This window comes from Hevea brasiliensis, chromosome 4 (assembly GCF_030052815.1).
Source record: "Hevea brasiliensis isolate MT/VB/25A 57/8 chromosome 4, ASM3005281v1, whole genome shotgun sequence".
In the NCBI taxonomy this organism is placed as follows: domain Eukaryota; kingdom Viridiplantae; phylum Streptophyta; class Magnoliopsida; order Malpighiales; family Euphorbiaceae; genus Hevea; species Hevea brasiliensis.
Window position 1 is genome coordinate 39,331,159 of NC_079496.1, and position 72,089 is coordinate 39,403,247.

The 72,089-nt window shown below is 33.9% G+C and overlaps 2 protein-coding genes across 5 annotated transcripts; one reads left to right on the plus strand and one right to left on the minus strand.

Moving 5' to 3' along the window:
- The first annotated feature begins 11,566 nt into the window (after positions 1-11,566).
- On the plus strand, positions 11,567-26,590 carry LOC110663551 (UDP-N-acetylglucosamine diphosphorylase 2). 2 transcript variants are annotated; one of them, XM_058145696.1, is made up of 15 exons: positions 11,575-11,952; positions 12,182-12,236; positions 12,349-12,500; positions 13,855-13,894; positions 15,587-15,679; positions 15,754-15,866; positions 15,971-16,045; positions 16,669-16,708; positions 16,813-16,895; positions 16,998-17,075; positions 22,950-23,093; positions 23,842-23,909; positions 25,230-25,344; positions 25,427-25,583; positions 26,167-26,590. In XM_058145696.1, exons 1-15 carry the CDS (start codon positions 11,782-11,784, stop codon positions 26,262-26,264), a joined length of 1,482 nt encoding a protein of 493 aa, XP_058001679.1. In that variant the 5' UTR covers positions 11,575-11,781; the 3' UTR covers positions 26,265-26,590. The 2 variants fall into 2 exon arrangements, with proteins under 2 accessions (XP_058001680.1, XP_058001679.1); XM_058145697.1 differs by lacking the exons at positions 25,427-25,583; positions 26,167-26,590 and adding an exon at positions 24,029-24,075 and having other exon boundaries at positions 11,567-11,952; positions 25,230-25,350.
- On the minus strand, positions 20,382-47,111 carry LOC110671685 (urease accessory protein D). 3 transcript variants are annotated; one of them, XM_058145698.1, is made up of 8 exons: positions 46,739-47,111; positions 46,562-46,627; positions 46,401-46,475; positions 46,254-46,298; positions 45,881-46,114; positions 44,724-44,806; positions 44,439-44,607; positions 20,382-20,522 (listed from the first exon to the last, which is right to left on the minus strand). In XM_058145698.1, exons 1-8 carry the CDS (start codon positions 46,835-46,837, stop codon positions 20,412-20,414), a joined length of 882 nt encoding a protein of 293 aa, XP_058001681.1. In that variant the 5' UTR covers positions 46,838-47,111; the 3' UTR covers positions 20,382-20,411. The 3 variants fall into 3 exon arrangements, with proteins under 3 accessions (XP_058001681.1, XP_021689919.2, XP_058001682.1); XM_021834227.2 differs by lacking the exon at positions 20,382-20,522 and adding an exon at positions 27,139-27,455 and having other exon boundaries at positions 46,739-47,108; XM_058145699.1 differs by lacking the exon at positions 20,382-20,522 and adding an exon at positions 43,119-43,723 and having other exon boundaries at positions 46,739-47,110.
- Positions 47,112-72,089: the final 24,978 nt, after the last annotated feature.

Below are 72,089 nucleotides of genomic sequence, written 5' to 3' on the forward strand. Positions count from 1 at the left end.
CGCATGGCATGTTCAGAAAAGTTTGTGTCATGACCTAAGTTGTATTATTGATTGGCAACACTGTGTTATTCAATTGTTTGATCAAATTTGTGTTATATGAGCTTTGAAAAATTGTGAATTGTTTGGATTGTAAATTGTCAATAAAAGTTTTACATACCACATTTTAAATTATTATTGTGCACCACTGAGTAAATTTTACTCAACAATAGCTTTTTCATTGCTGTCGCAGATAGACAGACGGACAGAGCAGCAGAATAGGCTGCTTGTACCACATTTTGAGATTTCACCGGGTATATTGAGTATACCATATTTTATAGTTTTTGTTGTAATGTATTTTCACTATATGTATATATTATACTTGGTCTTGAGCAGTTGTAAACTAAATTGTAAATTATTTTGGCTTGTAAAAATATTGTGGTATATTTATCTTATCTCAGCTTTTGGAAATACTAGAAAATTGTTTGTTGAACTGAATTGATAATGTTGAGAAATTTATTGTGTTGAACAAATTTATTGGAGTTTGGGATTGAGAAATATATTGGAAATACTTTTTACAGGTTTTTTTGGAAGAACTGTTTTATTCAAAATACAGATGGCACTCTGTCGAAATTTTTATAGAAATTATTGATACTCAAATTTGTTATTTTGTTTTACTTCAGTTAAAAATTTTTAACACCTGTCAATAGTGCTCACCACTGTAAAAAAAGAAGTAAGAAAAGTTTTAAAATTCCTTATAGTGTATTCAATGGGTTATCAATAGACGAAGTTTGATAATTCATTAGGTATACTACGGGATCATATCATGCCTTACGGAGGGGTAGGGTGTGACATGTTTTAGTGGTATCAGAGCTAGTTTTTAAATTTTGTTTTGATCTATAATTTGAATATTCTTTCTTCATAGTACAACTACTCAATGTCATTATTTGATACATACAGTACATTACATTATAAATACGCACTAACAGGAGGAAATGTCCTTGTGTTGGTTGTATAGGAAATAGAAAATCCTGTGAAAAGATATGGAAGAGAAAAATGAGAAAATAGAATAGTCTGTGATAGCAGAAGTACAAGTTGAGGCCCCAGCTCCACAAAGTGTTGAAGGCCCGACTGTACTAGTTTTACTGGTACAAATTACTGCAAAAATGGCCCAGCAAATGGCCACTTTCTTTTAACAAATGGCTGATACTCACACCAAGCTCAAGTATTGCACTCCAACCCCACAAGGGCAGTGTGAAATAGAGAAGAGGGAAAAACCTATGGGTCAGAGCTCGAGCAATAATTTGGGGAAGAGAAAAGAATTTGAGGAGCCCCGAGCTTAGGGATATAACAGAGGTGGATCATTAGGGCAGAGACCACCAAGGTCCAGTTGTTGAACAACTACAAGTTCCTACCCTCCCCACCAATGTGAAACTTGTGGTAGAAATCATGGTGGGGTATGCTACAAGGCCATAGGAGCCTGTTATAACTGTGGAGGCACAGGAGACTTTGCCAAGGACTGCACCAGTGCCCGTAGAGTTAGGCCACCTCCTACTACTGCTGAAGGATCAGTTCAAGATCCTGTCACCAGAGGTTCACAAATACCTAGCAGAGGTAGAGACAAGGGTAGAGGTAGTCCATCAAGCAACCAAGGCACAGTGAATCAATCAGAGCAAGGCAGTGCTCCGGTCAGAGTCTATGCAATGAGACAGAGAGAAGAGGCTGAGACTTTTGACATTATTACTGATACTTTCTCGATTAGTAACTAAGATATATATATGTATTGTTTGACTTAGGGTCTGCATACTTTTATGTTAGTACCAGTATTGTTTGCCTTCCTACTGTCCCTCGTATAAAAAAAAAATTCAGTTATCTAAAAGTAAGTTACAGTAATGGCATTACTTTAGATGAGGACAAAGATGTTACAGTTAGTAATTGTCAATGGATATTGTAATTAGAATAAGTTTCGGATATTAGTAAATTCGAGAAGGATAAAATATAGGAAAGTTTGATCTATTGGAATGTATCGTAGTAACTATGCAATGTTCTTGATGTTTGTACTGTAAGCTGCAAATTATAGTACTAACTTGAGATTATTTTGTAGAGCTACGTACTACTCGATAGTACACCAAGATGAGAAGAGTTGTCAACAACATCTGTTTTGGTATAGTTATGCCAGGACAGAATTTTATAGTTGGAAATGAGTTTGGAAATCCTACTTAAGGATTTAAAACTCAAAAGTTAGAATATCGAAAGGTTATAGTTTAGTACAAAAGGAAGTAGATTTTAGAATATTAATAGACAAAAAGAGTTATGGAAGTAAAAAATTTGAATAGTTGGTTCAGATATAACAAAGAAATGTTAAAAATATGAGTAAGATTATTGACTAGAATGGTCAAAGGACTTATAATTAGATAAGTAATTCTAATACGACCTCAATGGTCTTTCAAAAAGGGAACATGAATCGAAATATTAGACAAAACGATAGCAAGAAAAGATAGGTGTTGTATAAACAAAGTAAATATTGTATTAGATTGTTAAAAGTCTTACACAAATTCAAAGGAAAGAATATTATACGATCATATAGATAGGAAAAAATAAACGTATGACTATTGAAAGACGACTATTGGGTAAAATTTCGAGACGAATTTTATTTTAAGGGGGGGAGAATTGTAACCCCCCTATGTTCGGTAGTGCGTTCTACTGTTCCGGTGACAGTGTCTGTCCGGACAGCTAGGATGCCAGGAATTATATTTAAATATTAGTGTGGAGATATAAGGTATTGAAATACAATAGAGGAAAATACAAGAGAAATAAAAGAGAGAAAATGGAACTAAGCTAAATGGACAAAACCGTACCGATGGGTAATCGAACCGGAAAGTTGCGGCGTGGGTCGTTGACTAACCTTGGACCGCGGGAAACCCTAGAAAATATTTTTGGGACTTAAATAAACATCTATTGAAAAATAAATTGTATTAGAAATGTCAAAGAAAAATTAAATAATTAGTACAAAGAAAAACAAAAAAATCGAAAAACTGATAAAAATCGGTGTTACCGAAAAAGCCGAAAAGCAACCCGAATAGGGGCATTGCGGTCAATTGACACCCCAAGTTGCCTTTTCACCTAAATGTCCATGAAAAATAAGTGGTATTATATTTTGAAAATTTAATGAAAAATGAAATTAAAGATAAAATGTAATTTAAGGGAAGTTGAGGGTAAAAGTGTAATTAAAGGAAATCTTACATTAATCCAATTTTTAATTACATTAGTGGAGCACTATGGAGTATATAAATACTCAAGTGGATAGAAAACTCCACTAACTCCATCTTCTTCTTCTACATTCTTCTCCAAGCCAAACCAAATTCTCTCAAAAATTCTTCCATGGCCGCACCATACCACAAGCTCCATCAATCTATATTCAAGCCTTGATCTTTATAAATTTATTCACTAAAGTTGATCTACACATCATGGGCATCATGTAAGAATCAAGAAAAGGAGTTTTGGTGAAGTTTGATCAAGCACAAAAAAAAGGTTAGTGCTTAATCTTTCCATTTTCCTTTAATAATCCTTGTGTTGAGCTTTGGGTAAGTTGAATTGCTAAGAAAAATTGAGGAAATGATGAGTATTGGTGAACCTTGATTTTGGCAGCTATGGAAATGCAGGGTTAGTGACTTATTCTTATATGTATTGGATAGGAATTAAGGTTGATTAACTCAAATAAAAGTTGTAGTAGGTTAATATCCAAGTATGTGCGTGTTAGTGCTTGAATTAAGGGTTTAAAATGGGATATTGATGCTTTGGCAAACTGCCATGTTTGGCAGCATATAATATCATGAATTTGTGTATGAATATGAAGTTTATTAATGAAATATGATAGTGTTAAATTGTGGGTAGCATGTGTAAGTGATATTGAAGTATGAGCATATTGAAGTGTATGTGTAATATTGATATTGAGATATGTTGAATTTTGATGGAAGTGAATGTTGAGCTTGAATGGTGAATTGTGTGCATTGAGCACTTGAGTGTTCTGCCCAATATGCTTGCTGGAAATATATATATATATATATATATATATATATATATATATATATATATATATATATATATATATATATTGAAGTGCCATTGATTGAATATTGAAGTAATAAGGAGGAGAAGGAATATCAAATTGGAAGTATAAGTGTTTTGTGCAGGTTGTGTATTGATGGCAGTACCTAAATTAGGTCGTAAGTGCCAAACTGTGAACCCAATTGGTATGAGGCCAATGGAGGGTGAAACTAGACACCAAATAGGCCAACTTTCATATAGAAATGTCACCAAAATTCTACCTAGAAACTGACCTTAAAAATGACCAAATCTGGATTAGTGACTTAAAAGCCTGAAAATTGACCGTTTGGGCAGTAGTTACGTTTTTTACCATAACTTACTCAAAACAGATCCAAATGACTTGAAATTTTTACCATGAATAGTTTAGACATAGATCTACAATTCTTGTGAAGATACCAAAGCCCAGAAATGGCCAGAACAAAGCCAAATAGCTTGCACAAGTTCACGTACCAAAACTAGCCGAATCAAAAGTGACCTAAAAATGACCTAAGCCTACCATTTTAGTGCATTCTGTCTAGCATTGGTAAATTGGCCATATCTTGGTCTACACAACTCATAATGACCTGAAATTTTGCCTCGCGTTCAATAAGACATAGACCTAAAAGTTTGTAGTTTGGACCGGAACTCGAAAACCAAGGAAACTAGGTCATCTGGCTAGGTCAAAATAGTATACCGAAATCTGATAAATTGCAATAAAATGCAATACACTTGGAAATGAAATTGATAACATATACCAACACTAAAGGCTTATAAAATGTGAGATATTGGTAACATTAGAATTGACTCACTTAGAGTGCATCAAGGGTCAACATTATAGGTTGACTAATGAAATGAATTGAAGGGAATAGTACCAAGAAAATTTAAATATTGGATTTTATTGTTAGAAACAAATTTATTGAGTATTAAAACACTTTAAATTGTGTGTTTCAGTTGAAAAGGATATTGAGAAGCATAAGGAACATTGAGTCAAGGCCTAGGGGCGACTCAAATCAGGTCTGTGCACAATACTTTTTATATTTATTGATTTTACTACAAAATTTATTTGGAGAAATAAGTTATGAATAATTTTTTATTGTTTTGGCTTTGGGAATCTTATTTGGAAATTATTGTGTTGCTTACTTTGCAAATGGAAATTTTGAGTTAAAATATGATTTATGGTTTGTATGAAATATTTAAATATTGTGATTTGAAATTATTTTGATTAACACTTGGCATGACAATATTACTATGTTCCTCCTCCATTTATGAGGTGAGTATGATTATATTCCTCCCTCTTTGACTTGTCAGTCTGAGGTGAGTGTGGATGAGTTCTCATTATTTAGCTAGCTACCTCCCTCATTGATTTCGATTGTTGGGGTGAGTGTGCCTTGTCGTGATGTACACACGGCATGTTTGGAAAAGTTTGTGTCATGACCTAAGTTGTATTATTGATTGGCAACACTGTGTTATTCAATTGTTTGATCAAATTTATGTTATATGAGCTTTGAAAAATTATGAATTGTTTGGATTGTAAATTGTTAATAAAAGTTTTACATACCGCATTTTAAATTGTTATTGTGTACCACTGAGTAAATTTTATTCAGCAATAGCTTTTTCATTATTGTCGCAGGTAGACAGACGGACAGAGCAGCAGAGTAGTCTGCTTGTACCACATTTTAAGATTTCACCGGGTATATTGAGTATACCATATTTTATAGTTTTTGTTGTAATGTATTTGCACTGTATGTATATATTGTACTTGGTTTTGAGTAGTTGTAAACTAAAATTGTAAATTATTTGGCTTGTAAAAATATTGTGGTATATTTATCTTATCTCAGCTTTTGGAAACACTGAAAAATTGATTGTTGAACTGAATTGATAATGTTGAGAAATTTATTGTGTTGAACAAATGTATTGGAGTTTGGGATTGAGAAATATATTGGAAATGCTTTTTATAGGTTTTTTTGGAAGAACTATTTTATTCAAAATAAAGATGGCACTCTGCCGAAATTTTTACAGAAATTATTGATACTCAAATTTGTTATTTTGTTTCACTTTAGTTAAAATTTTTTAATACCTGTCAATAGTGCTCACCACTGTAAAAAATGAAGTAAAAAAAATTTTAAAATCCCTTATAGTGTATTTAATGGGTTATCAGTAGACGAAGTTTGATAATTCATTAGGTATACTACGGGATCATGTCATGCCTTACAGAGGGATACGGTGTGACATGCACATTATCCAATTAACATGCATATATCATATACTTGCATACATTTTCATACATCTCATGCATTCATGGATAATAAATAAATATGGTATGATCATGGACTTTTCTAAGGGATTCAATTCTGAGCCACTAAGATTGAATCAGGGCATTCCTAGGTGCATTTCATTCATTCATATTACAATAGTTACTGAAGGAGTACATAATCAACACTTGATATTGAATTCCTCCCACCGGTCCCACCAATGCTCTTGACCTCCTTGTTCTTCTTGCAATCCAATTACATAGTAATCCTTGGCATATCAAGGCGAATTTACAAGAACTAAATAAATGAAATTGCAACCCAAAAATTATTACAACCTTAATAATACATGCCCAAAATAAATTAAAATAAATTAATTAATTTACAACCCAAAGAAACATAAAAGAAATAAATCCAATCACATTGGTCTTTTATAGTCCATGATCATCCATCGTGCATATCACTATTTAACAATTAAATAAAATATACATACTTAAATTAAATTGAATATCTCATATTCAACTTAAAAATCCATATTTGAATATAATTCAAACAAATTTAAAAATTCAGATTTAATCACATTCAAACAAATTTAAAAATTCAGATTTGAATCACATTCAAACAAATTTAAAAAATTCAGATTTGAATAACATTCAAACAAATTTAAAAAATTTAGATTTGAATCATATTCAAACAACTTTAAAATTTCATATTTGAATCACATTCAAACAACTTTTAAATTTCAGATTTGAATCACATTCAAACAACTTTAAAAATTCATATTTGAATCACATTCAAACAACTTTTAAAATTCAGATATGAATCAAAATTTAATTGTGTGATTAAAACTCTAATTAAAAAATTTAATTAGACATAGGATGAGCTTTTATATCATATAATAATTGTAAATTAAAAACCCAAACCTTGCGCACACCATTGGTGACCACAAAGTATGCGTACCAATGGTGTTCATCAACAAGCTGCCACTTTTCCTTTGCAACCAGTAATGGATCTATCATCTCATGATCAAACCACACAATTAAATCATATAATCAACAATCTAAATAGCAAATATAGTGGTTCTGATACAGCGAAAGCATGAAAAATACAAGTTTAGATCATTGAAATTCAAAATTTCTCATTTAGGGTCATATGCATCATGCAAGATTCATTTTTATCTATTTGATTTCAATGATAAACAACATATTAAAACTCTTTTAATATATTTTTGGATCTACATTTGTCATTTAAGATTTTAGAATTAACAGATTAATTCTTTAGAATCCTAGATTAGATCAAGAACAAGTGCACTAACCTTTTTCATGCACTGCAGTGTGTTTGGCACCTTTGGGATGCGCTTAGGATACCAGATGTTGTCCCTCTAGCTTGTCCACACTAAGATCACCAATGGTAGCCCTTGAGCAGCTTCTAAAGCTTTTTCTATGAATTAGAAAATCAAGTTTTGCCTTTTGAGAGATTACAGATGTAAACAGGACACTAGAAACGATTTCTAGTATTTTTAATTCAAGAGATTGTTGGCTAATCTCTTTGAATTGATGAGAGATGAAGAAGAAGAGAAGGGAGATGTTCTTAGAGTGGCAGCACCAAAGAAGAACAGCAGCCCACATGTTTTACTCTTTCATAACAACTCTTATATAGCTAAGTCATCACTTAAAACCCTTGCCACATGTCACCTTCTAATTGGCTCCAGGTTTAATTGACCCAATCATATTGTGCCAAGTGTCAAACCTATATTTAATCTTGACTTTAATCATCTTACATGATTAAAAGACGTATGGCAAGCTTATGTGTAGTGTCATGTGTCACCATCTCATTGAGCCACATGTCACCCTGTGAAATGACCAAAATACCCCAGTATCTTAATTTTGAGTTCTCAACCCAAAATAATTATTTCTCTTCTTCTAATCAATTTATATCAAATATAAATTAATTAATTAATCTTTATTAATTAATTTCTCATTAATTAAATTCATATTTAAACACTTTAAATATAAATTTAGCTTATACTATACATCCAATAACCTAGATTTGGTTTCAAGCCATGCTAGGGACTTTACAATCTAATTGCAAACCAAAACTATTTAATTAATCAATTAAACTCTTTAATTAATTAATTAAATTTTATTTAATTTAGTGATTACTTGTGTATGTTTGTGACTTACTAGGCTCATCACTAATTGACAATGAGACATGATATCAACTCTTAATATCATCAGAACTCTTTCTTACCATAAATGATTTCTCTAAATCATTTTATGCACCTTATAGACCATGGTTAACACCTAGCATAGCATTCCATGACCACCTAATCAATAATAAGGTTTACCTTAAATGAACCTATAATCATATGTTACCATGCACTAGAATCTCTCTATTATAAAATCCCAATTCGAGTTAGAGTCATGGTTTATGTCAAACCCCATTTGCTATTAATATTATGTTCTCTTTTAATTCCAGTTCTTGATTAAAAAGATTTTCTCATCAGAAACTTCTTTCTGAATAAATCTATCTGTCCTGGCCAGGAACTTGAAACATCAAGAACAATTAAATGAACATAGGATTTTATCCCTATTTACTTAGAGGAATAAATTCCATCTTGATCAACACCTACCTCCATATATAACTAGTAGGAGCCAACACATGCCCATATACCCATACACAATACAAGTATGAAAGCAGTATCCAACTCAAACCATCTATATACAAGATAACTGTGCTATCTCAGGTCTAAAAATTATATGCACTGACATGATTTATGACAATACATTAACAAGAGTAAACTCCATGTGCTTCATAAACGTCACTGGTTTGGCCTACTTATCATGTATAAGTGCCTATCATGTTTGTTATATGGCATGAGACTTACCATTTCATCTTATTTATATCTCATATAAATAACTTGGAAACAAACATGAATACAATCTTACTGGATAAGTCATGTCTTTATTGTGAAGTATCCTCGATTGTGAACCTATTTATGATACTTTATGCTAGAAATATTGTCACTCATATTCTTAACAATTTAAGAATAGAAGTTTTAACAAAATGTCAATGGACCTTTTCTATTACACATAAATATATTATATAAACAGAAAAGTGAAAATGTCTTTTATTAATAAAACATGTACAAGATACATACTAAATGATATGCTCTAGGGCATGCTACTAACAATGTGTTGTACATTAATAAATCGGTTAGTTCATATGTGATTAAATTATATATCATGTAAATTAATGAAGATTGAAAATTTTCACATATGAGTTGAGAATGAATGGGAATGTATGGAAATGAATATGAAATTGAATTATATAGAGGATATTCGAATTGATGAGATAATTATGAGTAGTATGGATAAGATTTTATTATGAAAATATTGTTGAATTTTCAAGTAGGTAAATAGTGAAATACGCCAACTGGTAATAAAAACAGGGAAAACTCCGCTGGTTTCTCCTTAGAAAAATAATTGATATTAAAATATAACGAGAACAAATTATTAAAAGAATAAAGTAAGATAAGATAGGGTGCTCCGGCATCGAGTATGACATGTCTTGCTCGGCTACACTGTAGACAGGTAACGAGTGTCACAACTTTATTAATTATGTTAATGGATTGATGAATGTCTATTAGAGGCACCGAATACCCAATCAATGATTCTTTATCTATGGCTTTTAGTGCCAAATTTTATTATGGTACATGTTGACAGTTATATAGAGGCACCGAGTGCCCATTGTTTAACCAGTCAGAGACACCGAGTGTTCAATACTGGGAGTCTCATATCTAGTCCATACAGTTATGTCATAGGTTATTGTAAGCACATAAAAAATCTTAAAATATGATTTAATTAAGAAAATATACACAAATATAATGAGAATTATGTTAAACTTTGAACTTTAAAGATTTCATATATTCATTGTATCATTTTATTGATTCAGCATGTTTGTATTTGGAAATGGTCATAGATTTGATGTTTTGAGTTTCTTTATTTTTGAACATTATTTTTTTTAAATCTCTTACAGTATGTATGCAATTGCTTTTAATTTTTTTTTTTTAAATTAAGAGTGCATCACTAAGCTATAAAGCTTAGTGAGTAGGTTTTTCCTCGTGCAGGTACAGAAGGTAAGGAGTAAAAAGTCAGACAAAAAAGGAGAGAGTGGATCTGCAGGAAAGTTCGAAGTCACCTCATACTTGGATTTTGTAGTAGATGCACTACCAACACTAGATACATTTTATCACTCATTTTTGTATGCCCATTTTCCATGTACTAAAAACACGTGATGTAAATTTATTTTGGATAACTGTAAATTTAAGTATAAACATATTTTATTATATTTACAGGTTTATGTCTGAATATATGTTATGTTAATATTCGCATATGATGACGGAATAAAGTTGAATACAAATATGATGAGAATTGATTGTCAATATTGTCAAACTTGGAAATTGTAAATATTATTATTAACATGTGGATATTAAATGTTTAGGGAAAACTCTTGCAGTTTTTCCATTTTAAATTTATGATTAAAATTAAAAAGTAAACATTAATAAAGAAAATTTTTCTAATACAAGTTTAGATACTCTGTGCATAAAATATGATATTCCTTTGCTCGATTTTACTGTAGATCGGGTAGAGGGTGTTACAATTATGCTTTGTTAGTAAATGTTTTGTAATATAAAAGAATTTCAATTGCATTTTATGTTTAATAAAATATTTATATGAGCACTTTAGGCTATCCAATGAGCATCTTCTCCGTCCAACATCTGATCGATGCATGATTGGTGTTAAATCAAAACTTATGGAACGTAGATAAAGATTATCGTGTACAATCATCCAATCCCGTCACTATCTGGCCATAATCGGCCTAAAAAGTTTCGAAAACAACCATTTCTCTCTTTTTAGTTCTCTCTCCTTTGGCCACTAAATCAAGCTCCTTTAGTTGGGAATGAAAGCTAAGAAGATGAGGAGTTGATTTTTAAAAATGATAAAAAAATAAAGTACACAATGTGCTAAAATTTAAAAAATATCAAAAAATATTAATAATAAGAATAATAATAATAATAATAATATAACAAAAATTAAGGAATTTCCACGGTGGATTCCGTCGGTGAGGGTCTGTACCTTGAACGAGGTCACCGACTTGACGTCCAGAAGGCGCGTACCGCATAGGATAGTTCGAATATATTATTCTTGATTTGGAAAATAGACAACGAATGCCAAGATTCAGTAATTCTACCTTCCTAACAGGGTTAATTCCGTCATTGTGTACTTCCAAGTAGGTGGTTACTCTCGCCACGGGTTGATTCTTGTCTTCCTCGCTACTGTTCTCCCCTCGCTCTCTATAAGCAAAGCTTAACCAACAAACTGTAAACAGAAACCCAAAGAGAGATCTACATAGAGAAGCCAAAATTTTCTGCTCAGATTCAGAGAGAGAAGAAGAAGAAGAAAAAAATATGAGAGAACCGATTGAGACTAACGCTTTATTGCCATTAACGCCTTCGCCTCCTCCTCCTCCTCCACAGGCTTTGCTGGAGAGGCTCAAAGATTATGGTCAGGAAGACGCTTTTGCTCTCTGGGATGAGCTCTCTCCTGACGAGCGAGACCTTCTTGTTAAGGACATCGAGGTCAATTCTTCACCTTCTTGTTTTCGATCTCCATTTCTTTCTCTTGTTCCTTCAACTTCCGAACTGAGCTCAGAGTTTTAATGAATTTTGAATTTTCTGTTAATGATCTGATTGGTGAATTGATTATTAATGAAAATATGATTACTCAATGTTTGGTTGAAACTTTGAATTCGAAATCGTTTTTGGTGTTGGAGGTGATGAGTGATATTTTACTTTTCTTTGGTTGCAGGGTTTAGATCTTCCAAGGCTAGATCGGATAATTAGATGTTCACTTCGTTCTCAAGGTTGCTTTCTCTTTGGATTTGCGTGTCTCTTGGGCATGCAGACGTGTGGTTCTGTTTAATTAAAGTGATATTTTTGTATGGTTTTAATGGTTGAGTTGGTTTCGTTTTGCAGGGCTACCTGTAGCTGCCATAGAGCCAGTTCCTGAGAGTTGTGTGTCTACGGTGGAGGAGAGAACTTTGGAAGAAAGAGAGAGGTGGTGGAAGATGGGATTGAAGGCGATCTCTGATGGGAAGTTGGCTGTTTTGCTTTTATCCGGTGGCCAGGTACTTTTTTGTTCTAGTTTATTCATTTTCTTCTTCTTTTTGGTAATTAGTAATATGGAACTTTATACAATTCCTTTTTTTTTTTTTTGAAAAAAAAAGGGTGCTAGTTTTATGTGTTGATTGCCTTTATTTTTTTGTCCATTTTTATGCAAAGTATTAGTAGTTCAATGATTCTACTTAAAAAAGCGTTAATTACTCAATAATGCTATTTAGGTGGGTATTTGCTAGAGGAATCTTTCTCTTTTCGCTATAACTTTGGTGTGGAGATGCTTTATTGGGAAGATGCCCACCAAAGACAATTTGATGATCATTTTTTGTTTCCTTGATAATTTAGATCAGAGGCTATAAATTTTTCAATGAATAGTCACTGTTTACTTTATTAAACATTTTCTGTAAACTTTCACATCGGCTCTCCTTCTCCCTCCCTCTCTTTCTCTCTCTGGTTAGTATAATATTACTTTCTAGGATGTCCACTTCTGACATTTTGCTTATAGTTATGTTTATCTAATAATTTCAAAAGGAGTCTAATCTTGTTTCTACAAATAATTATTACTTACCATAAAGATGCTTTATAGGGTTGTGGATCAAAAGGAGTCTAATCTTGTTTCTACAAATAATTATTACTTACCATAAAGATGCTTTATAGGGTTGTGGACACTTTTTTCATCAAAACAAATTTTATGTATATTCACACACACACACACACACACACGCACATATTTACATGCTTATTAATTAATTTATGTATAGGAACTATGTTTCAACAGGATTTGAACCTGAGACTTCCTAATGAAATTTCCAAACTCTTAACTGCCCAGGAGTGCACTCGACAACAAATAGTTTTCCATTATAGAGAAAACAATATCCTCATTTTCTGTATCATGGAAAATTAGGAGACCTTATTGAGGCCTGAATTCACCATGGGCATAAAATAATAATGTGGGATAAAAAAAATAATGGTTTTGGTCAGTTTAGAAAAGTAATAATTCTTGCTCGTGCACACCATAATAGTTGGAATTTGTACATATCTGGATGAAAATTAAGTAAACCAAATTAGTTTTCACCGTTATTTTATAAGAAGGGAAAAGAAAAACTAGTTTTGACCCACTTTTTGTGAATCTTGATAAGGCATACATGTGTGCATGTTGTTGGTCGAGGTTTAAATGGACTTGGATTTGCATAGTCTAATTAATTTATATATGTGAGAAGTTGTTATACTTCTCTTGCTTCTGCACATTATGTGATGTTTCTTTTACAATTTTACCTTTATACATGTTAAATACATTTTCTTCCTCTCTTCAAGCATATGTTTGATTGATTGATGGATTTATTTTTCCATAATTGAAATATGCAGGGCACAAGGCTGGGAAGTTCAGATCCAAAAGGATGTTTCAGTGAGTGATTGCATCATGTTCCTTTGATTTGGAAACCCATCTGCTGTGATTCTGATTGTCTTTACAAATTTCTCATTTAGTGAGGTCTTGAGTATTTGGAATTGTTGCCTAATGATCAGAGAAACTTTTACATTTTAACACACTCGCAAAATGCATTGAAGAAATAAGGTGCACTATCTGTATGGTCACATATATTCTATATATGTTGGAAGTTGAAAGAGATTTAGTGACTGAGGTCACCATGAGGCAGATCACTTCTAGGCTAAAAAATATGAGTGCAAAATGGCTTGAATTTGGATAATTCAGTGGCAATTGTTTGAATCCTGATTTTGTAAATGTAGCATGAGTTTATCTAGGTACCTTTTGGTTCAACTTTTTTGCTTTCGAAAAAAATATATTTTTTTTTTAAAATTTTGTTGCAAAGCAAAAGAAATAATAAAAAAGATTTTTTTTAATGTGAATAACTGGATACTTAAATCAAAATGAATCCTTACTGACTCATTTGCCCAATTAATGTTTAAATTGGTGGCAGCTGTGGCTGTGGTGGTGGCAGGCAGTTGGTGTCTTTTTTTCCCCCCTTCTATACGGAGCCCACCATTATATTGGAATTTTTTTTCTTTCTCATGAAAAGCAATTTTATGCTTGGGTAACTTACTATTAGGTCCCTATATTTTGTTAAAATTAACTACATAGTCATTTTGTTAGAATTAAAAAAAAAAAACTTTAGTTGACTTGTTTTAGCCTTGGTCAAAGGGAATAAAAAGCATGAATAGTTAAAATTACAGGGACTAAACAGTATAAATAGTTGAAATTAAATTGACTAAACAGTGTAAATATTTAAGACTAAAAACAAGTTGACTAGTGTTTTATTTGACAGAAGGACTAAAGAGATTGATTTTACAAAAATATAGGGACATTTTAATTGAGTTTTAAGAAAATAAGGACTAAGTAGTTAGTTTTGACAACTACAGTTAGCTGATAGTAATTTTCCTTTTATGCTTTTTTGTTAAAAAATATATTTTTTAATATATAAACAAACACTGTTTTTTTTTCCTAATAAATCAGCAAAATGCAAAAAAGGTTGTTGTTCTAGCAACTGAGTGTTTGGTTTCACTACTTACTTTTAACTTTTGACTTAAAATGTATTTTTTTTTAACTTACAAGTCAACTTAAAATTAAGTAGTTGAATGTTTGGTAAAATTATTTAAAATGTTATTTTTAAATAATTTAAGTGTTTGGTTAACATGTGCTTAAAAATCAAAAGTATTTATTATGTCAAAATGATGAAAAATGATATGTGGCATTTTTAAGTAATTGAGAGTTTGTTAAAATGAGGGTAGTGTTGGCATTTTTAAAAATTATTAGGATAATATTGTCTTTACTTGGTTAAATAGTAGTTTTAAAATTAGACCTTACTTATTAACTTCTAACTTATTTTAAGTATTCTTTTTTAACTTATAAGCCAAACCAAATACTATTTTATTTCTAACTTTTTACTCATAAGTAATTTTGACTGATTTATAAGTTAAGCTAAATTCCATGTAACATTCATTTGACATGGAAAGAATTTTATGGTACTTCAATCCGCCGATCACATTTCTAAAATTAGGAATTTTAGATATTTAAATACAATATGTTTGTAATTATACAATTGTGGTTTCATGCTTATACGTATATTTTTTTTCATTTCAGACGTTGGACTTCCATCAGGCAAGTCCCTTTTTCAACTTCAGGCTGAACGAATTCTGTGTGTCCAAAGACTAGCTGTTCAAGCTGCAAGTGAAGGTAAGATTCAATTCTCTAGTTTCTGAATGTTTGTACTAATTTAACATGCTATCCTAATAATTTATCATGTGTAGGTTCTGGTGGTTCGGTGTCCATACATTGGTACGTAATGACCAGTCCATTCACTGATGAGGCCACTCGCAAATTTTTTGAAAGTCATAAGTTCTTTGGTCTTGAATCTGATCAAGTAAGAGGCTTCAATTCGCCTTTTTTATAAAAAAAAAGTATATATATTTTCATTTATCTCTTCTATTTTTGACTTACTTTGCAAGATCTTATTCTTTAATGCAGGTGACCTTCTTTCAGCAGGGTACTATACCTAGTGTTTCAAAGGATGGCAGATTTATCATGGAGACTCCATTCAGAGTATGGCTTCTTCATCTTGCAAAAGAGTGACCTTACAGTTCCAGAGTTTTTGTTGAGCTAATTCATTGTATCATAAGATTTTGTTGAAACCCTTGCTATAAACTTCTCTTTCTTCCTAGTTTTTGATGTCTCACAGAAGAAATGAAAACTATATTACAGTTTGTCATTTACTAAGGTTGTGAGAAGTAGAGTGCTTCAGCAGCCGAAAACATTGATTAGGCTTGCTTTGATAGAATAGATTGATGCCATACCCAGATTTGGAGTCCCTGCATCAATTTTTTTTGGTAATGATGCACAAATAAGCCTCACCAGTTACAAGACAAGGGAAATTGGAGCTGGACCAGGCAATTTTCCCCCTTATTGAGTATCCTTTTCAAGGACAAAAACATGTTTGCTACCACCCAAGGCTGACAATACCTCATTGCCGGGCCAAGGTCTGTCCAGCAGTGCAAAATGGTTTGTCATTGGATGGACTTCAGGCTTAATGTTGTTAATTGTTGTGGCGTTACTATGGTTATTCTTGGAACAATTTACCCATTTTTCTCTAATTAATTTTCCTCATTTTTCAAATCTACAATCTTACATGCCCATCCTTTAAATCACGAGTTTGATTTTCTTATCAGGTAGCTAAGTCTCCAGACGGAAATGGAGGAGTATATGCAGGTAGCCTTGTCAAAATCTTGTGCGACATGCTTGTTACCATTTACACAATTTGCCGTTTTCACATTTTGGCTACTTACTTGTCTGGTTTGATCCCTATTCTTCAGCTTTGAAATATTCAAAATTATTAGAAGATATGGCCACGAGAGGGATTAAATATGTGGATTGCTATGGAGTAGACAATGCATTGGTTAAAGCTCTTTTCCTTCTTTTTCCCCCCTCAGTTCTATCAATTTTCAAAATTGTAGGAATTTTGTAAATTAAAATGTAGTGATTAGCGTCTTGAAAACAGGTTCGTGTAGCTGATCCGACTTTTTTGGGATATTTCATTGATAAAGCTGTAGCTGCTGCTGCAAAAGTTGTTCGTAAGGTAATTAATTTCCTGTGTATTCGAACTTATTTGAGAACTTCTTTAAGGTGTAGCTGCTAATGTGATGCGAGTGTTTTGCAATATCTATTAGAGTTGGGAGATGAAAACAAAAGAAATTGGGTAAAACAAGGAGGCAAACTGGGTTTAAAAGAGAACCTGAGAGTATTTATTGATCTAGAAAATTTGAACAGAAGCTAATTTTGTGAGGAAATTTTTATATGTTATACAGGAAAAATAAATAATTTTTTGTTCTGTTATGCGCTCCCCATAGGCCTCCTGATTTTTTTTTTTTTTCATTTGTTTGATGGTAAAGGTTGTCTCTGAATTAATCCAACGTAAAATAAATTTTGAAGGCAATCATATTTAGAGCCAAATGTTGCCCAACGCTGAAGAAGTGGGGAGCCTTGTACATTGGGGATTTAAGGAGCCAATTGTTGTGTTTAATTACTTTTCATTTCTTTTTATCTTGTATTCTCTTCATTTTCCCTCTGGTTGATGTTGCCTCTCCTGCCAAGATTTGGACAAACTTTTTCCTTTGTTTTCTAGAACTCCCCATGTAAAGTTCACAAGGAGGCTACCACTTCATTGTTAATCCTATATGGTCTTGCATAGCTTATTGTCTTTTGGTGTGGGTTTTACCATAAAGAAGGTATGTTAAATGAAAAACTTAACTGTTTTTGGGGGATACTGAATGAGTTTTTAGATTACCTTTCCATAAGACAAATGACTTTTTAGATTAGTCTTACATAGAACAGATAAAAGTTTATGTTAGACTTAAAAAGAAAAGTTTTTAATTTTAGGGTGATTACTATTTTCCCCATGAGGTAAGGTCATAATCACTAGCAGTTCCTGCTGTTTGACAATCAACCTAAATGGTCCCTAATATTTGATTCCATTAACATTGAGTCTCTTTGTCCTTAGTCAAAAGTAAACAAGTAGTTAAAGGCTTGAAATGCATGAAATTCAAAAAAAAAAAAAAATGCCCTCAATCATAAAAAAAAAAATCCAAGAAATTATTTTAAAACAAAATTCAAAGAAATAATTTTTTTTAAAAAAATTTCTCCTAGAAAAAAACATTAATTTCCAAGAATAAAATATTTTTCTAAAAAAAAAATCCAAGAGAAAATTTCAGAAATTTTCCCTGGAAAAGGTTTTTCCAAGAAAAAAAATAATGCAATAAATATCAAACAGGGCTAAAAGTGTCTTTTTCGGTAATTTAACTTTGAAATATTGACTTGCTAGTAATTATGATCTAACTTCAAGGGGAAAATAGCAGTTCTCCCTTAATTTTAGATAAAATAGTCTGCTCCCATGATCTGGCAATGGTATGATTCATTAACTATGTCATAGTTGGAAGTTTACTTGATATAATGAAGACAGTTGCCACTGCATAAGGGATGATAAGGAGCTTAAGAACACCAGACAATGTGGATGGCTTGACTAGGGTTTGGAAAAATTGAAGTTTTGGTGTGTTATTTGGTGTTGAGGATACAGTTTAGGTTCAATTGAGGATTAAAGGGATAACTTTGCTGATTTGGAAATCCAAACTTGAAAGACATTTAATATAAGGGGAAATAAACATCAAGTATAGCTAATCCTGCATAGGGTTTCCTAGGCAGTCATGCCTCCAAAAGAGTTGTTGAAATTTCTTTGTTGTCTCTATCACAAATTATGTATTATGGTAAGGAGCTCAATAATTCAAAAACAGGGAAAGCGATAACAGAAATAAGCAAATATTCTTCCACGTTCAACTCAAAAATACTACTTCTTTGTTTACAACAGTAAGATGAAAAACATACTCAGCAGAACAATAGCCAAAAAGATTAAATAAGCAAAAGAAAATATGCCAAGCCTGCAGGATTACAATCACAGCAGAAAGATTTCTGCCCTTACTACACTAAATTCTTCACACCTTCCTTATAGTAGTATTCTATTACTAGAACCTTCCCATCATTACTCTTCCACGTGTCAGCATTCCCAGATCCTCCTCAAGATTGTTCAGCTGGTATCGGTAAGCTGGTGCCCATATTTTTGCTGCCGATACTTTTTTTCCCTTCTAGAACACACTTTGAATGCTCTGGGGCCAGGCCTGCTACCTCCTTTCCTATCATATTACGTAATGTTTATATTGGTTCTTGGTACTACAGTTAGCCTCCTAATTGTAATAATGAGCATAATCTATTTAAATACATTACTGAGCCAGAAATTGCACAGTGCCAGGAATAGTATTCACAATTGATTTGGGTGTGGTGATATAAAAGATAAGCTATGTTATTTTAACTATAGAAGACCAAACAAAGACCACACAGGAAAGACCAGTTTAACTAAATAAAACATACAGAAAATTCACTGGCCTCACAAATTCCTCATTCTTTTATTTTATTTTTTTAAAAGAGGGCTGTTGTTAAAGGATCAGCCCTAATACTTTGAACTGGAAAAACTTAAAGGAGTGTAACTAGCAGCCAACTATCTAAAAACCTAAATATGTACTAGAACAGACACTAGAAGGTATTAGGGTCACATCATTCTTGGAAAATAATTCTATACTCATTTTCTACCCTTGCTTTTCCTGAGCTCTTTGTTGACTGCAGGACTTAGCATGTGGGTTTCTGAAAAGCCTGCATGCGTGTTTGGCTTGGGCTATGTGTGCCAAAGAAATGGCTTGTTAAAGGGATTGGCATGAACTAACTTTAGTTAATTGAAATTATGAATTTTCTTATACATAAAATTGGCGTAGAAACTTTGTAAAGCAAATTAATACTGCTTGAAGTAATGCTAGGTTTTTCTAAATTTTTAGGAATATAAAATTTCATATTTTGAAGTACAGTGTATGGGACACCCCTCACCCGTCTACAGTGTAGCTGAGCAAAGCATGTTACACGGAGTGCCCGATCACCTTATCTTATTTTATTACAAATCCTAGATCTTAATTTATTAATAAAAAGGCTTTTAAGTGAAATTCAGACCATTTATATCCTTTATTTAAAATTTTAATTTAGTTGAATTTTCGCAAATTTTATAGAAAATCCGGCAGAGTGCCTGTTATAAATTGAAAAAACAATTCTTCTGAACCTGTTAAAAACACTCCCAATAAATCATTGATATCATCAACTCCATTTATCATCAACACAAGTTCGCCATTTCTCGCTAATCTCAATCTCAATTTCATTCATTCTGTTCAAAACATATATAATTAAATTCAAACTCAAATTTATGAAGGAAATACTGGAGTTCATTAATTTATAAATCTACCAATAATACAAATGTTCATAATTTACATAGCAAAATGAGGGTCTAATTACAAAGATACAAAATTCAAAAATACAAAACAAAATCCTAGTGTCCTACCAATGATGCACTGTAGTGGAGGTGACTCTGAACTCCATGCAGATTAGTAGTCTCACCTAGTCTGAGGTCTGTTGGGCTCTCGATCAGTGCTTCCAGTACCTACGCGTGACAAACAGTGATACGCTAAGCAATACAGCTTAGTGGTGCCAATATAAAATAAAACTAAACTAATATACATAAATATGTAGAATTTATGTAATGATTATGAGCAAATTAAAATTTTAGGTAATCATTGATATTATTATTAATTTAATACTGTTATATTTATTATTTGGTAATCATTTATTAAGGTTTAATTTAATTGTCCAAGTAACCTATGTAAATCGACCGGACTGGATAAATGAGTAAATTGGCACTGGGTACGGAGTACTTCGGCCGTCACACCATCGGTCACAAAATGTCTCAAGGTGTGCAACAGAACAGCTAATAAGCCGTAATAAGCATCAGGCACAAGGCCCAGTAACTCAAGTATAACAGAATGGCCATAAGCCATAATATCACATAATGACACGAAATGCCATAAATCACGGAATGGCATAAAGCCATATGCAATACTGCTATTGGAACCCTATTGACATGCCAACCTATTCAAACCAATCATTCTAGGCATACTAGGGCATTTTATAAAGTTAATTATTTAATTTCTTGTTTTTTGAGATTTGGTAGTTACTATTCATTTTACTAATCAAACATAAATGTTGACTTTTAAATACATAATAGGTTTGTTATTTCTAATTTCACCTAGATACCATATTTTAAACTTTATACTTGTTAGCACTAGTTGCCAAACTCAATTCATAACCCATTGGTTATTATTTCAAATTTCCAGATTTCATAGTCCATGTTCGCTGCTCTATTAGACCAAGCTATAGTAGGAATTTGGCTAAACTTTATTCATAAAAGTTTTTCTCTTTAATTCCCTTTTTGAATCACTTCATTTGGAGTTTTGTAATTCAAGTTATGTCATTTTTCCCATGGCTGGCCGGATTGGCCATTACTTAGAATTTCTGGGTAGAAAATGGTTCTGGCAGTTTTGTGTCTTGACTTTGATGGACAATTTCATTAGGTTATGATCAAAATTTGGGTTTATATTCCTCATGGAAGTTGTTTTAAATTGTCTAAGCTTTCCATTGATATAAAAATCAGGTCAATTGGACTTTTCTACATAATGTTATGGCCAAACGAACAAATTCATTTGGTTACTTTTACCAGGTCCAGAATTGATTATCCGGATTTGATCAATTTTTAGGTCATCTTAAGTTGATTTTCTGGACAGAGCTTCTACATCAAAGTTGTGTTATTATATGTCTAATTTCACTTCCAATTGAAGTTACACACATCAAGTTATTGCAGCCTAACTACACTGGACTAAAGTCCATTAATTCTGGCACATTAGGGGCAGCATACCAAATCAAGTCTTAATGCCACAATTCACTTCAATTTGTGGTCAAACATTACCAAATGGTCACTAATTGACCATTAGAACATTCATCCACCATCACATGATTAAAACCCTAATTCTCAAAATGCCCATTTCATGCACCCCATGCCAAAGTAACATTCTAATCATGTATACATACTAGCAACTCCAACAAGCATAATTTATTTCATTTAAATTCATCAATTCACTTAACTACATAAGCTGGCCAAAATCCCTTTTGAATTAAACATGAATAATTTCTCAATTTCCCTTGAAATTCTTTTCATATTTATACTAAATTTCAAATTTACAAGAAAAGTAATGGAAGAAAATGGCACTAACCAGGAGAGAGGAAGTGATTTTCGGCCATGGGAGGGATGAGTGAAGAGGATGGCTGATTTTATCCCTTTTTAATTTTCTATTTACTCTTTTAATTAGTTTTGTCAATTTATGATTGGGTGAGACTTTTTAATTGCATCATGCTTACTCAAGCATGATGTAATAATTAAAATTTTCTTTTATTTTTCTTTTTCTTTCATTTCTACTCATTTTTAATTAAATTTTTAGTAATATTTATTCACATTTTATGTCATATAATTTGTTTACTTAATTGGACAAGTTGGTCGAAAATCATCTATGAAGGTGAAATGACCAAAATGCCCTCCGTTTAGCTTATCGAGCTAAAGTTGTCTGTACCGATTTATAAAATTCTCTAAGCATTTCCTTGGCATTCTATTGCCATCGAAACCTCAATAACTCTTCTCTGGAGTCCAAAAAATTATTTCATGGGGTTTCCCTACGGGTCTAGAGTCGCTAACTGTCTTCACAGTAGCTTCCCGTTAGGTCACCTATCGTTGGAGCTACGACTTATTTAACTTTGTTATATTTTATTTCTTAAATTTTCCTTAATTTTTCTTATCATTATTTGAGTTATTTATGACTCCTCACTCTAGTTTAAATATAGTTCCAGGCATTCTGGCTGTCTGGACAGACATTAATCACCGGAACAGTAGAATGTATGGACTATCTAAAGTGAGGGCGTTACAGTATAATTCTGAATTCTTTAAGTTTTCTGCTTCTTAATTGTTTATGTGTTCTGATTACAGGCCTATCCTCAAGAAAAGGTTGGTGTGTTTGTGAGGCGAGGTAAAGGAGGACCTCTCACTGTTGTTGAATACAGTGAGTTGGATCAGTCACTAGCTTCTGTAGTCAATCAGGAAACTGGACGCCTTCGTTTTTGTTGGAGTAATGTATGATCTGTTTTTATGTTGTTTCATGTGTATTGCAGATTTGCATATTGCTTTGTTAACTTGGTTTAATTGCTTGAAGATAAAAACTTTAAATTGTTGTTTGCCGTAAGTTCTTAGATGCTTCTTGGAGATGAAAATATATTGTTTGATCTTACAATCATGATAAAATTTTCAGTCCTCTGTTTTCTTGGATTTGTTTGATTTACAATTTCTTTCAGTTTTGACAATTCAAGCACTCTAATATTAGGTTCCAGATGCATTTGGTAACATATGAACTGATGTTTGTCTGCTTTAGCAACTCATATTATTAGATATGATGTTTTATTTAGGCCAGGTGGGTGAGCTTTGTCTTATGGTACGCATTGCTTTGGATAATGAAGTGCATGTGTGTGTGTGTGTGTGTGTGTGTGTGTTTGTCATAGACTTTCTGGGACACATTATTAGAAATTTAGAATAGTGGTGAACTGTATTTTTAATTAAAAATTTGATAGAAGGAGAGGGAGAGAATGCATGGATAAAATTGTAGACTATGCAACAAGGCATGTGCTGCCTGCCTAGTGGATGATTTTTCCCCCATATTTCCAATATTCTTGATTTCATTTCTTATTATAAAAGATCATAGACATTGGAGCTGCTCCAAATTTTAGCATTTATTATGGTTTGTGCTTCAGCAATTGTAATGCTTTAACAGTGGTTTTTCACATTCTCTTAAACTTGTCTTGAACTCTTGCCACTTTTTGGTTTTCAGGTGTGTTTACACATGTTTACTTTGGATTTTCTAAATCAAGTGGCAAATGCTCTCGAGAAAGACAGCATGTTAGTAACTATCCTGTTCTCATCATATAGGATGATAAGATTTTATCATTACCTATCTGACATATCTTTCTTTCCATAAGTTACATGTTTAGTCCTGTAATATTGCTTCCTCTTGGCAGGAGTTGATTGATAAATTTTCAAATTGGAACCACTACACATATAGTTTGTATGTACAGCATCATTGACCTATTTGTTTTGTACTAGTTGAGCAATCGCTTGTTAGCTCTTTAGGCTATGCTTTTTTATTATTTTAATAAATGTCCTAAATTTAGGTTTAAATTAAGTCATAAATTATTTATGTAAATGGATACCACACTATCTGAAATATTTATAATAATTATTTCAATTACAATTATTTACTAAGTTTCCCAATGATACTACAAGGATACTACTTTAAGTAATGTGGGTAATGCTATTTCTCTCCTCTCTCTATGCCCCAGCCTCTTGTGGCAAGTCAAATAGGTTTATTTGATACTTTGACTTTACTGCTTGTGGTGGTGGTGGTGGTGGTGGTGGTAGTAGTTCCCATGAAGGCATGGTAATAATAGAAGCTTATGGTAATTTTGATGTTGTTGCGGGTAAGCATGCGATAAACAAGCGATATAATGCAAATTTTCTAGAGAATGACTATCCATATTTAGAAAGTTAGGGACATGTTTTCATCACAAAAATTAAACAGAATTTAACTGGAAAAAGAAAAGCAAAAAATAAGCAGAATTTAACCAAACCATCACACCTCTTTTTATTAGTGTGGGTGTGTGTGAATGTACATTCCTATATGCATTAAATATAAAAATCTGTTTCAGCTTTTTTGCATAGCCTATTTTATTATTGATTTTATGATGATGGTCAAATGTTGATGAGGACTATACTTAGCTTATCTTGTTTGAAAAAGTGAAGACAATATTAGCTGTGTGGTTGTGGTTGCTGCAATTTACTTATGCTAGTGCACACTGAATTCTGAGGATGATTTATATTATGAACATTAAGCCTACAGTATCAGTCTTGTCAAATGGAATCAGTTGTAACTGAAGAAACAGCAGGAAACCTATCTACCTTCTAGTCTCTATTTTTTCACTGCACATCTGATGGGTGAACATGATCATGTAATAATGTGCACAATACATTTCATGCTACATCCCTGTATATGATGCAATAGAATGGAGGTTAGGTCATCTACTGAAACTCTTCTTTTCAATTTGAAAATATCATAGCCACATTCCTGCACTTGAGGTTAATTTTACTTTTCTAATTGTATTAAGGATCTTGTGCTTCTAATTGTATTAAGGATGTTATTGTGCACGTGCTTTGTGAATGCAGTTACCATCTCGCAGAGAAGAAAATTCCTTCAATTCATGGATTTACATTGGGATTTAAACTGGAGCAATTCATATTTGATGCATTTCCATATACTCCTTCAACTGCTCTCTTTGAGGTGACGTTATCCCTGCTTCTCCTCAGTAAAACCCTTGTATCCTTTTTTCTGTTACTTGAAAATTGTCTGTTCCAATGTGCAGGTATTACGTGAAGAAGAGTTTGCACCAGTTAAAAATGCCAATGGGTCAAATTTTGACACTCCAGACAGTGCTCGTCTGCTTGTGCTTAGGCTCCACACTCGCTGGGTAGTTGCAGCAGGCGGCTTCTTAACGCATTCAGTGCCCTTATATGCTACTGGTAACTTCATGCTCTATTTTATATGCTTTATCAGAGTTTTTTTAAAAAAATTAATTAAAACAGAAAAAACTGAGTGCACATTTATAACGGGGTAAATTAAAGCCAAGGAAAAGATTGGAGGGAGAATAGGTGTTGCTTTTTTGTTTTTCCTTCCACTTAGATTAGGTGTTACTTTAGACTACGCAGATTGTGGAGCCAGATGGATCATTAGAAGCCTGGATTTTAGGCCTGCTTTAAGCAGGGATTGAAGGCGCTAACTAGCTTGCTGCAGTCTCTTATTATGATACTAGAGACCTAGCTAAGTTTTTGCCTTCATTAATGTCTTGAATTTTTCATATTCTTCATTTCCTTTGTGATGGAGGGAGTTGAGGGATAGCCCATTATTTTACCTGAGCTGTATCCGCAGAGAAGGGGAAAAATGAAACAATTTGGGGTCTCGTTTAAAACCACTCAAAGTAGTATCAAGTCATCCAAGCCAAGCTGCTGCTCTCAATAACACCTAGGCTACATAAATTTTTACTTCTGAAAGTATTCTTGACGGTAAGCATAATCATGCATCATGGTAACACTTGATCTATTACAGGTGTGGAGGTATCCCCACTTTGCTCATATGCTGGAGAAAACTTAGAAGCTATATGCCGTGGAAGAACATTTCATGCACCTTGTGAGATTTCATTCTAGTTGGTTTTATCCTGTCATCCACATACTTCGATCTCCTCTCTCAGTTAAAATTGGAATGAGGTCTCCCTCACCCATATATGTGTTTGAGATAAATTAGCAAATGAGAAGCTATCGTAGGCATTATGTCAAGAAAGGTGCAATTTTATTTGATGCATATTGTACAACTTATGATAGATTGTGTGCCGTGTTCGCGGCATACCTATTTTTTCACAGCTTAAACGCGTATAGAACTTGGGTTTGGTGGCTGTAACCCGTAATGTCTTGGAACATGTCTATGACGAACAAAAAAAAAAAAATGGTATATGAGAAGAAAACCATTTCTTGCATTTGCAAATTTGCTTGGGAGTTGCATTGCACTTTTGATATCAATTAGACCCATGAACCGAACTTTACATCTCGGCAAGAGAGTGAATACATGAACTAAAATATAATGGATCCCATTCAAGCAAAGACAATTCCATCATTCAACAAGAATCATTTAGTTAAAAGGTAGGGCAATGTCATCATCTCTGACCAAGTATAAATTTCATTAAATTCAAAATCATTTACTCTCCGTTTAGAATTGTATAAGAATTTAATTTTGGCTAATTTTCCTATTTAAAATAATTTAATTCCATCAAACATGATAGTGTAAAAATTCAATTGAATTATTTTCTTACTAATAAAGACTCGGTTTTTTGCACTTTCTGATGTTTGGGACATTAAAAAAAATTATTCAAATATTTTTCAGGAAAATTTTTCATTTTTAAAAGAGAAATCATTTTTTATTTTTTAAATTTTAATAATCTTATTAAAAAATGAACACTTATAAATATATGAAATAAATATATATTATTAATTATTAATTTAATATTACACAAAAAAATAAAAAATATTTTTATGAAAAATATTTTTCATATATAAGTTATTTTTCGTAAAATAAATGGAGTCAGTAGTCTTAGGTAACAAAGGCAGGACAATGTCACCATCTCTAAACAAAGTAAAATGCATACAAATTCACTAACACTATCATTCAAAGGTCCACTGAGTTATGGAACATCCCTGTAAACTGTGACAGAAAACGATCAACAGGCTTGATCATCGATATGGTAAAACCCCAATTAGGAGCTCCATACTAGCCAGCTGCTGCCGTAAGAACTTGTACACTGATTCAGTGGTCATGGCAGCAATTCTAACAACAATGCCCATTCCCTGTGTTAACCAAAAACCATCGGGCAGCTTGTTATTCAAATACCCAATTTAGAGGCATGAATGAAGCGTGTTAAAATCACCTTCTCAAAAAGATCTAGAAAATGCTTCTTCAAAATAATTTAAATTATTGATGAAGTTCAAAAGAGCAACTGCTTTTTAAGATATATTTCTCATTATCCATAACTTAAATAACTTGGAAGCTTGAAGTAGGCTTTGAATCTAATCTTCATATGTATATGCTAAAAACACTCCGAGACTAAAAGAACAGAAAAAATTACTTAACATGTTAATAAGTGCTTTCCCTCCAGCTGGAGCAATGTAGGTAAAGTTCTTTCCCTTACTTGGCATAATAGTCGTGCATCATGTTTGGGTGGTTGCTTAATTTTAACACCTTACATCTGCCTGATAAGAGCTAGTACATAGTTTTTGCTTAAAAACAACCGGCTGGCGGTGTGCTAGACACTAGATATATCAACTAAAGATGCGTTAAAACTGACATCTACAAATCAAACGATGGGAAACTGATTAGACTGAACACAGTTTTGCCATCATGAAATCGAAAACAAATTGCAAAAAATTAAGAATGCTTGTATGTACTGAAATGTAAATGGACTTTTGTTTGATTTTGTAATAAATACTGGAAATAGAAATACAAGACTCTAAAATTGAAATTGCTATACTAGAACAAAAAGAAAATTGACTAGAATTTATATAAACTTGAGATTTGAGAGGACATTGTGTTTGAGTTCATTTGTTGTGTTGCTTGATCTTTGATTGGCAGAGTTGTCAAATTTGTTGTTTGCAGTTCCTATCCTTTTATAAGTTCCACAAAAACACTCTAGATCTCTACGTTCCCACACTTCCACGTCCATAGCAATTGCTCCATACCACCTATTTTTGCTCGTTGCTTTTAACTTTCCCAAAGTAATCACTTTAAATATCTAGGCTCAGTCCTTCAAGTAGATGGGGGATGTGAGGAGGATGTTAGTCATAGGATTAAAGCCGGATGGTTGAAGTGGAGACGTGCCACGAGAGTTTTATGTGATCGTAAGATTCCCAATAAGTTGAAAGGAAAATTTTACCGTACAACCATACGACCGGCTATGTTATATGGTAGTGAGTGTTGGGCACTGAAAGAGTCGTATGCGTCTAAGATAAGAGTTGCAGATATGAGAATGTTAAGGCGGATGAGTGGCCATACTAGACTAGATAAAGTCCGTAATGAGAGTATTAGAGAAAAGGGAGATTAAGGTGGTTTGGTCATGTGAAGCGTAGACATACGGAGGCTCCAGTTAGACAAGTAGAGCACATTAGATTAGATGATAGAAAGAAAAAAAGAGGTAGACCTAAATTGACTTGGAGGAGAGTAGTACAACATGACCTAGAAGCATTACACATTTCTGAGGATTTAACACAAAATCGTTTAGAGTAGAGAAAGCGAATCCATATAGCCGACACCAAATTTTTAGGATAAAGGCTTAGTTGAGTTGAGTTGCTTTTAACTTTCCACTCTCAAATAACCAACACAGTTATCTGTACCCTTTATTTTTAATTAATTCAGGCTATCTAATTTAATTAATAAATTAAAATAAACTAAGAAAAAATTAATTAAATTAACATCAGCTCAAAACTAATTAAAATTAAATTATGGCACTAACAATTGTCCACCACATATGGTTTAGCCGATAGGCTATTCCAATGTGTTTATCTTCAGTTTAAAAAATTAAAGTGATTTTAATTATCTAGAATCCTTTTCAAAGTAAAACCCTTATCTCTTGTCAATTCACTTTCCTCCAGCTACACTCAAGTCCAAGTGAAATTCTTCTGAAGCTCCAAATGTGTATATATATATATATATAGAGAGAGAGAGAGAGAGAGAAGTTGCATTGTTTTGCGAGTGAATAAGCAAAAATAAGCTAACATCTAAAAAAAAAAGATAATTTTTATGATTTTAAATAATAAAGAATTATTTTTATTTCTTAGAATTTTAATAATGCAAGATTTTATAAAGAAAAATATATAAATAAAAAAATTAAATCGAAAAATGAAATTTCCAAAACCAAAATAACAAAATCAAGTCCACATCCCTCTATCTGATCTCTTAGAAAAATAAAAATCTCAAAGTTACCTTCCTCTGGATATGAAGCGAATAAAAGAAGAAAGTGAATTTTGGATTATCAATGGAGCCCTAAACTTCTTCCTTCCTTTGCTTTTGGAAATCATGGCCTCGAGATGAATAGTGATTTCGAAAATTATGCCGACATCAAGGTGAACAGCGCCATCCACATTGGTATGCCTCATAAGTTATATCATTTTTTGATTTGGTACAAGTTAGCATTTTTTTTTTCCACATCAAAGCGCATGCACCTTATTGCAAGGGTTTTCTCATTGAAGTGAAAAGTGAGAAATCGCTACTTTAATTTTAAGAAAAATTACAGAAAACTATTTAATTTGAAAAACAAAAATTTTTAAAAATTATTTACCACTTCTAATCCAAAAATTTAGGATTTGGGATCCATATACGTATTGGAAAAGTGTTAAGCACTCCACAATTGTCTCTAAACAGAGTAGGTAGATTTAATAATGTTCTCATAATAGATAAATATCAATAATTTCATATGGATTTTAAATTATGATATTTATTTCTTGTGTTTGCTTGATAAACGATAAAATGAATCAATTTAAGTACACATAAATGTCTCATTATTAGTGTAAATCATATACAAAAGTGGAGCAACCATAAAAGTGAATTTTGACTCTATTTTTACTTTTATTTATTTATTTATTTATTTATTTTACTTAAAGAAAAAAACAAATTGGGTTTAAACGATTTAAAAAAAAAATAAATAAATGATCAGTTTAAGATTATTAATTTTAAAATAAGGAAACAAGTCTTTCTTTTTCTTAAAAAAAAATTAATAAGGCTTCTAAATTTGATAACAAGTAAATTTTAATGAAATATGATTGTAATTTAAAAGTTTTAGAGGCAGAAACTAAAAGGTAATTTTGCAAAAAAAAACAAGTTAAAATGTAGACATTAAATCAATTGTTGAAAATTAAATTTGCATAAAACTAAAAATGGGCAAGTAGAAACAAGATGTGGACCTCCAGTCCTTGGCTAAAAAAAATTAAATTTATTTGAAATTAATTTTGCTTGAAAATAAATGGGTAGGCTAAAAAACAAACTTGAAATTTAAATTTTGTTCAAAATTAAATATATTTTATTGCCATATCATCAAAAGTAAAAGCCAAAATTTATTTGAAATTTAAAAAAAAAATTGAGAAGAAAATGTAAATTTACTTTCCTTGCCGAAAAGTTTATAATAAAATAAATCTTTAGAGAAATATTTATGAATATTTTATTATAATAACCTTCACTTTTCTTTTCAAAAAGAACACGAGAAATATTAAAAAAGTGAGTCTTATTAAAATGGAATTAAATGTTACACAGATGACTTTTTCTTTTCATTTCTATTATTTAAATTCCTCCCTCCCCAACATTGGCATTCCAATTGTTGAAGAGGTGTCCTCCAATACCTAAAGGGTTTGACAAGGTTGGGGCATTCCCAACACACACATCATTAATCCATCATTGGCATCTAAATAACAGAGGGTATTGCGTGTGCAGTGTAATAGTATTTGCTATGAAATGCAAAGTATAATTCTACACACAAGTCATGAGCGTTTATAATTCTACACACAAAATCTTCTGGCTGAAATTCCTTAGGGCGTACTTTCTTATCAAATGTTCTAGCTATTATGCTTTGATATAATTGTCCATGACAAACTACAATAAGCATTTTCTCATCAGTCAAACTAAGCCAATCGAGTCTTATTTTAACCCATTCAGTTTCATCCGGTTGTATTTCCATCAAAATCCGTAGAGAGGGAATTTCTACTTCCATTGGCAAAACTGCGGTGCCTCTATCCTATACAATAATGAATATGGAATTGTTCCAATTGATGTCCTTATTACAATTCGGTAAGCATGAAGAGCAAAAGCATGTCGTGCTAATCTTTGTAAGTGATGGTCATTTTTTTGAATATTATTTTGAGATTCTTATTTGCAGCCTTGACAATTCCATTCATTTGAGGCCAATAGGGTGATGAATTGAGGTTACAGATCTTGTATTGTCACATAATTTCTTAACATTTGAGTCATTCAAATTCTTAACATTATCATTGATAATCTCACTAGGAAGGCCATATCTGCAGATGATGTTGTACTTGAAAAACTTTATGACTACATTATGAGTGACATGAGCATATGAAGCGGCCTCAACTCACTTGGTGAAATAATCGATAGTTACCAAAATGAATATGTGCCCACTAAACGCTTTTGGAGTAATTGGACTAATGACGTTGATGTCCCACATTGCAAATGGCCACAGAGCTACCAAATTGCAAAGTTAATGGGGAGGGCATTTATTCGGTCAACACAAATTTGACACTTATGACACTTTTTAAAGCAATCAATATAGTCCTTTTTCCATGGTGATCCAATAATATCCTCATCGCAAGATTTGCCTAGCCATCATATGTCTATTAGCATGCGTTGCACAATTCCCCTCATGAGTTTCAAAAAGAATCCTTTTGGCCTCATTTGCATTCACACATCTTAACAATTCACCATTGAAGCTTCTTTTGTATAGTATTTCACCACTGGGGAAATACCCTAAGGCTAATCTTTTGATCGTCATTCTTTCATTATTATTTGCCCCTAGTGGATATTCCCTTGTTTTGGTGTATTGGCAAATGTCATGATACCAGGGTTTCCCATCTATCTCTTCTTCAATCACAAGGCAGTATGATGGATCATCTGTTGCTTTGATCAATAATAACTGCACCTATTGCCCTTCCTTTATTCGAGTCATAACTACTATTGTGGCTAAAACATCTACGAATTGATTCTTGTCATGACCCAAATGAGTAAAAGAGACCTCGTCGAATTTCTTGATCAGCTCAAAGAGATATTTTTGGTATGGAATTAGCTTAGGATCTTTAGTCTGTCATTCCCCTTTCACTTGGTAGATTATCAAGGCCAAATCTCCATACAATTCTAATTTCTTTACTTTCATCTAGCAACTTGCAAGCCACTCACACAGGCTTCATAATCAGCGACATTGTTAGTGCACTCAAATCTCAACTTAACTGCTTTTGGGAAGTGTTTCCCACCTGAGGATATAAGAACTGCCCCAATGCCATTGCTAGAGAGGTTAACTGCTCCATCGAAATACATTTGCAATACATCATCTTGCTCCTCTATTTCTTCTTCAATTGCATTGATATGTTCATCCGGGAATTCAAAATCCAAAGCCTCATAATCATTGATCGGATTTTCTACTAGGAGATCTGCTATCACACTTCCTTTTTACCATAAAGCAACCAAAAGTGACCAGCTCTCTTGCCAATCCATCATATCCATGGTCAAATATTTTAGTTCTTTAATTCTTGTTTCTTTTTCTTTTTTTTTGGAACACTTCACTTCAAATTGCCACCTCCTATGTATTATCATAGCTTAAACTCTACCAACTTCTACTACAACACTTCAAATTCCCACACCCATTTAGACAAAACTATTACCACTAATTCCTATGGTAGAAGAATTCTACTTCTCTCAAATTACTTTTCTCTACTTCAATCTCCATTCTTTTCTTCAATTACTTATACCCATAAACTTCACCCTTTCCTCTCACAGGAAACCCATTTCTACTCTTTTTTTTTTCTTTTTCATAACCTAGCTTCACTTTCTTCATAATAAAAACCATCCATCTTATTGTTGCTTATCACCAAAAGATGATGTTTCATTGCTCCAACAATGTCTCACACTTCGTGACAACTTTTTGGTGGTCCTTTGCAAATCTACCTTCCTCAACGTGTTGGCTCCCAAAGTATAACTTGGTCCCTTGCCGATCACTGATGTAGCTTCTTGTTATTTGTAATTATTGTTGTAATTTTTGTTATGGTTATCTTTGGATCCCCAAGACTTTAAAGTTATTGTTAGCTTCTTAAGCTTGATAGTTTCCTAGGCAATTTTAGTACAGTATTGCCATTGAAATGCGTGTATCTCTTTAGCATTTAGTTCCTTTTGAACTCAGTTCCCCATCCCCATATAAAAATCTTTTGGGCATTATGCATTGTTGTTTGGTTCTTAAAGTTCCCTTGTACTCACTTGGTTCCCTGAATTTGTTGGTTCCCCAAGTAATCTTTGAATCAAAATTTTTGTCACTGCAACTTCTTGTCTCCCAACATCGGTTCTTTGTGAACTTAGTTCCCCTATGCCTATAAGATCCCCAAGTAAAATAAGTCTCCTAACATTATACTTTGCTAAACATTTTTCCTTGTTAATCTAACTATACTCCATACAAATATGGCATCAAGTTTCTCTACTTCTTCTATGACAAGATTTGATGCTTGCTAAAAGGCCCAAGGTTCCCCTTGTCATACCAGTAGCCCCCTCAAGCCAATTTTAGCTCATCTATCCATAAACCCAAAGCATTACCCTTACAAGCATCCTCCAGTTTTTTCTCTACTTCTGGCATTAATCTTATCACCAAACTTTTCCAAGATAAGCATCCTTATAAAATTTAAGAAACTATATCTTGCCTGTTACAACTGTTAGGATCGTCAAATGGTGTGAAACAATTAAACATTTCCATCTTCAATTCATAAAAGAATTTCAAAGCTTCACTAATAAACATGTATGAAGATAGAAGTGCAACCCATTGACCAAAGATGTCGTCTTCAGAGAAAGGTGGAGAATTCCTCAATTTCAGTAAGTATGATAAGAGCCAAAGCTGCACCACCTAGAGACTACCATTCCATTTGCTGAGGGAGTATCGTCCACAATCCAGGATAGAGCATGGAAAATCAAGCCTAGCATCATGTTGCCCAAAGCATAATGACCACTGAGAGCTAGGGAGTAGGCTAAAGGAAGATACTCTACAGAGGGTCTAGCAGAATCAGGACAAAAAAATGTATCTGCATATGAATGTCCACAAATATAGCACATGGTCTATTGTGGAAGTACCTTTGCTATACTCTGTCACTGTAGTATAAGATTGAAATTCTTTAGAAGGAACCTTGGAAGTCAAAAGGGAGATCAAGTATCAAACTTGGAGTATCTGGTCCAACAATTAACAACCCAATAAGAGTCACTATGTCCTTTAGAGTAACAGAAATTATTTATTTTAATTTTATACATTATATGTTATATTATTATTTGATATTCAATATTTATATTTTATATCAAATAATATTGTTATTTATATTAAATATTATTTTTTATTATATAGAATTTAGACATTTATATATCATTTAATTATATATTATTATTATAATATTTTATTATTTTATTATTATATATTATATATTTATATTTTATTATTATTTTATTTATTTTTAATTTTCTTAAGGCTGTATAAACTCGAACCTTACATTAATGAATGGATCCATTCGAAAACAATTAGATGATGACAAAATATTAAAAATTGGCATTCCTTATTTCTATTCAACAACGTACTAATAGTTCTTTGATTTTGGGACCAATTGGTAGAACAAAAAATTACAGTGTCGAGACCAAAGGCGCAATGCAGCAAAAAGGATGTAGTACACATTGGAAGAGAAATGTGGCTAAGATGATGAATTCCCAATTTCTCCCATTTGACAAAATAAATAGGATGCATCCTATCAATCCAACCAACCCATTATGCAGAAGAATTCGGCCAAGACTTGGTTTTCCCAATAGTAGAGAATGTCTTAAGCTGTTGGAGACTAGTAATTCATCAATATTGCCCAATGGAAATGAAATTAGAGACTGATGCTTTAGATCAGTGTTATGGAAAGTCAATCACTATGTTATGAAAAGTCAATCACTATATTATTTCTCTGTATATTCTGTATTTTGTATTCCTATTTAGGATTTCTTATTTAGGATTTCTTCCTAATTAGTAGAACACAATTATAGGAAGATTAATTGAAATCAATAAGAATCATCTCTTTCTACATGGTATTAGAGCAGGTCATCAATCTAGAGTGACTATTTGTTCTCACTACCCAGCTCAGGAGAGACCTTGGCCGCCGACTGGTCGTTTCGACCCCGATTAACATCGCCGGCGTCACCTCAACCCCCTCATTGAGGTTTGGCTCTCAGATCCTATTTCGGTATTTACTTGATTTGTGATTTTGGGTTATTTTGCTGCTATAAGAACTTTGGATTAGCGTTTCGGTTAGTTTTCTTTGTCTCAACAAATGGCAGACAATAAGAATGTTATTTCTTATGTGATTCCGGTGATGACTAAGATCACGGAACACAAACTTAATGGTTCGAATTACCTGGAGTGGAGTAAGACTGTTAGGGTCTATTTGCGTAGCATTGATAAGGATGATCACCTTACTAAAGATCCACCCACTGATGATACACGACAAACTTGGCTAAGGGAGGATGCTCGGTTGTTTTTGCAGCTTCGGAACTCGATTCATAGTGCGGTAATTAGTTTAATTAATCACTTTGAATTTGTTAAGGAATTGATGGATTACTTAGATTTTCTGTATTCTAGTAAAGGGAATATCTCCCGTATTTATGATGTTTGTAAGGCATTCTACCGTGCTGAGAAAGAGGATAAGTCTCTCATGGCTTATTTTATGGATTTTAAACGAGTATATGAGGAACTTAATGTATTGTTGCCTTTTAGTCCTAATGTGAAAGTTCAGCAAGCCCAACGGGAGCAACTGGCTATTATGAATTTTCTTGCAAGCCTTCCTTCAGAGTATGAGACTGCTAAATCTCATATTCTCTCTAGTTCTGAGATTTCCTCTTTGCATGAAACGTTCACACGGGTCCTTCGTACAAAGAGTACTTAATCTTCACAGCCTGCCAGTAGTGCTCTTATTAGCCATAATCCAAATGGACAACAGGGTAATAGAAGAGAAAGTAGAGGAGGAATTACAGGCAACAGAAATAATCAGCGTAATGGAGAGGCTAGTTCTAATCAGGACTCAAGAGGAGTCATTTGTTATTATTGCCATGAGCCTGGCCATACAAAATATAATTGTCCGCAACTTCAGAGGAAAAATCAGCGATCACAGATGGCAAATATGGCAACAGAGAATTCTACAGTATCTTCCTCTGAGAAAACTATTTTGGTATCTGCAGAGGATTTTGCACAATTTTCCCAGTATCAGGCATCTCTAAAGCCTACCAGTTCTCCTGTCACTGCAATCACTGAGTCAGGTAAATCCACTACATGCCTTGTGTCTTTTTCATCCAAATGGGTTATTGATTCTGGTGCGACATATCACATGACAGGTAATTCTAGTCTTCTATCTACTTTTCAGTCTAATCTCACTTTCTTTACTGTTACTTTAGCTTATGGTTCTACTTCTTGTGTCATGGGTTCTGGAACTGCAAACCCGACTTCGTCAATTTCTGTCTTCTATTTTGTGTCTACCAAAATTCTCTTTTAATCTACTTTCTGTTAGTAAACTTACTCGTACCTTAAATTGTTTTGTTTCCTTTTTTCCTGACCAGTGTTTATTTCAGGATCCTACGACGAAGCAGATTATTGGTAGAGGACGAAAGTCAAGTGGTCTCTACATTCTGGAAAATCATGTACCGCGGTCGCTTGTTTGCTCCAGTACCTTAACTGTTAGTAGTATGCCCTAGAGCATATCATTTAGTATGTATCTTGTACATATTTTTATTAATAAAAGGCATTTCCACTTTTCCGTTTACATAATATATTTATGTGTAATAGAAAAGGTCCATTGATGTTTTGTTAGAAATATTATTCTTAAGTTGTTAAGAATATGAGTGACAATATTTCTAGCACAAAGTATCATAAATAGGTTCACAATCGAGGATACTTCATAATAAGGACATGACTTATCCAGAAAGATTGTATTCATGTTTATTCCCAAGTTATTTATATGAGATATAAATAAGATGGAATGGTGAGTCTCATGCCATATAACAAACATGATAGGCACTTATAAATGATAAGTAGGCCGAACCAGTGACACTTATGACAAGCACATGGAGTTTACTCTTGTCAATGTTTTGTCATAAATCATATCAGTGCATATAATCTTTAGACACGAGATAGAACAGATTATCTTGTATATAGGTAGTTTGAGTTTGATCTCGCTTTCATAGTTGTACTGTGTATGGGTATATGGGCATGTGTTGGCTCCTACTAGTTATATATGGAGGTAGGTGTTGATCAAGATGGAATCTGTTCCTCTAAGTAAATAGAGATAAAATCCTATGTTTATTTAATTGTTCTTGATGTTTCAAGTTCCTGGCCAGGACAGATAGATTTATTCAGAAAATAGTTTCTAATGAGAAAATCTTTTTAATCAAGAACTGGAATTAAAAGAGAACATAATATTCATAGCAAATGGAGTTTGACATAAACCATGACTCAAATTGAGTTGGGATTTTGTAATGAGAGATTCCAGTGCATGGTAACATATGATTATAGGTTCATTTAAGGTAAACCTTATTACTAATTGGGTGGCCATGGCATGCTATGCTAGGTGTTAACCATGGTCTATGAGGTTCATAAAATGATTTAGAGAAATCATTTATGGTAAGAAAGAGTTCTAATAATATTAAGAGTTGATATCATGTCTCATTGCCAATTAGTGATGAGCCTAGTAAGTCACACACATACACAAGTTATCACCTATTTAAATATGATTTAATTAATTAATTAAAGAGTTTAATTGATTAATTAAATAGGTTTGGTTTGCAATTAGATTGCAAAGTCCCTAGCATGACTTGAAACCAAATCTAGATTATTGGATGTATAATATAAGTTAAATTTATATTTAAAGTGTTTAAATATGAATTTAATTAATGAGAAATTAATTAATAGAGATTAATTAATTAATTTATATTTGATATAAATTAATTAGAAGAAGAAAATAATTATTTTGGGTTAAGAACTCAAAATTAAGACACAGGGGCATTTTGGTCATTTTGCAGTGTGACACGTGGCACCATGAGATGGTGACACATGGCATAACACATAAGCTTGCCAAATGTTTTTTTTTTAATCATGTAAGATGATTAAAATCAAGATTAAATATAGGTTTGACACTTGGCACAATGTGATTGGGTCACTTAAACCTAGAGCTAATCAAAGGGTGACATGTGGCAAGGGTTTAATGTGTTAACCTAGCTATTTAAGTGTTGTTATGAGAAAATAAAACACAACCAGCAGCCACACTCCTTTGTCACGCCACTTTGAGGGTTTTTATCTCTTCTTCTTCATCTCTTATCAATTCAAAGAGATTAGCCATCAATCTCTTGAATTAAGAACACTAGAAATTGTTTCTAGTGTCCTGTTTACATCTTTAATCTCTTAAAAGGCAGAACTTGATTTTCTAATTAATAGAAAAAGCTTTAGAAGCTATTCAAGGGCTGCCATAGGTGTTCTTGGTGTGGACAAGCTAGAGGGACAACATCTGGTGTCCTGAAGACGAATCTCAAAGGCGCAGACACGCTGCAGTGCATCAAGAGGTTAGTGTAATCGTTCTTGATTTAATCTAGGGTTCTAAAATTAATCTGATTAATTTTAAAATCTTAAATGGCAAATACAGATCCAAAAACATATTAAAAGAGTTTTAATATGTTGTTTATCATTGAAATCAAATAGATAAAAATAAATCTTGCATGATGCATGTGACCCTAGGTGAAAATTTTTGAATTCAATGGTATAAACTTGTGTTTTTCACGTTTCGTTCCTTCATTAACACCTCTTGAAGCTCATTGTAGATTGGGTCATCCTTCTTTGTCTACCATGAAGAAGCTGTGTCCTCAATTTCAGTCTTTATCAGTACTAGAATGTGAGTCATGTCAGTTTGCAAAACATCATCGTTTGCCTTCTGTGTCTAGAGTCAATAAACGGGCTTCATCCCCTTTTGAGTTAGTTCATTCTGATGTTTGGGGTCCTTGTTCTGTTACATCTAAAACTGGATTTCATTATTTTGTTACTTTTGTTGATGATTACTCTCGTGTCACTTGGTTATATTTAATGAAGAATCGTTCTGAGTTATTTTCTATCTTTTGTGCCTTTTGTAATGAAATCAAAACTCAATTTAATATTTCTGTGCGCATATTAAGAAGTGACAATGCCAAAGAATACTTTTCAGCACAATTTCAGCCTTATATGACACAAAATGACATTCTTCATCAGTCTTCCTGTATGGATACCCCATCCCAAAATGGCGTGACCGAAAGAAAAATCGACATCTTCTTGAGATAATTCATGCTCTTCTTTTTCAGATGAAAGTACCTAAACACTTTTGGGCGGATGCAGTTTCAACGGCATGTTTTTTTATCAATCGTATGCCGTCTTCTGTCCTTAATGGGGAAATTCCTTATACTGCTTTGTTTCCTTCAAAATCTTTGTTCCCTATTGAACCTCGTATTTTTAGTTGTACCTGTTTTGTGCGTGATGTTCGTCCACAGGTTACTAAATTGGATCCAAAATCTCTCAAATGTGTCTTCCTTGGGTACTCCCGGCTCCAAAAAGGGTACCGTTGTTTCTCTCATACTCTTAATCGTTATCTTGTTTCTGCAGATGTCACATTTTTTTAGTCCACTCCATTTTTTCCTCCATCATCTGTGTATGAGAGTCAGGGAGAGGAGGATGATCTCTTAATATATACTGTCCAACCAATGTCTAGTCCTCTCCCACAGCCTGTTCCTTCTTTCTCTAGACCTACTTGACCTCCCGTTGTTCATGTTTATTCCAGGAGATTGGAGATTCCTGACTCAGATCCTCTACCAGCTACTTCGTTGGGAGATCCTGTACCTCATACTGATCATGATTCTGATCTAGACTTACCCATTGCTCTTCGTAAAGATAAACGTTCATGTACTTATTCTATCTCTTCTTTTGTTTCTTATAATCAATTGTCTTCTTGTTCTCAGTGTTTTGTTACTTTTTTAGACTCTGTTCCTATCCCTAATACTGTTGGTGAGGCACTGTCTCATCCTAGCTGGTGTGATGCTATGAAAGAGGAAATGGAGGCTTTAGATGCTAATGGTACATGGGAACTATTGCCTTTGCCCACTGGTAAGAAAGCTATTGGTTGCAAATGGGTATTTACAGTAAAGGTAAATCCTGATGGTTCTGTGGCTAGGTTAAAAGCACGCCTTGTAGCAAAAGGATATGCTCAGACATATGGAGTTGATTACTCTGATACTTTTTCTCCTGTAGCTAAACTTACTTCTATTCGCTTGTTTATCTCTTTAGCAGCTACATATGATTGGCCCCTACATAAATTGGATATCGAGAAAGCTTTCCTTCATGGTGATCTTCAGGAGGAGGTGTATATGGAGCAACCACCTGGGTTTGTTGCTCAGGGGGAGTTGGGTAAAGTTTGTAGGCTTCGGAAGTCTCTTTATGGTTTGAAACAAAGTCCTAGGGCATGGTTTGGGAGATTCAGTGAAGCAGTACAGGAATTTGGTATGCAAAAGAGTAAGTGTGATCACTCAGTATTTTATAGGCAATATGAGGCTGGTCTAATTCTCTTGGTAGTTTATGTGGATGACATTGTCATCACTGGGAGTGACTCTGCAGGTATTTCATCTCTTAAAACCTTCCTCCAAACTCGCTGGACCAAAGACTTGGGATTGTTAAAGTATTTCTTGGGTATCGAAGTTATGAGAAGTAAGAAGGGTATTTTCTTGTCTCAAAGAAAATATGTCATCGATCTATTGACAGAGACAGGAAATTAGGTGCTAAGCCTTGTAGCGCACCAATGACTCCAACTTTACAACTGTTAGCAGGAGATAGTAAGTTGTTTGAAGATCTAGAGAGATACAGAAGATTGGTAGGAAAATTGAACTACCGTACAGTCACTTGTCCTGACATTGCTTATGCCGTTAGTGTAGTAAGTCAGTTTATGTCTTCCCCAACTGCTGCTCATTGGGAAGCCTTGGAACAAATCTTGTGTTATCTGAAGGGCGCTCCAGGAAGAGGTTTGCTATATGGTAATCATGGGCATATGAATGTTGAATGTTTTTTAGATGCCGAGTGAGCTGGATCTAAGGTTGACAGGAGGTCAACTACTAGATATTGCGTTTTTATTGGAGGAAATTTTGTGTCTTGGAGAAGCAAGAAGCAGAGTGTAGTTTCTCGATCTAGTGCTGAATCTGAATACAGAGCAATGGCACAATCAGTATGTGAGGTAATGTGGATACTTCAATTACTAGATGAGACAGGTTTTAAGACCTCCCTGCCTGCGAAATTGTGGTGTGATAATCAAGCTGCTCTTTATATTGCTTCTAATTCAGTGTTTCATGAGCAAATCAAACATATTGAGATTGATTGTCACTTTATTCGTGAAAAGATTCAATAACAGATCATCTCAACATGACACATCAAAACTGAAGAGCAGTTAGGAAATATTTTCACAAAAGCTCTGAATGGAGCTAGGATTGACTACATTTGTAACAAATTGGGCATGATTAACATCTATGCTCTAACATCTATATAGAAATTCTTCATAACCTAAAAGGAAAGAAAATTATTAACGGCAATTGTAGAAATCTTGGGGAACTAATTAAAATACAATAGTAACTCTCAACGGGATGCACAGGAAATTTGGGGAGAAAATGAATTGATGGGATGGTGTCGATTACAAAAGTGGATTTTGAAGATGAACATACCAAGAAGTCAAACAATGATCTATAAGGAAAATTGAAAAATTTACGACAATCTCCTTTGTATTTTGAGCATATAGAAAACAGGTTCCTAGTTTGGGGCACCTAAATCAGTTCTCACAACAACAAACTGTCAAGCTGCATAAGAAGAGCAATAATCTTCACACAATTACACAAGTCCTAACAGCTGCAACATGCTAAATATAATTTCTTAAATTTCATAAGGTTGCTTACCTTGGTCAAGTTTGGTGATAAGATTAATGTCAGAAGCAGGGAAAGAACTGAAGGATGCTTATGAGGTTAATGCTTTGGCCTTGCAAACAAATGGACTAGAATTGGCCTGAGGACCCGCTAGTATGACAAGGGGAACCTTAGAACTTTTGGCAGGCATTGCGTCTTTTATCATAGAAGAAGTAGAGGAACTTGTTCCATATCTACAGAGCATAACTAGATTAACAAGGAAAAATGCGCAGCACAGTATAACGCTAAGAGATAGTTTTTACCTTGGAAGCTTGTAGGCACAAGGGAAACAAGTTAAAAAAAAAAAATGTTGGAAGACAACAAGTTGTAATGGTAAAAATGTTGAATCAAAGATTACTTCAGAACCAACAAATCAAGGGAACTAAATGAGTACAAAGGAACTTGAGGAACCAAACAACAAAGAATAATGCCCATAAGATTTTTACCTGAGAATCTTGTAAGCAAGGGAACCGAGTTTAAAAGGAACTAAATACTAAAGAGATACATATGCTTCAATGGCTATATTGTACTAAAATTGCTTGGGAAACCAACAAGCCTATGGCAACGGTTGCTTTAAAGTCTTGGATCCAAAGGTAACCACAACACAAATTACAACAACAATTATAAATAAAAAGAAACTATATCAGTGACAGGCAAGGGGACCAAGTTATTTATACCCAGGGGATAGGTTCAGGGACCACCAAAATGCTATCATGGCGTGTGAGACATTGTTGGAGCGATGTAACGTCAGCTTTTGATTGTAAGCAGTAACAAGATGGATGGTTTTATAGTGAGGAAAGTGAAGCTAGGTTGTAAAATAGAAAAATATTTGAGTAAAATTAGGTTTCTTATGAGAGGAAAGTGTGAAGTTTATGGGTATCAGAGGATTATGGGTTCGAGTCCCCACCAAGCATGCCAAACACTAGGTATGTCAACCAAAGATGCGCTAAAACTGACTTCTAAAAATCACACAGTGGGTAACTAGTTGGACTGGATAGTTTTGCCATTGTGAAATCGAAAACAGATTACAAGGCTTTTATATATTGGAATGCAAATGGATCTTTGTTTGATTTTGCAATAAATATTAGAAATAGAAATACAGGACTTAGAAATTGAAATTCCTATACCAGGAATCAAATGGAAATTGACTGGATTGAAATAAACGACTAAAGATTTGAAAGGAAATTGGATTGAGTTGATTTGCTGTGTTGCTTGATCTTTGATTAGCAGAGTTGTCATCAAATTTGTTGTTTGCAGTTCCCTTCCTTTTATAAGATCCTCAAGAACACTCTGGATCTCCACATTCTCACACTTGAATGTCCATCGCAGCTGCTCCATAAATCCTGTTTTTCTGCTCTACTACTTTTAACTTCCCACTCTCAAATAACTAACACACAATTACCAGTACCACTTATTTTTAATTAATTTAGGCTATATAATTTAATTGGTAAAATATAATTAACTAAAAAAAATTAAATTAACATTAACCCAAAACTAAGTAAAATTAAAATATGGCACTAACACATAGTATAGAAATAAATTATTAGACTTCAGAGCAGATCCTAATTCAAGAAGAATGGTGGTAGAATATCACATACAATTGAAAGAAAATGAATCTACAAGTACTTTAGCTTTTCTTATCACAAAAACAAACTAGACTACTATAAATAAAGTAAAAATTGTAAGTGTGAATGTATACTGCAAACAGAGAGACACAAGATCAGGGCTTTAATGGGCTAAGTTAACTTTGAAACCAAATTAACAAAATAGAACAAAGCCATTTCTCTTATTGCTGAATGATCATGTTTTAATAGATTAGGAAGTATCTTTAAAGGAAAACTACATGTAGCTATCCTTAGCATTAAAATTGGACCTAATGGCGTGAGCATGCCCAAATTAGAAAACTATTGCTATTCATATTGCCAGATTAAGAAAAATAAATGATGGTCAAGACACATGCTAGTTCAAAATATCAATTTGCAGTGCTCATTTAATGTAAGTGAAAATAAAAGTAACAATTAAAAACACTTGGTGATATTTCTATGGCATTGAGATTAAATACATACCTTAGGACCAAATAAGCTGCAAGATGCAATAAATGGTGGTTTGGTGAAGCAAATACTAGAATTTGATTTTATATGGCCACGTAAGCCAACAAAAGGCACTTGCAATTGCTCAGACATTATCATTTTCACATGTTCTTGAACTTGAGTTTGAATGTGCTTCAGCTTTGGCCTATTGGAAAAAAATCACTAAATCTTCAAGCAATTTGACTAGAGCAATGAAAACTGCATCGAACATATAGAATCACAAAGTTGCAAACAAGTTATACTACATATGAAAGTGTCTACCCCAAGATTATAACCATTGCAATAACTTGGTAGTCACGCATGCGTTCTGTGATAGCAGCAATGTTTCCTTGCTCTAGCAATACCTGTAATAGGACATTAAACCAATTGAAACAAGAAACCAAGACAAGACTCACATTATTGAGTTTGAAAATGACTAATGGATGATAAAAAAAAAACCAAAATAATGAATCATTGATTTGATGCATACCTACAATATTACAATAAGAAAACAGCAATATCTAAGAGATTTAGAGTACTATAAGACCTAGGAAAACTGTGAGACAAAATTGAGTATATCTATGTATTCAATAAGAGAGAGACTTAAAATCATAATTTCAAAAGATAGGTTCTGCCTAAAGGAATGCAAAATAGAAAGAGTTGAAACTAACTTATTAATGGGTCAGCAGAAAGAGTTGAATTATAAGATTCAAAATAGGCGCACAATTAGCTGAACATCAGAAGATCATCCTTTAAAAAGGTTTTGGTAAGGAAGAAACTGAAAAGTTGAAACCAACACATTAATTAAAATTCAAAAAACTTATGAGATTTCAAGGGGACAACTGATATGCAGAAATTCAAAGGGCTTCACAGAAATAAAGTTGATCATGAGAAACAAAGACCAAAAAGGCACCAATACCATAAATGCAAGCAAGATTGTGACTACAAAAGAGGAGAGAGATCTAATCTGTCTGATTGTTATTTGGAAAACAGAAATTTAATCTACCTAACTAATGACATAAAAACCTAGCATGGCTGCCTGAGTAACCAATGAGGGTACAATGTGTCAACCCAATATGTGAACAGTTGATTCATGTTGCAATATGTTCTGATACATCATCAGAAGAGAACAGCCCAGTGGTTAGAACATCAAAATCTCATCAAAGATGGAAGTGGCTACCAAGATAGGGCTTTAGTTTTATTAGATGGACAATCTACCTCTATTGTGCAGCGCAAGGCCTAATCAGTTCCTCAATGGACAAAGAAGAAAAATGGCAATACATTATCACAATAGATGAGCTGTTGATGAAACATATGAGTAAAGGGGAAAGAGTCCATAATTTTCTTGTGTAAGCTTCTAAAATAGCATTCTGGTCAAGAAAAATAATAGATACAGAAAAAAAATCAGTTAAAATTCTAAATATGATAGAAAGTAATACGGTATCAAGGAACAAAGGCTGATCATGATCCAAGAAAATGTTGTTGGTGCTCTTATAAAGATCAAAATCCCATTTTTCTCCACTTTCATGACGTCCACTGGTAATCCAATCAACAATTACTAAATTTGAGTCTGAAAGCACTCTAAAGACTTGCTTTTGAGAGTATCTTGCAGTTGAAAAACATGTCACTGGATCTGGAATGACAGCCAAAAGGGAGTCCCTGCCAATTCTTGCCTACTGCATGGAAAAAAGCAGTAAGACTTCGTACGATAATATGGTGGTATTATCATAATAAGCTTTGAGTATGATAAACATACTGGTTGCTGATGATGTATTGATTTTAATGCTAATTCAATTCAGGAAAGATTGTTACCTCAAGAAATTGTTCAGAACATTTAGAACCCAAAGACTTGTACACCTAAATATCAGATTTAAAAGAATTAATTCATTGAATTAAGTACAAATCAATTATACAAGTGAAGAGATTAAGGCAACCACTTTTCTAGCATTATGAAATAACCTTGGTAGAAGCTTGGGTTGTGAGGACAGTGGTGCATCCATCTCCAATGTTAAATTCACTTGATATAGAATCTCCCTACAAACAATAGAGTTAATAAACAAAATAAAACTGGCAGATGCACGCACAGCTAAAAGGAGACGAGACAGAGAGATGGAGCATACAGAGACAATGCCACCACCATAGGTGAGGGTGTAAATCCAAACAGCATCACTTTTGGAAGGACCCACCTGAAAATACAAAATATACCAGCAAATTGAATAAGAATATTAATGGGGTCAGCTCAGATTGTCTCTGTATAAGGCAATTCAAATGATAATAGCAGGGAGAAAGCCAAAAACCTTTGTGGGAATGATGAATTTGAGAGGATACTTAGAGAAGCATCTTGTCACTGTTGATTTTCCATCTACTTTCTCCACTGTTACCTTTCCCGTTTCCATCTCTCCACCATCGAGTCTCGATTGGTGAAAGCTTTTAGAAAGCCGAATCCTCTCTTCCGATCTATGCTGGAGGACCAAACCTTAAATGTAATTATTCGGCTAAATCGCTATTAATATTAACATTAACTAGTAAATCCCATTATTTTTAAAATGGAATCACTAAAGCTACTACCCGTTGATTCCATTAATAAATTAGCTTGATAAAAATGTACATTTTTTATTAATGAAAGGGTCGAAAGTATAAAATTTCATGAATGATCTTTATTATAGCGTGGAAAAAATTTATATGTAGAAAATGCTTTTCATAAAAATTATATTTTAAGAATACTTTTTTCACAAACTGTTTAGTTATAATGCCACATTAATAATATTTATTTATATATGCGTTTTTGTATTTTAATAAAATTATTAAAATTTAAAAAATAAATTTATTAAAAAAAATATTTTTTATTAACTCAATACTAATTAATGCAAAAAAATTTTATAGAAAAAATATTTTTCTTAAAATAAACATAGCCTAAATTATCATTACATTTTCATTCTTTTTTTTTTATTTCCTCCTAAACTCTTAAATCCATCTCCCTTCGTGACATCTTCTCCAACCCATTCCCTTCCTCCCTACTCAACAATCATAGCATCTTCTCCAACTCATTCCTCCACCTCTTGTTACTCTCTCTATCGTTCATTGTCTCCCCTTATCCGCCTAAATCTCATTGTCCTCTTCATAGTTGCTTACCCTTCTTCAAATGGATGTTTTATATCACTTAGTGATGTTTTCGTCATTGTCAATCAGTGCTCCATCATTGATCACCCCTGTAACATTTCCAAAATATCCAAAGGTACAGAACTATATATTTAGTAAATAAATGTGCTTTTTGTGAGAAAATTAATTATATTAGATTCTACCAAACCTTAAGTCCAATGAGACTATAAATAAGTTTCAAATAAATGAAACTATTATTAATAAATATTAGTGTGTGAAGGTGGAGGATTTGGAATTTATTAGGACCAAAGATTATCCATATAAAATTACATGATAAGGAGGGAGTTATGGAGTAATTTCCATAACCTCTCTAAATTTGATACTTGGCTAAATGATGACCTATTGTTTAGAATGGTGCTAAAAATATATAAAAGAAGGAAAATAAAAGGAAGCCCTTCATCTCTACTTCATCTCCTCCGTTTTATCTCTTAAATATAATTTTCTCTCCATATTCTTCAAGAAACTATGACTAACTCACCTCAAACCCTATCTTTTCTTTTGATCTATTCTTGTTAGATTTATCTTCTTCACTTCATGGAAATAAAAGAAAATAGAAGATGAGTAGCCAAAGAAATAAAGTTAGGGGTGAGTAGTTTTTCAACCAAGGTGAGGGAAAGCTCTCCTTCGCACTTTCTTCCATTTCTACTACTCTTGCCCTTTTTTTACAGTATAAAATGGTGAATAAAGGTGTTTGGAGTTTAAAATTAAAGAAATTGTAAGGGAAAGAGGTTGGGATGAGCAGTCTTGGTTATTACTAAAAATCAAATCGAAATGAACCAATTTGGTTCATGGTTTTGATTAGGTTAGCATTTTTTTTAAGAATTTTGATTGTTTAATTCAATTCGGTTCAATTTTTTTTTCCAAAATTAAACCGAATTGAACCTAACTAATTTTATTTCAATTCGATTTGATTCAATTGAACCTAACTAATTTTATTTCAATTCGATTTGATTCAATTAATCTCTTATTTCAATTCAGTTTAGTTTCTTATAAATAACATTTTATTTTTTGTTTTTCTAATTCCATTTGATTTGAAATGGATCCGATCAATTGGACACCCCTAAAATGAGGGACTAGATTTAGCCACCACTAGAGAAGCAAGAAAAGGGAGGATAAAGTCATGGCAATATCTATGACATCCTAAAATCCAACTATACAATGATCATGTAATAAATGTAGTTTTAGTGAATTAATCTAATATAGCGTACAATTTTTTTAAGGTAACCTTCAACAGTAGGGAAAAAAAACTTGGAGTGTCTCATTTTCTAGTGAGAAAATAATGAAATAATTTATTTAAGTGTTATGATTTTAGTGGAAAAAAAATTATGAATGAAGAATGTATTAATGGACAAAGTGAATATTACTAATAGCATAATATGCAATCTATTTGTTTTTTTTTTTTTTTAAATAAGAGTGAGATCAAGAATACAAATTAAGCGTTAAGAAACAAGTAGAGATTTCATTGAAATTTTGCATGTCACTACCCATTACTTGACACTTATCAAGTTCAAGAGGGAGAATGTAGTAAGGGTGGACAGGTAAGAAGAATTTTTTTGTTCCTTTTCCTTCCTTGTCTTCCCCTACCTTATTTCTTTCAACTTTTACGCCTTTCCCCTTTCACTTCCCAAACCATAACACTGTTTGTAACACCCGTATATTCGGTAGTGCGTTCTACTGTTTCAGTAACCAGTGTCGGTCCGGACAGCTAGAATGCCTAGAACTACATTTAAAAGTTAGTGAGGAGACATAAAATAATGAAATACAAGAAAAAAAAATACAAGAAAAACAAAAGAAAAATAATAATAATGAAATGTAACAAAGTTTAACGAGCCAAAAAACATAGCAATGGGTGATCGCACTGGGAAGGGCGTAGACCGTTGACTAGTCCTGGACCGCGAGGAACCCTGAAAAATATTTTTAATACTTAAATGAATATTTATTGAAGTATAAATGTCATTAGAAATGTCACACCCTACCCCTCCGTAATGCATAACATGATCCCGTAGTATACCTAATGAATTACCAACTTCGTCTATTGATAACTCATTAAATACACTACAAGGGATTTTAAAACTTTTCTTCCTTCTTTTCTACAGTGGTGAGCACTATTGACAGTTGTTAAATATTTTTTTAACTGAAGTGAAACCAAATAACACATTTGAAGTATTAATAATTTCTGTAAAAATTTTGGCAGAGTGCCATCTATATGTTGAATAAAACAGTTCTTCAAAAACCTGTAAAAAGCACTTCAAATATATAATTGCTCAATCCCAAACTCTAACAATTTGTTCAACACAATAAATTTCTCAAACATTATCAACACAGTTCAACAACCAATTTCCTAGTGTTTCCAAAAACCGAGATAAAAGAAATATATCACAATATTTATAAGCCAAAATAATTTTCAAATTTAGTTTACAATTTTAATGTACAATTTTAATTTACAACTACTCAAAACCAAGAATAATATATACATAGAGTGAACATACATTACAATATAAAATACAAAAATATGGTATACTCAATATACTCGATGAACTCTCAATATAGCATTAGCAGCCTAGTCTGCTGCCCTATTAGTCTGTCTACCTGCAATAGTAATAAAAAGCTATCGCTGAGTAAAATTTACTCAATGGTGCACAATAACAATTTGAAATGCGATATATAAATCTTTTGTAACACCCCTATGTTCGGTATTGTGTTCTACTGTTCTTGTGACCAGTGTTGTCCGGACAGCTAGGATGCCTAGAACTACACATAGATATAGATGAGGAGACATAAAATAATGAAATACAAGAAAAGAAAATACAAGAAAAATAAAGAAAAAATAATAGCAATGAAATGTAACCAAGTTAAACGAGCCGAGAACCATAGCGATGGGTGACCGCACCGGGAAGTTGCGGCGTGGATCGTTGACTAGCCCTGGACCACGGGAAACCCTGAAAAATATTTTTAAGACATAATTAAAGACCTATTGAAGCATAAATATCATTAAAAATATCAAAGAAAAATTAATTAATTAGTACAAAGAAAAGTAAGAAATCGAGAATGTAGCCTGAACAGGAGCATTGTGGTCATTTGACACCCCGAGTTGTCTTTTAACCTAAATGTCCATTAAAAATACATGATATTACTCTTGAAAAATGTCATGAAAAATTAAATTGGTGGTACTTAATTCAATTAGCAAAAGATAGGAGCTTAATATGAGAATTTGGAAATTTAGGAATAAATTGGATATTGTATGTGTGATAGTACACTTGATTTTGGAAGTTTGGAAAGCTAATTGAAAAAGATTACAATCGGCAACTTGAAGTGTAAATCAAAATATGATGTTTCATGGGTTGGTTTTGTCACACCCTACCCCTCTGTAAGGCATAACATGATCCCGTAGTATACCTAATGAATTACCAACTCCGTCTACTGATAATCCATTAAATACACTACAAGGGATTTTAAAAACTTTTCTTATTTCTTTTACAGTGGTGAGCACTATTTACAGGTGTTAAAAACCTTTTTGAACTGAAGTGATAGATCTAACACATTTGAATTATTTGGAATTTCTGTAAAAATTTTGGCATAGTGCCATCTGTATTTTGGATAAAACAGTTCTTCAGAAAACCTATAAAAAGCACTTCAATATATTTCCAAATCTCAACTCCAACATTTTCTCAACACAACATATTTCTCAACTCAAATCCACAGTGATTTTTTTCAAAGACTGAGGTAAAAGAAATATAATACAATTTTTACAAGCCAAAATAACTCATAATTATTTTGCAACTTCAATATACAATTTTTATTTACAACTGCTCAAAACCAACAACAATATGTACATACAGTGAACATACATTACATTACAAAATATAAAATATTGGTATACTCATTATACCCTAGTCTCATTGGAGGTACTAGCGACCCCACAGACTGTCTGTCTGTCTACCTGCGACAACAATAAAAAGCTATCGCTGAGACAATGTCTCAGTTGTGCACAACATTAACTAAATACAAATTTAAATCACAATTCATAATTCAAATAAATAGTGGATACTTAAAAATCATAGTTAAATTCAAGACAATACTGTCATAAGGAATTTAACACAATATCACAATAAATCTCAATAATCAAAACATAGTTAAATTCAGAAGACAGTGAATGTCAATAAGAATTTAAACTCCATTTCACAAATTATCAAATCGCATAACAGCACAATTTAGTCAAATAAGTTAAGAATACAGTGTTGCCAATTCATTCACAACTTAAGCCATGACACAAATTTCCGATCAATGCCGCGTTGTACACCACGACAAAGTAATCACAACCCCACTAATCGAAATCAATGAGGAAGGGAGCTAGCTATATAATGAGTACTCATCCGATCACCTCAACTGGTAAACCAGAGAGGGAGAAAACTAAACGATCACGAATCCATAAATGGAGAAGGAAAATAAACGATCACAACCCCATAAAAGGAGAAGGAATGATATGATACTGTCATGCTAAGTGTGAACACAAAATCAATTCCAAACATTTTATTCAAATCATTCATGAGAATCCAATAAATTTCCAAAGTTATAATTTCATTCACAAAAGGGCAACACAATTCATAATTATCTTTAATTTCCACAAAAACCATTTACAGTGCTTTTCAATCAATAGTATCCATCAAATCATTTACAATGCTTTTCAAGCAATAAATATCCATTCAAACACATTTCCACAATTTAAAATAATAATGTACAAAAAGTCATAATTTATTTCAATTGAAAAATTCAAAAGAAATACTATTGTGCACAAGCACAATTTAAATCAATAACATACAATTAATCATATGAAATCTTATTCAGAGTAAAATCAGTTGAATACTGCGTTTCCTTGCATTCAGAATAACATACAAATAGTCATAAACCTTGTATACTGCGTTTCCTTGCATTTTATTGCAAATCGCTGGATTCCGGGATACTAGTTTGACCTAGCCGGACGACCTAGTTCCCTCAGTTTTCGGGTTTCAGTTAAAACTACAAACTTGTAGATCTATGTCTTACGGAACGCGGGGCAAAATTTTAGGTCAATCCGAGTTAATTAGACCAAGTTATGGTCATTATACTATTGCTGGTCAAATGGCATCAAATTAGGTCAATTTTAGGTCAATTTAGTCAACTTTGGTTCGGCCAGTTTTTGGACCCGAACTTGTGCAAGCTGTTTGACTTGCTTATGGTCATTTCTGGGCTTTGGTGTCTTCATAAGACTTGTAGGTATGGGTCTTAACTATTCATGGTTAAAATTTCATGTCAATTGGACTTGTTTGAGTGAGTTATGGCCTAAACACTAACTGCTGCCCAATTGGTCAAATTTCAGGCCTCAAATGTACTCAATCCGAATTGGTCATTTTTCATATCACCTTGCAAGCAGAATTTTGGTATGCTTTCTCAATGAAAGTTGGCACATTTTGTGCCTAGTTTCACCTCCAATTGGTCTCATACCAATTGAGGTTACACATTTAAAGTTATTGACTAAATTGCATACTGCCTTTAATTACTTTGCTTATACATGTATCCATTACACATTTAATTGCTATATGTCCACTCCCCTTACAATTTCTGTTTTGGTACATTACCAAAAACCATATTCCACTTCACTTAAATGTCACTTTGGGCAGATTGCAATTATCCTCAATACTCCAATTAAACTCACATTTACAAGTTCTAAGTACAATCATATATACCCTAAACATTACAAATTTTTACATACACTTACACAATCAATCTATACACATATCCATCAATTCTCAAGGTCAATATTCTGCCAATACTTTCATGAACATATACATTTATCCAAGAATCTCAAGGCTGTCGAAAACTTCCTCAACACCAAAGTGTCCTATAATTCATCAATTTCCATCCAAGTACAAAAATCACCATATACATATGAAGTAATTTACTAGGATATTAAATCACCATAACCAACATCATTTCTCATCAAATATATGCACAAATATTTCATCAAATACATAACTCCATGGCTGTCCAAAATGAACATCTCAATAACTCTTCAAACTTAAAAATTTTCTTCACAAAACCAACACCCATAACATGAACACAAAGTTTAACAAAGCTATCATAAAAAATGTTAACTTACCTTATGGTTGGAACTTATTAAACCTTGATTAAACTTCTTGATTTTGGTATCAAGTTCTTCCTTATGATGTGTAGACAAACTTTAATGAAGAACCCTAAGTGATTGGAGTTAAAATGGAGGAGTTAAGAGAGCTCATGCAAAACGGCAATGGTGGTTTCCTCACTTCTTCAATTCGGCTAGGTTGGGAAAATGGAGAAGATGAAGTTTCTGCTGGGTATAGTGGACTTACATCAGCACATTTTATTGTTTAATTAAATCATTAGTGGCCCACTCACACATTTAATCATTTAATAAGCTTAATTCTCACTTATTCCACATTAAACCCTTAATTCTTACTATTTACTTTAGGTACCACCAAATTAATTTTTCATTTCATTTTCTAAGTGTAATATTATTTATTTTTAATGGACATTTAGGTCAAAAGACAATTCGGGATGTCAAATGACCATAATGCCCCTGTTCGGGTTGCATTCCCGATTTTTCGGTAACACCGGGTTTTGTCTGTTTTTCGATTTCTCACTTTTCTTTGTACTAATTATTTAATTTTTCTTTAATCTTTCTAATGATATTTATTCTTCAATAAGGGTCCATTTAAGTCCTAAAAATGTTTTCCACGGTTCCCGCAGTCCAGGGCTAGTCAACGGTCCACGCCGTGACTTCCCGGTGCGGTCACCCATCGCTAGGGTTCTCGGCTCGCTTAACTTGGTTTCATTTCTTTGCTATTATTTTTCCTTTGTTTTTCTTGTATTTTCTTTTCTTGTATTTCATTATTTTATGTCTTCTCACTCATATCGAAGTGTAGTTCTAGGCATCCTAGCTGTCCGGACAACACTGGTCACCGAAACAGTAGAACGCACTACCGAACTTAGGGGTGTTACAATTCTCCCCCCCTTAAAATAATTTCGTCCATGAAATTTTACCCAATAGTCATCTTACAATAGTCATGCGTTTATTTTTTTCCCTTTTTATACGATCGAATAATCTTCTTTTCCTCAAATTTGTATAAGACTTTTAACAATCTAATACAATGTTTAATTTGTTTGGATAACACCAATCTCCTCTTGCTATTGTCCTGTCTAATATTTCGATTCATGTTCCTTCTTGAATGACCCTTGAGGTCATGTTAGAATCATTCATCAGTCATTGGTCCTCTGACCATTCTGGTCCATAGTCTTCCTCACATTAGTAATATTTCTTTGTTATATATGAATCAACTGTTCAAATCTCTACTTCCATAACTCTTTTTATCTGTCAATATTTTATAACTTACTTTCTTTTGTACCGAACTATAACCTTTCGATATTCTAACTTTTGAGTTTTAGATCCCTAAGTAGGATTTTCAAATTTATTTCTAACAATTGAATTATGTCCTGGCATAACTATACAAAAACAGATGACGTTGGCAACTATCCTCATCTAGGTGTACTATCAGATAGTACGTAGCTCTACACAATAATCTCAAGTTAGTACTGTAATCCGCAGTTTATAGTATAAACAATCAAGAACATTGCATAGTTACTACAATACATCCAAATAGATCAAACTTTCCTATCTTTTGTCCTTTTCGAATTCATTGATATCCAAACTTATTCTGATTACAATATCCATTAACAATTACTAACAGTAACATCTCTGCCTTCATCTAGAGCAATTCTATTATTGTAACTTACTTTTACGTCCTCTTGCTTTACATTAAATAGGCTCGCCAATTAGCTTTATAATTTATAGTGTGTCAGGAAATACTTTTCGCCGATAAACTCTTCCAAAACTAATTTCACTTATTATCACAATCCCTATCCTAAAAGGACTAATCACTAATGTATCAAAATTTATTTCCCTGACCTCCTGTCCTAGCGGACTTGTTACTAGCACCTCAAAGTCCATTTTTGTACATGGAACAACAATGCAATCAATGATGCTAGCACTCACATAAGAATGGGTAGAATCCGGAACAAATAACACAAACACATCTTGGTTAAAAGTTGAGAAGGTACCAGCCACAACGTCAGATGTCTCGGCCTCTTCCCTCTGTCTCATTGCATAGACTCTGCCCAGAGCACTGTCTTGCTCTGAATGTTTTACCGTGCCTTGGCTACCTGCTGGGCTACCTCTACCCCTACCTCTACCTCTGCTAGGTGGTTGTAAACTTCTGGTGACAGGGCTCTGAACTGACCCTTCTGCAGTAGTAGGAGGTGGTCCAACTCTGCGACTACTGGTGCAGTCCTTGGCAAAATGTCCTATGCCTCCATTGTTATAACAGGCTCCAATAGCCTTATAGCATATCCCACCATGATATCTTCCACAATTTTCACATTGGTGGGAATGGTAGGAACTTCTGGTACTCTACTGACCAGATAGAGGAGGTTTCTGTCCTGAATATCTTCCCCTACCAGACTTCTTACCACCTCTGCTGTGTCTCTCATAGTTCTTCCTCTTTCCAGTGGGACCATTGGAACTCTGTTCTACAGATTTTCCCTCTTTCTCTGTCTTCTCTGATCTCTTTTTCTCAGGAGCGGCTTCAGACTCAATTCTTTCTAACTCTAGAGCTTGAGAAACAAGTTCAGAGAAGTTAGTGTGTTTGAAGCCGACTACTTGTAATCTGATACTGGGCTTCAAGCCAGTTTCAAACCTCTTGCATCTCTCCCTGTTGGTAGAGAGTAGACTCACTGCATAATGGCTAAGGCGGGAAAATTCTCTTTCATACTCAGCCACTGATCTGTTCCCCTGTTTTAGACTTAGGAACTCTTGCAACTTCTGGTCTACATAAGCAACAGGGATATATTTCTGTCTGAATTCCCTGAGAAAGTCATTCCATGTTAGCACTGCAGGTTCTACCAGACTGTGGGGAATGGTTTTCCACCAATCATAAGCATCCCCCTGTAACAAAGACACTGAGTATTCAAATCTGAGCTCCTCTGTGCAATGCAATTTCTTGAATACCCTATCCATCCTCTCCAACCACTGTTCAGCCTCTAGAGGATCTACTGTCCCCTTGAACTCTGTAGCCCCATATTTCATCAATTTATCATACTGCCTGGTAGGAGACTGTGGTTATACCACTGGTGTCTGTATTGGGACTTGAGTAGGTACATTACCAACCATTTGTTGGAATATTGTAGCCATCTCACGAGCGAATCGAGCAGAAATCAGATCAGAGGGGTGTCTTTGAACCACTGACATTATGTAGGCCTGGGGCATCCCCTTACACCTCAGCCTCAATAGATTGATCGATTGAACGATCACCCTCTTCCATAGTCAATGTGAGGATTTTAGATCTCCTGAACAAATAGCACAAGGAGATTTCCTCCCGTTAGTGCATATTTATAATGTAATGTACTGTATGTATCAAACAATGATATTGAGCAGTTGTACTATGAAGAAAGAATATTCAAGTAACAGGTGAAAACAGAATTTAAAAACTTTGCTCTGATACCACTAAAACATGTCACACCTTACCCCTCTGTAAGGCATAACATGATCCCGTAGTATACCTAATGAATTACCAACTCCGTCTACTGATAATCCATTAAATACACTACAAGGGATTTTAAAAACTTTTCTTACTTCTTTTACAGTGGTGAGCACTATTTACAGGTGTTAAAAACCTTTTTGAACTGAAGTGATAGATCTAACACATTTGAATTATTTGGAATTTCTGTAAAAATTTTGGCATAGTGCCATCTGTATTTTGGATAAAACAGTTCTTCAGAAAACCTGTAAAAAGCACTTCAATATATTTCCAAATCTCAACTCCAACATCTTCTCAACACAACACATTTCTCAACTCAAATCCACAGTGATTTTTTTCAAAGACAGAGGTAAAAGAAATATAATACAATTTTTACAAGCCAAAATAACTCATAATTATTTTGCAACTTCAACGTACAATTTTTATTTACAACTGCTCAAAACCAACAACAATATGTACATACAGTGAACATACATTACATTACAAAATACAAAATATTGGTATACTCATTATACCCGGTAGTCTCATTGAGGTACTAGCGACCTAGTCTCACAGACTGTCTGTCTGTCTACCTGCGACAACAATAAAAAGCTATCACTGAGACAATGTCTCAGTTGTGCACAACATTAACTAAATACAAATTTAAATCACAATTCATAATTCAAATAAATAGTGGATACTTAAAAACCATAGTTAAATTCAAGACAATACTATCATAAGGAATTTAACACAATATCACAATAAATCTCAATAATCAAAACATAGTTAAATTCATAAGACAGTGAATGTCAATAAGAATTTAAACTCCATTTCACAAATTATCAAATCGCATAACAACACAATTTAGTCAAATAAGTTAAGAATACAGTGTTGCCAATTCATTCACAACTTAAGCCATGACACAAATTTCCGATCAATGCCGCGTTGTACACCACGACAAAGCAATTACAACCCCACTAATCGAAATCAATGAGGAAGGGAGCTAGCTATATAATGAGTACTCATCCGATCACCTCAACTGGTAAACCAAAGAGGGAGAAAAATAAACGATCACGAATCCATAAATGGAGAAGGAAAATAAACGATCACAACCCCATAAAAGGAGAAGGAATGATATGATACTGTCATGCTAAGTGTGAACACAAAATCAATTCCAAACATTTTATTCAAATGATTCGTGAGAATCCAATAAATTTCCAAAGTTATAATTTCATTCACAAAAGGGCAACACAATTCATAATTATCTTTAATTTCCACAAAAACCATTTACAGTGCTTTTCAATCAATAGTATCCATCAAATCATTTACAATGCTTTTCAAGCAATAAATATCCATTCAAACACATTTCCACAATTTAAAATAATAATGTAAAAATAGTCATAATTCATTTTAATTGAAAAATTCAAAAGAAATACTATTGTGCACAAACACAATTTAAATCAATAACATACAATTAATCATATGAAATCTTATTCAGAGTAAAATCAGTTGAAAACTAGTTGTGCACAAACCTCTGATAATTGTCTCTCGTCCGACTCGTGTTTCCTTCCCTTTTCACGAGTCTTTGGTAATCGAGAAACACAATTTGAAGTGTTTCAGTACTAAATTAAACTGTCTCTAATGATAATGTTCGATAAGTAATTCACTGAAGGCTATTATTTGCTCAATCACCTAATATACCGACCCTCGATGCGTTTTAGGTAAATTAGGTTTTAGTGTCCTTTATATGTCACATTCGATAGGGTTTTAGGGTTGGTACGTTTTACCAAACTCATTTCCTTGTATACTGCGTTTCCTTGCATTTTATTGCAAATCGCTGGATTCCGGGATACTAGTTTGACCTAGCCGGACGACCTAGTTTCCTCGGTTTTCGGGTTTTAGTTAAAACTACAAACTTGTAGATCTATGTCTTACGGAACGCGGGGCAAAATTTTAGGTCAATCCGAGTTAAGTAGACCAAATTATGGTCATTATACTATTGCTGGTCAAATGGCATCAAATTAGGTTAATTTTAGGTCAATTTGGTCAACTTTGGTTCGGCCAGTTTTTGGACCCGAACTTGTGCAAGCTGTTTGACTTGCTTATGGTCATTTTTGGGCTTTGGTGTCTTCATAATACTTGTAGGTATGGGTCTTAGCTATTCATGGTTAAAATTTCAGGTTAATTGGACCTGTTTTGAGTGAGTTATGGCCTAAACACTAACTGCTGCCCAATTGGTCAAATTTCAAGCCTCAAATGTACTCAATCCGAATTGGTCATTTTTCATATCACCTTGCAAGCAGAATTTTGGTATGCTTTCTCAATGAAAGTTGGCACATTTTGTGCCTAGTTTCACCTCCAATTTGTCTCATACCAATTGAGGTTACACATTTAAAGTTATTGACTAAATTGCATACTGCCTTTAATTACTTTGCTTATACATGTATCCATTACACATTTAATTGCTATATGTCCACTCCCCTTACAATTTCTGTTTTGGTACATTACCAAAAACCATATTCCACTTCACTTAAATGTCACTTTGGGCAGATTGCAATTATCCTCAATACACCAATTAAACTCACATTTACAAGTTCTAAGTACAATCACATATACCCTAAACATTACAAATTTTTACATACACTTACACAATCAATCTATACACATATCCATCAATTCTCAAGGTCAATATTCTGCCAATACTTTCATGAACATATACATTTATCCAAGAATCTCAAGGCTGCCGAAAACTTCCTCAACACCAAAGTGTCCTACAATTCATCAATTTCCATCCAAGTACAAAAATCACCATATACATATGAAGTAATTTACTAGGATATTAAATCACCATAACCAATATCATTTCTCATCAAATATATGCACAAATATTTCATCAAATACATAACTCCATGGCTGTCCAAAATGAACATTTCAATAACTCTTCAAACTTAAAAATTTTCTTCACAAAACCAACACCCATAACATGAACACAAAGTTTAACAAAGCTATCTTCAAAAATGCTAACTTACCTTATGGTTGGAACTTGTTAAACCTTGATTAAACTTCTTGATTTTGGTATCAAGTTCTTCCTTATGATGTGTAGACAAACTTTAATGAAGAACCCTAAGTGATTGGAGTTAAAATGGAGGAGTTAAGAGAGCTCATTCAAAACGGCAATGGTGGTTTCCTCACTTCTTCAATTCGGCTAGGTTGGGAAAATGGAGAAGATGAAGTTTCTGCTGGGTATAGTGGACTTACATCAGCACATTTTATTGTTTAATTAAATCATTAGTGGCCCACTCACGCATTTAATCATTTAATAAGCTTAATTCTCACTTATTCCACATTAAACCCTTAATTCTTACTATTTACTTTAGGTACCACCAAATTAATTTTTCATTTCATTTTCTAAGTGTAATATTATTTATTTTTAGTGGACATTTAGGTCAAAAGACAATTCGGGATGTCAAATGACCATAATGCCCTGCTCGTTGCATTCCGATTTTTCTGAATAACCGGTTTTGTCTATTTTTCGATTTCTCACTTTTCTTTGTACTAATTATTTAATTTTTCTTTGATCTTCCTAATGATATTTATTCTTCAATAAGGGTCTATTTAAGTCCTAAAAATTTTTTCCAGGGTTCCTCGCAGTCCAGGGTTAGTCAACGGTCCACGCCGTGACTTCCCGGTGCGGTCACCCATCGCTAGGGTTCTCGGGGGTTCTCGGCTCGCTTAACTTGGTTACATTTCTTTGCTATTATTTTTCCTTTGTTTTTCTTGTATTTTCTTTTCTTGTATTTCATTATTTTATGTCTTCTCACTCATATCGAAGTGTAGTTCTAGGCATCCTAGCTGTCCGGACAACACTGGTCACCGGAACAGTAGAACGCACTACCGAACTTAGGGGTGTTACAGGTTTATTGAATTATATTGTTGAATTATGGTGCTTGTTATGGCAGCATGTATTTGTGTATAAAGGTTTGAGTTTGGACATGTAAATGAGCTAGGTTATGTGGTTAAATTGTTTGTAATTTGAACTTGAAAAATTCTGGACTATAATGTGCATATTGAGTGTGGTTATAAGCTTCCAAAATGACTAAAAATGTGTTGTGAAATGTGTTTATGTTATGGTACAAACCAGAATTGGCATGAATGTGTAACTTGGTAAGTGTTAAATGTGTAATTGATGAGTGATGAATAATGTGCAATAGGGCAGTGTAGGTTTTGGCTTAGAACCTTAAGTGCGTGACTCCAATTAGTATGAGACCAATTGAAGGTGAAACTAGGCACAAAAAGTGCCAATTTTCATGAAGGAAGCTTACCAAAATTCTGCTTGGAAGGTGACTTGAAAAATGACCAAATCCGGATTAGTGCATTTAAGGCCTGAAAATTGACCATTTGGGTAGCAGTTAGTGTTTTGGCCATAACTCACTCAAAACAGGTCCAATTGAGCTGAAATTTTTACCATGAATAGTTGAGACATATATTTACAAGTCTTATGAAGACATCAAAGCCCAAAAATGGCCAGAACCAAGCCAAATAGCTTGCACAAGTTCAGGTCCAAAAACTGGCCGAACCAAAATTGACCTAAAAATGACCTAAAGTGACCATTTTGATACATTCTGACCAGCATTGGTAGATTGACCATAACTTGGTCTACACAACTCAGAATGATCTGAAATTTTTCTCCAATGCAATAAGACATAAGCCTACAAGTTTGTAGTTTTGACCGAAACACGTAAACCGAGAGAACTAGGTCATCCGGCTAGGTCAAATTAGTGTACTCGAATCCGACAAATTGCAATAAATTGCAATACACATAGAAATGAATTTGGTAACATGTACCAATACTAAAAGGCTATAAATGTGACATATTGGTAATATTAAAACCTAATTCACCTAGAATGCATCGAGGGTCAACATCTTAGGTTGACTAAGGAAATAATAGAATTCAATGAATTAAGTATTAAGCCTTATTGTTAGAGACGGTTTAAATGAGTACTGAAACACTTCAAATTGTGTGTTTCAGTTAGCAAAAACTCAGGGAAGGGGAAGGAAATACTGAGTCAGAGCCAAGAGACAATTATCAGAGGTTTGTGCACAACAGTTATTTCTTTTGAATTTTTCAATTGAAATAAATTATGACTATTTGTATGTTATTGTTTTGAATTGTGAAAAAAAAAATTGTTTGGATGATATTTGATGGATACTTATTGATTGAAAAGCATTATAAATGGTTTGAAACCACAGCTATCATGTATATTGATTGAATTCCTCGCTAGCTTGTCTAGTGGGACGAATTAAATTCCCTCTCTGGCTGAAGTATTGAGGTGCATGCCTATTGAGGACGAATAGAATGAGTACTCATATTATTACTAGTTAGCTATGTTATTCCTCATTAGCCATCGGCTTTTGGGATGAATTGAATTCCTCACTAGCCATCAGCTTTTGGGATGAATTGAACTTTGAAACATGATTAAGCTGTGTGTGTGATTTATTGATATTTATTGTGATATTGTGAAATGGAGTTTAAATTCTTATTGACATTCATTGTCTTTGAATTTAACTATGGTTTTAAGTATCCACTATTTATATGACTTATGATTGGTGATTTAAAGTTGTATTTGGTTAATGTTGTGCACCACTGAGACAATGACTCAGCGATAGCTTTTTATTACTGTCGTAGGTAGATAGACTGACAGGGTAGCAGACTAGGCTGCTAGTATTACACTGAGAGATCATCGGGTATATTGAGTATACCATATTTTGCTTTTTGTATTGTAATGTATGTTCACTGTATGTATATAGTGTTCTTGGTTTTGAGCAGTTGTAAATTAAAATTGTACATTGAAGTTGTAAAATAAATTGTAAATTATTTTGGTTTATAAATATTGTGACATATTTCTTTTATCTCAGCCTTTGAAAACACTAAAAAATTATTGTGGATTTGAGTTGAGAAACATATTGTGTTGATTAAATGTTGGAGTTTGAGATTGAGAAATATATTTGAAATGCTTTTTATAGGTTTTTTTGAAGAACTGTTTTATTCAAAATACAGATGGCTTTTCGCCAAAATTTTTACAGAAATTACTAATAATTCAAATGTGTTAGCTATTTCACTTCAATTCAAAAAAATTTTTAACACCTGTAAATATTGCTCACCACTGTAAAAAGAAGTAAGAAAAGTTTTAAAATCCCTTGCAGTATATTTAATGGGTTATCAGTAGACGAAGTTGGTAATTCATTAGGTATACTACGGGATCATGTTATGCCTTATAGAGGGGTAGGGTGTGACATGTTTAAGTGGTATCAAAGTAAGTTTTTAAATTCTGTTTTCACCTGTAATTTGAATATTCTTTCTTCATAGTACAACTGCTCAATGTCATTGTTTGATAAATACAGTACATTACATTTTAAATATGCACTAACGGGAGAAAATCTCCTTGTGCTATTTGTTCAGGAGGTCTAAGAACCTCGAATTGACTATGAAAGAGAGTGATTATTCAATCGATCAATCTATAGAGGCTGAAGTACAAGGGGATGCCCCCAACCCTACATAATGTCAGTGGATCAGCTGCACCAGTCCCCTTAGTACCACAGTTTCCTGCTCAGTTCGCTCAGCAGATGGCTGCAATGTTTCAACGGATGGCTAGTAATGTGCCTACTCAAGTCCCACTACAGACACCAGTGGTACAACCACAGTCTTCAGCTAGGCAGTATGACAAATTGATGAAATATGGGGCTACTGAGTTCAAGGGGACAGTAGATCCTCTAGAGGCAGAACAGTGGTTAGAGAGAATGGATAGGGTGTTCAAGAAGCTACATTATACAGAGGAGCTCAGGTTTGAATATTCAGTATCTCTGCTACAGGAGGATGTATATGACTAGTGGAAAACCATTCCCCACAGTCTGGTAGAACCTGCAATGCTAACATGGAATGATTTCTGCGGGAGTTCAGACAAAAATATGTCTCTGATGCTTATGTGGACCAGAAGCTGCAAGAGTTCCTAAACAGGAGAGTAGATCGATGGCTGAATATGAAAGGGAATTTTCCCGCCTAAGCCAATATGCAGTAAGTCTACTTGCTACCAGTAGGGAGAGATGCAAGAGGTTTGAAACCGACTTGAAGCCCAGTATCAGATTACAAGTGGTCAGATTCAAACATAACAACTTCTCTAAACTTATTTCTCAAGCACTAGAGTTAGAAAGAATTGAATCTGAAGTAGCCCCAGAGAAAAAGAAATCAGAGAAGACAAAAAAAGAGAAAGAGGGGAAGTCAGTAGATCAGAGTTCCAGTAGTCCTACTGGGAAGAGGAAGAACCATGGGAGACAAGAGGTGGTAAAAGTCTGGTAGGGGAAGATATTCAAGACAGAAACCTCCTCTATCTGGACAGCAGAGTACCAAAAGTTCCTTCCCTCCCCGCCAATGTGAAACTTGTGGAAGAAATCATGGTGGGGTATGCTACAAGGCTATTGGAGCTTGTTATAACTGTGGAGGCATAGGGCACTTTGCCAAGGACTGCACCAGTACTCGCAGAGTTGGACCACCTCCTACTACTGCTGAAGGGTCAGTTCAGAGCCCTGTCACCAGAGGTTCACAACCACCTAGTAGAGGTAGAGGCAGGGGTAGAGGTAACCTAGCAGGCAGCCAAGGCACTGTGAATCAATCAGAGCAAGGCAGTGCTCCAGTCAGAGTCTATGCAATGAGACAGAGAGAAAAGGCCGAGACATCTGATGTTGTGGCTGGTACCTTCTCAACTTTTAATCAAGATGTATTTGTGTTATTTGATCTGGGTTCTACCCATTCTTATGTGAGTGCTAGCATCATTGATTGCATTACTGTTCCATGTACAAAAATGGACTTTGAGGTGCTAGTAACAAGTTTGCTAGGACAAGAGGTCAGGGTTAATAGAATGTATAGAGATTGTCCTTTGGTGATCCAAGGACATACTTTTCTATCTGATCTCATTAAAATGCCCTTCAGAGATTATGATATCATCTTGGGCATGGATTGGTTAGCCAGGCATCACGCTATGATTGACTGTAGGTTGAAGACAGTCACTTTTAGTCTCCCTTAGTACAGTGATGTGGTAATACATGGGGAGAGGCAGCTATTGCCATCAAACATCATTTCGGCTGCACTAGCCAGAAAAATGATCAGAAAGGGGTGTGAAGCATACTTGGCACATGTGGTAGACACCCAAGTGGGGAGTCCAGCATTGAGGGACATCCCTACAGTATATGACTTTCCAGATGTGTTTCCTGATGAATTGCCAGGATTACCTCCGGAAAGAGAAGTGTAGTTTAAGATTAATGTTATGCCTAGTGTGGATCCAATCTCTATAACACCATACAGAATGACACCAGCAGAGTTGAAGGAGTTGAAGGTACAGTTGCAAGAACTACTTGAAAAGGGCTTCATCTGCCCTAGTGTGTCACCTTGGGGAGCGCCAGTGTTGTTTGTTAACAAGAAAGATGGCACTCTTCGTTTATGTATTGACTATCGGCAGTTGAATAAGGAGACAATAAAGAACAGATATCCATTGCCTCGCATTGATGATCTGTTTGATCAGTTGAAGGTTGCAGCTATATTCTCCAAAATTGATTTGCGATCTGATTATTATCAGTTGAAAGTGCAAGAGCAGAGTATTGCAAAAACTGCTTTCAGAACTCGGTATGGCCACTATGAGTTTCTAGTACTGCCATTCGGGTTAACAAATGCTCCAGCTGCTTTTTATGGATCTGATGAATACTATCTTCAGACCATATCTCGACCAGTTTGTGGTGGTGTTTATTGATGATATTTTGATATATTCGAGGAATGTAGAGGAGCATGACAGACATCTGTGGATTGTACTGCAGACTCAAAGGGAGAAACAGCTATACGCCAAATTGTCGAAATGTGAATTTTGGCTAAAAGAAATCTCCTTCTTGGGACATGTTGTATCAGCTGAAGGGATCAAGGTAGATTCCAGTAAGGTAGAAGCTATCCTTAATTGGAAGCCGCCCAAGAATATCACAGAAATTCACAATTTTCTAGGCTTAGCTGGATATTACCGTCGGTTTGTGAAAGGGTTTTCTATGTTATCTTCTCCACTGACCAAACTGCTTCGGAAATATGTAAAATTTCAGTGGACAGATAAATGTCAGCAGAGTTTTGATGAGTTGAAGAGGTGTTTGACTGAAGCTCCAGTCCTTACTTTACCTACACCGGGTAAAGAGTATACAGTTTATAGTGATGCTTCTCACAATGGGTTAGGCTGTGTACTGATGCAAGATCGGAATGTCATTGCTTATGCATCATGCCAGCTGAAACCACATGAGAGGAACTACCCAACACATGATTTGGAGCTTGCAGCTATTGTTTTTGCTCTGAAGATCTGGAGACACTATTTGTATGGGGAGAAATGCTACATTTACACAGATCACAAGAGCTTGAAGTATTTAGGCACCCAGAAGGAATTGAATTTGAGGCAGAGAAGATGGTTAGAACTAATTAAAGACTATGACTGCTTAATAGACTATCAGCCAAGGAAAGCAAATTTGGTGGCTGACGCCTTAAGTCGCAAGACTATGGCAAGTCTCAGAGTTTCTCCTTTGTCCTTGATACATAAATTGAAAGCACAGCATGCCAGTTTAGAGATTGATGATGAGGGACAGACAGTAGTTGCATGGCATGTACAGCTAATGTTCATTAATCAGGTTAGAATGGCTGCTCAGAGTGATAAAAAATATCAGAAGCTACTGAAAGAAGTACAGCAGGGCAAGAAACCTGAATTCTCTGTGAGAGATGATGGTTTATTGCTACATCAGGGCAGAATGTGCATTCCTAATGATGTGGAATTGAGATGGATCATTATGAAGGAAGCACATGAGTCTCCTTTTGCTGTGCACCCTGGTGGAACTAAAATGTACAGAGGGCTGAAAGAGCATTACTGGTGGATGGGTATGAAGAGGGATATAGCTGAATTTGTTTCCAAATGCCTAACTTGTCAGCAAGTAAAGGCAGAACATCAAGTTCTAGCCGGTTTGCTACATCCATTGCCAGTACCAAAGTGGAAATGGGAACGGATAACTATGGATTTTGTTACGGGACTTTCGAGGACACAGAATAGTCATGATGCAGTATGGGTTATAGTTGATAGACTGACCAAGTCTGCTCACTTTTTGCCAGTTCGGATGGACTATAGCCTGGAAAGATTGGCTAGATTATACATAAATGAAATTGTAAAATTGCATGGAGTGCCAGTATCGATTGTATTTGACAGAGATCCTAGGTTCACTTCTAGATTCTGGGGTAGTGTTTAGAGAGCCCTAGGAACTAGATTGAACTTTAGCACAGCATTCTACCCACAGACAGATGGCCAGTCTGAGAGGGTAATTCAGATATTGGAGGATATGCTACGGGCTTGTCTAATTGAGCTTAAAGATAGTTGGGATACACACTTGCCTTTGATTGAGTTTGCTTATAACAACAGCTACCAATCAAGCATTGGGATGCCTCCATATGAAGCTTTGTATGGCAGGAAGTGCAGAACTCCCTTATGTTGAGATGAAGTAGGTAAAAGAAAGATGATTAGGCTAGAAATTGTTCAGTAGACAGAGGAAAAAATCAGATTGATCAGAGATAGACTCAAGGCTGCATCAGACCTTTAGAAGTCCTATGTTGATCTGAAGAGAAGAGATATTGAATATGCAGTGGGTAATAAGGTATTCCTTAAAGTTTCTCCTTGGAAGAGGATTATGAGATTTAGCAGAAAGGGGAAACTGAGTCCTCGTTTCATCGGACCATATGAGGTTCTAGAAAGAGTGGGTCCTTTGGCATATCGGCTAGCATTACCTCCAGAGCTAGAAAGGATACACAGTGTCTTCCATGTGTCCATGTTAAGGAGGTATAGATCTGACCCATCTCATGTACTATCAGTTAAAGAGATTGAGGTAAATCCATACCTCTCATATGAGGAAGAACCCATAGGAATTCTGGCTTATGAGGTGAAGCAGCTGAGGAACAAACAGATACACCTGGTTAAAGTGCTGTGGAACCATCATTCAGGCCATGAAGCTACTTGGGAACGTGAAGAGGATATGAGGAGACAGCACCCATAGCTGTTCAGAGACTGATGCCTGGTAAAATTTTGAGACAAAATTTATTTTAAGGGGGGGGGGGGAGAGAGAATTGTAATACCCCTATGTTCAGTAGTACGTTCTACTGTTCCTGTGACCAGTGTTGTCCAGACAGCTAGGATGCCTAGCACTACACTTAGATATAGATGAGGAGACATAAAATAATGAAATACAAGAAAAGAAAATACAAGAAAAATAAAGGAAAAATAATAGCAATGAAATGTAACCAAGTTAAACGAGCAGAAAACCATAGAGATGGGTGACCGCACCGGGAAGTTGTGGCATGGACCGTTGACTAGCCCTGGACCATGGGGAACCCTGGAAAATATTTTTAAGACATAATTAAAGACCTATTGAAGCATAAATATCATTAGAAATATTAAAGAAAAATTAATTAATTAGTACAAAGAAAAGTGAGAAATCGAGAAAATGACAAAACTCGGTGTTACTGAAAAATCGGGAATGCAACCCGAACAGGGGCATTATGGTCATTTGACACCCCGAGCTTTCTTTTGACCTAAATGTCCATTAAAAATACATGATATTACACTTGGAAAATGTCATGAAAAATTAAATTGGTGGTGCCCAATTCAATTAGCAAAAGATAGGAGCTTCATGTGAGAATTTGGAAATTTAGGAATAAATTGGATATTGTATGTGTGATAGTACACTTGATTTTGGAAGTTTGGAAAGCTAATTGAAGAAGATTACAATCGGCAACTTGAACTGTAAATCAAAATATGTTGTTTCATGGGTTGGTTTATGGAATTATATTGTTGAATTATGGTGCTTGTTATGGCAGCATGTATTTGTGTATAAAGGTTTGAGTTTGGACATGTAAATGAGCTAGGTTATGTGGTTAAATTGTTTATAATTTGATCTAGGAAAATTCTGGACTATAATATGCATATTGAGTGTGGTTATAAGCTACCAAAATGACTAAAAATGTGTTGTGAAATGTGTTTATGTTATGGTACAAACCAGAATTGGCATGAATGTGTAACTTGGTAAGTGTTAAATGTGTAATTGATGAGTGATGAACAATGTGTAATAGGGCAGTGTAGGTTTTGGCTTAGAACCTTAAGTGTGTAACTCCAATTGGTATGAGACCAATTGGAGGTGAAACTAAGCACAAAAAGTGCTAACTTTCATGAAGGAAGCTTACCAAAATTCTACTTGGAAGGTGACTTAAAAATGACCAAATCCGGATTAGTGCATTTAAGGCCTGAAAATTGACCATTTGGGTAGCAGTTAGTGTTTTGGCCATAACTCACTCAAAACAGGTCCAATTGACCTAAAAGTTTTACCATGAATAGTTGAGACATATATCTACAAGTCTTATGAAGACACCAAAGCCCAGAAATGGCCAGAACCAAGCCAAATAGCTTGTAAAAGTTCAGGTCCAAAAACTGGCCGAACCAAAATTGACCTAAAAATGACCTAAAGTGACCATTTTGATACATTCTAACCAGCATTGGTAGATTTACCATAACTTGGTCTACACAACTCAGAATGACCTGTAATTTTGCCCTGCGTGCAATAAGACATAAACCTACAAGTTTATAGTTTTGACCGAAACACGAAAACCGAGGGAACTAGGTCATCTGGCTAGGTCAAATTAGTATACCGGAATCTGACAAATTGCAATAAAATGCAATATACATGGAAATGAATTTGGTAACATGTACCAATACTAAAAGGCTACAAATATGACATATTGGTAACATTAAAACCTAATTCACCTAGAATGCATCGAGGGTCAACATCTAAGGTTGACTAAGGAAATAATAGAATTCAATGAATTAAGTATTAAGCCTTATTGTTAGAGACGGTTTAAATGAGTACTGAAACACTTCAAATTGTGTGTTTCAGTTAGCAAAGACTCAGGGAAGGAGAAGGAAACACTGAGTCAGAGCCAAGAGACAGTTATCAGAGGTTTGTGCACAATAGTTATTTCTTTTGAATTTTTCAATTGAAATAAATTATGACTATTTGTATGTTATTGTTTTGAATTTTGAAAAAAAAAGTTGTTTGGATGATATTTGATGGATACTCATTGATTGAAAAACATTGTAAATGGTTTGAAACCACAGCTATCATATATATTGATTGAATTCCTCGATAGCTTATCTAGTGGGATGAATTGAATTCCCTCTCTGGCTGAAGTGTTGAGGTGTGTGCCTGTTGAGGACGAATAGAATGAGTACTCATATTATTGCTAGCTAGCTATGTTATTCCTCATTAGCCATCGGCTTTTGGGACGAATTGAATTCCTCACTAGCCATCGGCTTTTGGGATGAATTGAACTTTGAAACATGATTAAGCCGTGTGTGTGATTTATTGATATTTATTGTGATATTGTGAAATGGAGTTTAAATTCTTATTGACATTCATTGTCTTTGAATTTAACTATGGTTTTAAGTATCCACTATTTATATGACTTATGATTGGTGATTTAAAGTTGTATTTGGTTAATGTTGTGCACCACTGAGACAATGGCTCAGTGATAGCTTTTTATTGCTGTCGCAGATAGACAGACTGACAGGGTAGTAGACTAGGCTGCTAGTATTACACTGAGAGATCATCGGGTATATTGAGTATACCATATTTTGCATTTTGTATTGTAATGTATGTTCACTGTATGTATATAGTGTTCTTAGTTTTGAGCAGTTGTAAATTAAAATTGTACATTGAAGTTGTAAAATAAATTGTAAATTATTTTGGTTTGTAAATATTGTGATATATTTCTTTTATCTCAACCTTTGAAAACACTGAAAAATTATTGTGGATTTGAGTTAAGAAACATATTGTGTTGATTAAATGTTGGAGTTTGAGATTGAGAAATATATTTGAAGTGCTTTTTACAGGTTTTTTTGAAGAACTGTTTTATTCAAAATACAGATGGCACTTCACCAAAATTTTTATAGAAATTACTAATAATTCAAATGTGTTAGCTATTTCACTTCAGTTCAAAAAATTTTTTAACACCTGTAAATAGTGCTCACCACTGTAAAAAGAAGTAAGAAAAGTTTTAAAATCCCTTGTAGTGTATTTAATGGATTATCAGTAGACGAAGTTGGTAATTCATTAGGTATACTATGAGATCATGTTATGCCTTATAGAGGGGTAGGGTGTGACATCTTTTATTGACAATTCACAAATCAAATAATTCACAATTCCATTTCACAATTTACAAAGTTCATATAACACAATTTGATCAAATAACTGAATAACACTGTTTTGCCAATCAACAACACAATTTGATCAAATAACTGAATAACACAGTGTTGCCAATTGATAACACAATTTAGGCCATGACACAATTTTTCCACACATGTCGTGTTATACACCACGATAAGACACACTAACCCCAATAATCGAAATCAATGAGGGAGGAAGCTAGCTAAATAATGAGAACTCATCCACACTTACCTTAGACTGACAAGTCAAAGAGGGAGGAATATAATCACACTCACCCCATAAATGGAGGAGGAACATAGTAACAGTGTCATGCCAAGTGTGAATTAAAACAATTCCAAATCACAATATTTCATACAATTCCCAAATCACATTTTATCTCAAAATTTCTATTTGCAAAGTAGGCAACACAATAATTTCCAAATAAGATTCTCAAGGCCAAAACAATAAAAAATTATTCATAACTCATTTCTCCAAATAAATTTTTTGGTAAAAGCAGTGAATATAAAAAGTATTATGCACAGACACAATTTAAAACTATAATGTTCAAATAAATTTTTAAGTAGAAAATAAAAAATTAAAA

What these genes read in the sequence shown, in the direction of transcription:
- LOC110663551 (XM_058145696.1), top strand. Translation starts at nt 11,782, where the DNA reads ATGAGAGAACCGATTGAGACTAACGCTTTATTGCCATTAACGCCTTCG. An exon ending in TGTTCAAGCTGCAAGTGAAG is followed by an intron (nt 15,680 to 15,753) that starts GTAAGATTCAAT and finishes TATCATGTGTAG; the next exon opens with GTTCTGGTGGTTCGGTGTCC. An exon ending in GCTCTCGAGAAAGACAGCAT is followed by an intron (nt 23,910 to 25,229) that starts GTTAGTAACTAT and finishes TTGTGAATGCAG; the next exon opens with TTACCATCTCGCAGAGAAGA.
- LOC110671685 (XM_021834227.2), bottom strand. Translation starts at nt 46,837, where the DNA reads ATGGAAACGGGAAAGGTAACAGTGGAGAAAGTAGATGGAAAATCAACA. An exon ending in CAACCCAAGCTTCTACCAAG is followed by an intron (nt 46,299 to 46,400) that starts GTTATTTCATAA and finishes TCTGATATTTAG; the next exon opens with GTGTACAAGTCTTTGGGTTC. An exon ending in AGCCTTTGTTCCTTGATACC is followed by an intron (nt 44,807 to 45,880) that starts GTATTACTTTCT and finishes GTCCTATTACAG; the next exon opens with GTATTGCTAGAGCAAGGAAA.